The sequence below is a fragment of the Mixophyes fleayi genome, chromosome 3 (assembly GCF_038048845.1).
Source record: "Mixophyes fleayi isolate aMixFle1 chromosome 3, aMixFle1.hap1, whole genome shotgun sequence".
Classification (NCBI taxonomy): domain Eukaryota; kingdom Metazoa; phylum Chordata; class Amphibia; order Anura; family Limnodynastidae; genus Mixophyes; species Mixophyes fleayi.
In genome coordinates this window covers 275,530,456-275,602,544 of record NC_134404.1, presented here as the reverse complement: position 1 = coordinate 275,602,544, position 72,089 = coordinate 275,530,456, and the positions used below count along the sequence as shown (strand labels likewise).

The following is a 72,089-nucleotide window of genomic DNA, read 5'->3' as shown; positions in this document are numbered from 1 at the left end:
TAGGGCAAGTACTGTTTAGGCAGAGCATACTTACACCCAGATTCAAATTGAAATGTATCTTGAAATCTGGTTTGATTTGAATATGGTTGGAAGTATGCTCCCCTGATCGTTTTTTTAAACACAAGTTGAGTGCAGTTTGTGTCAGAACAGAAATCAGGCCCTACAGATTTATTCTCACCATGAACCGAAACTAGCCACCTAAATATATTCCAATAATCACACGTAGAACCTCTGTCCATTCGCACCTACAACCATACCACCACAGCCTAAACAACCATTAGGCTGATCAGGCTGCAGCCTGGGGAGCTGGGTCCTTGGGGAACTCAATACTGACGGTTTGGGTACGGTTTTCCGATGCTGGGGATACTGACACCCAATACCACTACAAAAGAAGACCGAAGCGGGTATTGAACGAACTTATTAAAACATACACTTACCTTCTACCCGACGCAGGACATCCCTGGAGGCGCTGCTCTGCGACTGTTGTAAAATACAAAGAGGCTGGATGTCGGCCCTGCATTTTTAAAAGTAACCTAAAATCAACCCCTTAAGGGTACACAGGAGGTTTTACGTCTTAGAAAGTTATGCTGAACACAACAGGCCATCACCACTTTGTCTATCTTGTCGAAAATGCAGATTAATAGCAGAATGGAAAACTCTGAATCTGTTACTGAGAATTTCAAGTGCATTTTCAACAACACGTGTAAGTTGTGACAGTTTATAATTAAATATCCACTTGTCCTAAGCGAAACAGTCACCCAAATTTGGGACTATCCCACCAGATTCAGGACAGTTGGCAGACTGTCCTGCTCTCTCCTACCTGTTTTTGACACTGTCACTACTTGTGGCTGCTGGTTTCTTTAGCTCATTTGCCGCTTGTCTGGATCCTGGAATATTGGATGCCATATTCGGATAAAAAAAAGGGTGTCATGGTTGGCAGTAATGGAAATAGATCCCTAGGCTCTGCTGAACATGGCTAGGCCCACTCACGGGTGCGGAGTCTAACAGGAAGGTGGTTTTCACCAGGAACGTCCGCAAGGAAGTATAGTCTTAGCGGCACCAAACTTGCAGGTCGCGGTACCGCGAGTGAGTGAACAGAAGAACGTTGTGGAGGAGCCAGGAGATGTAAGAAGTAACACTGGTACCAGCAGGTGAGTGGTAGAGACACAGGAACAGTGGTAATATATACTGATGGTCACTGAGGAGAATGCAGCAATGGCAAGTCGAGGCAAGTAATCACATGGGACTCGCACCACATGACAGGTGCCGTCCCATGTGAATAAAATCACATGGCCGCACGTCACTGAAACTCCGTCCGCCGAGCAGCGCGCAGTGAACTGCGATGCTCGGGCGGGCATGCTGCCGGCTGGATTGGCCAACTAGCCATCGGCCCTTCTAGCCAGTCCGGCCCTGAATTGGGGGATAGTGCTGTAGTTTGGAGGGACTGTGGTATAGTGTGGGTGAGCATTGCTGTAATGTGGGGATATTATAACTGATTGCTTTAATGTGGAGAGGTGAGGGGTATTGCTGTAATGTGTGCTGCATAACCAATTGCTATAATGTGAAGGGTGGGGATAATTTATTGATGTAATGGGGATACTAATATATACTTATATCAATAAAGAAAAAGGAGCGTGCATAGAGAATTAAATATTAATCCTGTAATATAATCGTTTTTACATTCACCTAAATTCCCCTAAATTCACCTAAATTCTATAAACTATATATATATTGTGGCAAGAGCCCGCTACTGCTGAAGCACACGCAAACAACTTCTTCCTTTTTCTGTATTTTTATTGTCAGGATGGTAAATGTTTTGACACCGTACAGATTTCACAGCATTTCTTGGAGACCCTAAACACTAGCTAGACATAACTCAGCTCTCTCAAGACCAGCCAGCTTCCCCAGCGTTTGTCTCAGTGCACAAATGATACAAACAAGCTTTTATACCTGATACTCCTCCCCCAGCCTTAGCTTGATGGACAGGTGACACACCCACCTTCTCTTTAAAGGAAACGCCCATCCCTGGCTCTGTTTGCACTAACAGACACACCCTGTCTATTTGCTGAGAGGAAGGATTTCAAATCATGTAAGCTTAACCAAACTTAAACTATTGCTTTTCATACATAAGTCTTTACATTCAATCTAGGTGCATTACTGCACAAATGTTTTACTCTACTTCCCTGCTTTCTCTGCATATTGCCAGCTAAATGCCTCCTTTTGTTACAATATATATATATATATATATATATATATATATATATATATATATATATATATACTAACTTTGCTTTTAACTCCACATGCTGATACTTACACAAGTGGAGTTCAGAGCGAGATTAGCTTTTATCTACTGAATAGCACTAAGCTCTGTATGTGTATTTTGCTGTGTATTTTTTTCAAACCATTCTTCGTTGTGCTGGCGCTACACCCCGCGCGTCCTTAAATGAACAGTGAAATAGCAATAATAGCAACTAAGGCACCAGCAGGTATTAAAAGCTGCAAGAACAAGTAGGAAGGAGACTGTATGCCAACTGTCCCGATTGTGCACTCAGGACTTTGTCTTGACTGCAGGGAAGGTCAGGTGGCATGTCCCGCTTCACGCTGGCTGTTTGATGGGGGAACCTATTTACCTAACAGTAGTACTCACAGCATTGCAAGTGTGCTTGAAGGGTAAGTGATTGGAAGATGACCTAAAACTGGGTGAGGTATGGTATCAGGGAGTGGTGGTGAGGGATGGTGTCATAGAGTCAGGGGCGCACAGAGCATTTTTAAGGGAGGGTTTCCCCTCCACCGCAAAAAAAAAAAGCAAGAAAGCAAGAAAGCTGCCGTGCATGCGCCCGCGCATGCGCAGCAGCTCCGTTTAGACAACACTGTACTATACAGCAGACGCTTCTTTGACAGCGCCGCAACTGCTGTATAGTACAGTGCCGCTATATAGGACACTTTTTTAGCGGAGGGAAGGGGTTTCTGGAGACCCAGAAATCCCCCCTGCGTGCACCACTGAGACTGGTGGTGAGTTCTGTGTCTTTCAGTGAGTGATGGTTTCAGGGAGTGTTGGTGATGGTCATGGCTTTTTCCGGTAAGATTACAACAGTTTGCTTGCTTGTCGGTTCAACAACATGTGAGACAATGGGTGGGATTTAAAAAAAACTTATTTATAATATTCATTCTTTGTGCATTTATCAGCTACCACCCCACTACAAGTTTTCTTATGCCACTGGGACATGACAGGTTTATTTGGTCCCCTGTGGAGCCTCTTAGTATAACCATTGTGCTGCAACTAGATCAACAATCTTTAAAATTACAAATTCGCTTCAGATAATCACCTAATTAATATCTGTCAACCTCTCACATCTTTTCCAGGCACATATTTCTGTAGAGTTGGTTCATCTGTACATAAAAGCAGTGCCGTAACTAGACATTTTAGTGCCCTGGGCGAGACAGAGCAGCGGCGCCTCCCATCTAAGTGGGAGTGACATTTGTCGAGGGGGCGTGAACAACCTACTGGGGGTGTGGCTAGCACTTTATTGAAAGAATTCTCAGTTACACACATTTGCAAAATCATGATGCTATACCAAATGCATGAAATATATATAGGTCAGGTGGCATGTTTCTCCTTCTCTAGTTTTTGATCTGGTCCTGGTCTGGGGCACAGGAGTAGGTTAGATTATGTTATTAGTTTCCTTAATTTATGTATTAACCTAAGCCTGAAACTCTGTAAATCAGTTTATTGCAGGCTAAGCAGACCGCTTGCAATCATGTCACTGGCGATAGCCACAAATTGGCCTGACATAATTATCATGTGTGATCCTAAACTAAGCGCAACTGCTGAGAAAAATAACATCAAAATCATAAGGATCTGTTTCGGACACCTGCATAAATTCAGTTTCAGATAACCGTTATATATGTCCGTATTTTATATGTATGTATCTGACAACTGTACAACATCTTAAAACAAAGGAACCACTGATCCTCAAAGGGTTAATAAAAATATCAGCACGTCTGTACCTTTACCTTATATCCTATAGAGTTGAAATTGTTAATTAAAAAAATTACAATATTTTAACATATTGGTTTATTACCTCTTTGGGGTATATTTTACTAAACTGCGGGTTTGAAAGAGTGGAAATGTTGCCATTAGCGATCAATCAGATTCTAGCTGTCATTTATTTTTTATAATGTGCTCATAGGATCCAATCAGATAGTAGAAATCTACTGTCAAAAGCTGATATCTGATTGGTTGCTACTAATAAAAGCTGGTATTTGATTGCTTGCTATAAGTTAGGTCCTAACATTGGTCATTGCACTATAAACCCCGCTATTATCTTTTCGACATATGCGCAATATTATAATATTGGTCTACAAAGTCACTTGAAATTACAAACCAGGCAAAAGAAACCTCAGGTGAGGTAAGAGAAAATACAATGGTTTCCAATTAGCTAAATGAGAATATTGCCATTAACACAGTGGCTGCAAGAATCTTCATTTTGGGGGTTACTCACTGACAAAGTACACATGTGCTGTAACCATAGGAGGTATAGGTTTCCATTGTCTCACTTGCAATAGTTATAGAAAATCTAATTGACATTGGTTGCTATGGGTTATTGAACATTTGCACAATTTCTAAGTGTCAGCGTTTACTTATTGTTAAAGCGGCCTGTGGTTAACTCTTACCTGTGTCTTCCACGATCCTAGTGTGGAAGTTACGAGAATTCCAGCCACAAGCACCAGCACTCCAAGCAGGGACCATGTGAATTTCCTTTGCCTACAATCAACATCCTCCTCTTTCTGACAGTCCATATTGTCTGACTAAACTCTGCTAGAGCAATATGACCTGTTAAATGTCTCCAATTCTCCTATCTCACTATCAGCTGCTGAGCCCTGAGAAATTACTTCACATATTTCCCTCTTCTCCTCTGCTCTGCTCCTCTGCTCTCCCACTAGCAGCATGACATCAAACGCTGCAGGGTCAGAGGGCAGAGTTTAGAACCCAGGAAGAGCCGGTGTGCGGGCGCCATTTTGGACGCGCCGGGCGTCCGGTAATTGAATTCTGAGGTCTGCAGTCAGGATCAGGGTTATTCTGTCACAGAGCCAGGGGGCACAGAGACAGGTAGCGGGCGGCTGCTGCGCCCCCTTGGGCTTGCGCCCTGGGCGACGGCACCACCCGCACCACCCTAGTTATGGCACTGCATAAAAGGGAGCAGAGCAGATGCTGCGTGTGTGAATTGCACCTGTCTCTGCATTATGTGGCTGTCACTTGGATGCTCTTTGAATTGTATATAAGTCCCTTGAATGCTCTCTGTTTTGTATGGTGGTAACTAAGATGCTCTAAGATGCTCTCTGCATTGTATAATGGTCAGCTAGCCCCACCCCCTCAGTGGTGTGTTGACGTAGAGCAGCGACATGCGCGTGCTATTTTATGGGTCCTTATCATTGCATTCCCTTTTGGGCCCTTCATGCCCCTGTCTGACACTGAGTAGGAGAATTTTATGTACAATATAGTTATATTGAGATAAGCTCACGTGCCAAAGTCAAGGAATTTCCTGTAGGTGAGTCCCTAGCCAGTTGCTAAACAGTTCATACCGAATTGTAAGTCATGCGTAATGATTGTGGATCCAAATACTACTCTGTATGTATGTCAATAATAGCTAAGGTCCGGCTGCTATTTTGTGGTGCTGTAGGTTCCAGTGTGTGTAAGATTATTTTATCTCTCATGTAGTCCATGTTAATATTGAAACTTGATGCATGTAACGAGTTTTTACATCATCTTATCTTGTTACACATTCTGTTTTTAAATATGCACAGGAGAATAGCAGAAAGATGGAACACGCATGTGGAGAAATAGCATACTTGCCAACTCTCCCGGAATGTCCGGGAAACTCCCGAAACTCGGGTTGGTCTCAGGGACTCCCGGGAGAGCGGGGAAATCTCCCGCATCCCGCAATTGCGGGGCTAAAATGACGCAATTTGCGGTGAATTGGCCCCGTGACAAAACGGCATATTTGACACGGGTGTGAGGCCAAAATGACGCGATTCACTGTGCCCCGCCCCTCCAGCCATCTAGACACGCCCCTCTCCCAGGTACAACTTGCCAAAGGTAGGCAAGTATGAGAAATAGTCACTGCAAGCTCCCTATAGAACTTTACTGAACAAAAATCGAGAATTGAATGAAAATCGGATGAGAATTGCTCAAGCATGCTGGAAATACTGGCCAATCAATGATTGCAATTCTCCTGTGAGCGAGGTCATAAGCCAACCGTAGTGGGTTCAATCCCATATATATATGAGATTATTATATATATATATATATATATATATATATATATATATATATATTTCTTTAGAGATCACTGACCCATAGCCGTTTCATATGCTGTAAGTCACATAACGCACAAAATTTTGGCAACACACATGCGCACACACACAAATACAAAAAGTTACACACATATATACACACATAGACAGCAAAAAACACAAACCAGGATGGCCGAGTGGTTAAGGCGTTGGACTTAAGATCCAATGGACATATGTCCGCGTGGGTTCGAACCCCACTCCTGGTAAGATTTTTACATACAGTAGCATAAATTAAGATGGTATCATTAATACTATAAAAATATTTACCTGTTATAGGAAGACATCCTAGAGAATATGCAACAACGTCCACAAGATTAATATTAAAACATACATATGTGGATTGCAGTTTTGAAACATTTGTTTTGTTTATTTGAAATGCCGCCACCAGGTGGCAATTTACTGTACTTATACTTGCATCAAAATTGTACAATGTTGTGTCCATTTTTTTTCTGTATCTCCATTTACAAAATGCAGCCATAAAAATATGGTATGGCAAAAAGTGCTTACTTAGAAATGAATCTTATTTATGACTTTACAGGTTTGGGGGCATATTCAATTAGCTTTCGGATTCGCGGTAACGCGCGTTACCGCGAAAAATGCGCGTTCTTGCGGGTATTACGGTACCGCATTAACGCGGAAATCCACGTTATTGCGGTACCGTGTATTACGTTTCGCGGCTGTTCCGGCGCGTTACCGCGAATCCAAAAGCTAATTGAATATGTCCCTTAGTATCTAGTCAGCTCATTTATGTGTTTGCAATGTATGTGTTTTCTACTGCTAAGCTGGGTACACACTGCAGGTTTTTCATCCACTTAATGTGCCGATCACACTATAAAGAACGCTTGGTAAGAAATCATATTATTGTGTACGCTCCCACGATCATGTTTTATTGTACCAAAGCACATTGTATCGTTTGATTTGATTTTATAAACTTCCTAAAAATCACAATGAACGATGGAACGATGTCATGACCAGCAGTGTAGGCAGTTCTCTATAGAGTGTGCAGAGTCACAATCTTTTCAGCAGATGGTTACGAGAGATGAAGAGCACAGATCTGAAGGTAAATCATTGGTAAAATCGTTACAGAAATCACATCCGCAGTCATTTTCTGGTGGTGAAGTGTTTTAATACCATCATAGTACCCCTGTAGTGTGTACCCGGATTTAGTGTCCTATAAAATGTTAGATATTAGTTCTAGATGCTTTCAATATAGTAAAAGGGGGTGGTAGAATAATTGAAAAATTAATATTTATTTTTTTACTTTTTATTTTTTTAAAAAAAAAAAAAAAATCACAGAAGCTTCGTTTATATAGTTTGTATACACCAGGGTGGCCGAGTGGTTAAGGCGTTGGACTTAAGATCCAATGGACATATGTCCGCGTGGGTTCAAACCCCACTCCTGGTAAGAATTTTACAAACACTACATGTTAATTTCTACTATAAAAATTACTATAAAATGTTCCTCATTGTTTCTTTATATGAAATAAATGAAAGTAAACACAAGAAGAATACTCCTCCACATAAATGTTGGTAAAGTATTGCAGTGTTTTTAAATTGTTTTAATACCATGAAGGATATGAAACACAGATTAAAGAGAGCTGTTTCTTGTAACATTTGTATTTGTATTCACAAATATTTTTAAATAAATGCTAACCACATTCTTAAACATGTAAATAAATAAAATAATTCTACCAGAAGTGGGGTTCGAACCCACGCGGACATACGTCCATTGGATCTTAAGTCCAACGCCTTAACCACTCGGCCATCCTGGTGAACACGAAAAAGCAGCGCATACTGATTTTACATGCAGTAAACAACGTGACGTGTATTCAGTCATCCCAACGTTGGTTTTATTAATGCGGCATTGTGCCCGTGTAGTCTACTTCTCACCACTTATGCTATTACCAAAGAGGCAACATGCGGGTTACCGTTCTCTCGTAAACCAAAGCACTCTGCACGCACATACAGAAGGCGGTGTGACCATTCATCACGCCTCACTACCCGCACATCATTGGATGTGAGCTGCTGATACGCCCTCCGCCTCACAAGCACTATATAGATAGATTTCTACAATGTGTTGGTTTTATTGCTTGTTAATTCTGTCACCGATGTTGTAGGAAATATTTTACCTAAGAGTGTAGATTACCTCTCTGGTGAAAGTAGTTCCAGATCGCTTAGCATGCTTGCACCGACACCTATCTCTGCAGTAGATGCAACGTTGCGATATTGTACATTATTATATGCAGGAGGAAAATTCTACATAACCACTAATAGGTATAATAAAGATTGTATATATTCCAAACAAATCACGTGATACTAATTGACCTCAGCTATTGCCTTTGTAATGCACCTGAAAAATGAAGTTTATAGGTATAAAATGGACAAAGCAATACCAGCGCGCACACACACTGCGACGTTGCATCTGATATTGGACAACTGACGGATGTGGCTTCAAAATGACTGCAATGTTCTTTACAGGGTTGGTAGGTTAATGTGGTTTACAGGTGATCACAATTGACCTGTGTGTTCGATTGTCTTCCAGCTGTAGGAGTCAATGAAACCGGAAACAATCTGGTCACATGGCCTGGAAGGAAGCCAAATAGCCAATTTGGGCAGTGATCCTCTTACACCAGACCATCAGCTGGGTGTCAGCTGGTTTAGGTCTGTAACTTCAAAATTGTTAGATGTCAAAGGTTTCTCGGCTACATACTCCTTAAAAATATATAGTATGATTGAATCATTAAGCAAACTAAGAACCATAAAAGATCATTGTGACTACAAATGTGAGGATGCATTTATTCATTATTTTCCCAGCATCAAAAGTCATAAATGAGTCTTTACAATCTCCCCATGAATATCATGGCTTCCTCCGAATGCTAGGAAATACAGTTAATTTTGTTTTATGTCAGTTGAAGATAATCAAGATTACAATGTTACGACAAAGCTGCTACTATTGTTGCCAAAGGAAGAAAATGTACGAAAAAAATGAGAAATATGGTTATCTAAACCAGTAACACCAGCACTGCATCCTGTAGATAAATGATCTGTATGTGTTGCATTATGGCCTTTATAGTGCAGTAGCTGTGACATGATAAAAGATAGTCAAAATTTATAGTTAAAATACAATGTTTTAATATGGATTATGTCAAAAATGTGTAAAACTCAATATTTAATTTATAAATTTAAAGGGTTTGTTCAATTCACAGTGATTTTATTGGCTTATACTTGCAATCTTTAGACTGTAGGACCCTATCTTGCTCACCTGCACATTCTTGTCTGTCATCTTATGCCTCCTCCTACATCTCATGTGCTGTACTGTCTCACACTGGACTGCTCTCAGCTTGTCGCCTTCCCATGTTCTCTACTATGTAATTCATTGTTGTTTAGTCTTACACTCCATTGTACAACGCTGCACACCTTTGGGGCAGCTTATAATTACATCATAATAATAACCTTTCAACTTTTATGGTATACATATAATTTTTTCTAGATTCCTTTTTTGCCTTTCAATATGTTCTTTATATCACCTGGCAAATTATTTTATTTCCTTTGCCCTGAGGTATGAGTCAAAGCTGCTTTCTACATTTGTACCTAAAGCAGAGAGCAGAACGGTGTCTAATCTCATAGCAACTAAAGTCATAACTGAAAAGCTCATCTAGAAGCTAGAAAAAAAAAAAGCAAAGTATTTTGTAAAAGTTGTAGAAGGCATTTACAAGCCAGAAAAATAACAACTCATGATTGTGGAAATACCCCTTAAAAGGACAATTATTGTAAAATTATAATTTTAATATTCTGTACTGTTTTCTGGTGCAGTGTATTTACATGCATATGAACTGCACTGATAACATGCACTTTCTATTACCTGGCCCATTTTCCTTTGCTATTCCTACATCTCCATACTTCTTTGAAAGTTATGTATGTTTCACTACACTTAGCATAATTGCCTTCCTACCTCCTATCTCTTGCTCACTCCTTCCATTATATTTACTTGAGAGCAACAAGTTCTTCGTCATGTATCAGTGCCAGGTTCATTTATGTAAACAATCAAAGAAAGCATAAAAGGTGAATTTTCAGCGGTTTTTAAGGGTCAGTCAGTGGAATACTTTGTGTAAACAAAGTTTTCTAATCCAATAAAAAGTACAATTGATTTACAATAGGGTGCCTAATATATGGAATAGGTGGATATTATTCACATAACAATAAACTAAAATCAAAACATGGATATCAAGAGACTGAGGGCTAGATTTACTAAGCTGCAGGTTTGAAAAAGTGGGGATGTTGCCTATAGCAACCAATCAGATTCTAACTTTAATTAATTTAGTACCTTCTACAAAATGACAACTAGAATCTGATTGGTTGCCATAGGCACCATCCCCACTTTCTCAAACCCGCAGCTTAGTAAATCTAGCTCTGAGTGTCTATCTGCGCTCCTTCTAAATGCAGCTTTACTAATCTAAGACAAGGATATACACTTCCTATAAAATATACAATGACAAGAATATACTAAAATCTTCAAGCGCTCTTTGTTCTAACATAAGTGATAAAAAACAAAAATACTTATATTCATTGGAGATCGAATTCTTCTTTAGTGGAACTCACTCTCCGTATATAGAATCATGTGGAAAAAACAAATGTCAAAAAAACAACATAGCGTGATACCATTTAACATGGGAAAGATGAATATACATTTGCAAACAAAAAAATACATAAAATATAATAGTGACAAAATCTTCTGGGGTTAATTCTTGTTGAAACCCCTATGGGGGGTGCACTTACTATAAATATAATAAGTGTGCACTTTGAAACACGAACACTCAAATATTCTTCCAAAGAAACTCCTTCCAAACCATAAAGTGTTGATTCTTGCCTCTCCCGCCCCTCTTATGTATATACTTACAAAATATCCATAATAATATAGGCATTGTACATATATTGCTTTGTGTTCACCATGATGGATAATGATGTCCAATTTATGCGTGAAGAAATATTCAAAAAGTGCTCCAATAAAAAAATAACTTTTAATTTAAATATAAAACAAATAAAAACATGCATAGGAAGGACTTCCTGCGTACAAAAATTGGATGGATTCTTACCAGATTACATAGATGTTAAGCTTGGTACAAATCAGTGCATGTCCTAGGATGTTTGCAATGTTTTCCCCTCTCGGTATAGTATCCTGGTAGTACAATTCTTGTATCCCCCCATTCAAGTCCACAGGCCTGTGTATACACAGAATTGTATCCATCCCCTTTTTGTACCCAGCAAGTCATTCATATGCATGTCCCACCTCCCCGTGGATCTCCCGAAGGCCAAGGAGCAAAAGTTGGCAAGTAGGATTTAAAGATAGCGAGAGATAAGGTATACTTCATTAAGACCAAACTGTACTAAGGTGGGTAGTGAAAAGATCCTCTCTACCCTTTGTCTCTTGTCTGTCAGTCTACCTCAATATTTCCTAAATCAGGTCCTCATGGAACACTAACAGTGTATGTTTCCCATTTCTCCTTGCTGGAGAACAGATTTTTTCATTACTGACAACTTGTAAAGATCCACAGGTGGCACTAATTACTTCATGTGTGATAATGTGAGTCATTGCAAACATGCTCTGTTAGGGGTCCCTGAGGACCATATTTGGAAACACTGATCTACCTTGTATGTCCCTGTTACATGGTGTGCAGTATAGTGATGTTATGCCTACTGCTATTTTGTCTATTGTATCCTGTATCTACTATTATTCTTAGACTTGTTTAATGCTGATTTGTGGTTCTGTATTATTTGGATTTTTGTATTATCATTATATGTATTAGTCTTGTACTGATATACCCTTGCTGGATGGCGCTGTAGAATCTGTGGCGCTAAATCCATCGTGATCATCCAATGAAAATATCTTTGAAATTTCCTTTTAGACCATTTCTTGTCAGTGTGAGGCCTAATTCATCAAGGAATTGTCGAAGTCAGCAAATTGGATAAAGTCATTTCAATTAAAGTCTAGCAAACTTGGTTGTCTTTGTCTGAAAAGATGCGTACGGTACGCTACTACGTACAAGGGCACGCTACGGCGTGAAAGGGCGTACGCATCCACTACACATGGCAGCAACAGTAATTGGTCTTTTACCATACATTCGCACAAACACGCATACTTATAAAATAGTACACATTAATGGTAGTTGCAACACATAGTCAGTTATGTCGAAATATAGTAGTATTTATAGGTTATATCAGAGTTACATGCATATTAGTGAAATACACGGAACGGGTTGAAGGAATAACATCATGAGTGATATCATAATGAACCTTGTTACATATCCTACTGTTTGGTTCACTCTGCGAGGGAATCGCAGAGTGCATACACAAGTTATGAATGATAGGGAATTATAAACTACTTAAGTCTAAGGAATCCTGGCGGGAAGAGCAGAGCATACCCCCTGCTGAGATGACCCCCTCCTTTGGATTCCTTTGTATGAACTGGCCAATGATGACGACCCCTTGGACCTTCCTGAGACCTGGACCAATAGATGCAAGCTATTCCATCTTCATTGTATTACTGTATGTGATTGTGTATATAAGCAGCAGCTTGTGATCCAGAGTGCAGACATCTTGTCCCCAGACTTCAGGATTGAATGACTGCACTGGATCCAGAGCGCCTGCGATAAGTAACGGATGTATTTACTATTACTTCGCTTGAGTATATATATTCTATTATTTGCGAATAAATCTTTGTGCGTTGGAAACACAACTCGAGGTTCGACAGTCGTTATTGGTTAGCGACAATACGCACATAACAATTTGGGGGCTCGTGAGCTTTGGAGGTTTTGTTGCCGATGATACGCAAGACCAACGGATTTCGGTTCCGCAACAAAGGGTGGAGACGCGTCATAAACGGGTAAGAACGCATGGTGTTCAAAACCTGAATTTTACTCTGTGTTGTGAAACCGAATGTCCGTTTTGCATTATCTAGGGCACGCTAACTAGAACCTAGGGACAAAAGAGAAAACTGTTTCTTTTTACTGTCATTGTGCGTTTTAACTGTATTGCATTGCTGAGCGTATGTGTATTTCCTGCTGTGCGTACGCGAACTTCCGGTAGATTTGCCACGTGGTTAAACAATCGTTTTGATAGTTATTATATGTGCATAGTATAATTACTTGTGAAAGCCTCTGAGATATTATTACTGTTGTTGGGAACTTTTGATTTTCTGCGCAGAAAAGGTGTATGTTGTGTGATTTGTTGACTTTGAATACACTAAGGTTTTATCTATTGCAAAATAGAGTGTCAGTTGCTGTTTGACGAGACAGGTGCCCAACTGGTGTACGGTATACAAGGCAGGTATACCGGGGGGCGGAAACTGAATAAGTTTTCGCGACGTGCACCCAAGGGTAATCGCATCGCTTACGGATTAGCTTTAAGCGTTGCGATTGCACCGCACGGCAAGGAAAGCCGCGATTGTGACTTGGGAGTAACGGGGAGGAATTACGTTGGTAAGGCTGGTAATTGACTTTACCGGATACTACCAGTTGTAATAAACTCAACAGATTTTTGTTGGAGAGTCAGGGGTGATCAGGAAGCTGATAACCCTTTAGTCCGCATTGATATTTCTGTATTAGGGGTCCTTGTTTAATACAAGAGGAAGCGAATGGATGCGGCTTGTAGCAAATACGTCCACAGGCCGGTAAAATATCTCTAGCGGTAGTGTTGATAATTAGTGGCTGAATATTGTGTTATTTCTGGAACCCTATTTTGTGGCAGGATATTGTGATATTTCTGGGACCCTATTGTTCACTATGGGTGCTAAGCAAACGCTAGAGAAGGCCAAGGTACTGCCTAAGGAAGGTCCTATTGGTTCAGCGGATTTCTCATGTGTAAGAAATATGGTGCATACGCAACTGTGTATTGTGACACGTGGGTCGGGATGACCAAAGCTTGTGATAGGCCTTTCCCAACAATAGGAAGTTTTAATGCAGAGGTACTGAATACTGTAAAAGATAAAGTATGGTTGATCAAGTCAACGAAAAAGAGAAATAGACATAATGATTGTTTAAAATTGTGGCAAATAGAAAGGTAACACGTGGCAGAGCAGCGAATGCAAACCGGAAGTAGGCGTGACGAAAAGCGCGCGCAAGGCGGATGTAACCGTTGAGAAGCGTGGCGAACTCTGCGCAAGCGCACCCCCGCCACCTTAGGTGGCGGGAGGGGTAAGTACAGCCGTTGTTAAAACTGAAAATAGAAAAATTGCTAAATTGTACCCTGTTTTAAGCCAGTTTCAATCAAGTGTATCTGAAAATGAAGATGAACCCACTGTGATTTCGGCCATTGCCCATGCTGTTAGTGTACTAGAAGCTCAGCGCAAGTATGAGAAAATGGCTGAGATAGGTGAGAGTAGCGTGATCACTAGGAGTGAAAGCGCTCTAAATCTAGAACCAGCAAATCCTGTAGTGTCCCCTGAAGTCAGTGTACCAGAGGGCGCGTTCCCAGTCCGCACAATATCAGTTCCCAATGGGAAACCGGATAAGGATGGTGTAGTTCCTTTAAGAAATGTTACAATGCATTGTCCCTGGACTAGATCAGAATTACGTTCCATTATGACTGAATTCCCAGATCCTAGGAAAGAGTTGGCTAAGTGTCAGAAATTTGTTAAAGACTTAGGAAATGCCCACGAACCAACCAATAAGGATTGGCGTGTAGTGTTGAGGGCGTGTCTTCCTCCCAATACTAACATACAAAAATTTATTGAAGATTGTTTGTTGGAGGAAGATGACACCTTGACTGATGAGATTAACCAAAAGAACATAGAAAGAATTGTCAAACACTTGGCCATATATTTTCCAGTAGTGGTAAATTGGAGTAAGATTTTCACTATAAAACAAAAAGACAGTGAAACTGCAGCGGATTATTTTGGTAGAGCTCTTGCATCAATGACACAGTTTACGGGGATATCAGACATAAGGGAGAACCCACATCATAGGGAAGTAGCGGTAACAGTACTGATGGATGGTTTAAAGGAAAATCTAAAAACAAGAGTACAAACCTCAACCCCTGGTTGGAGAGGCAGCACGGTAGATTCTCTTAGAGAAGTTGCTGTGGAACATGACAAAAATATTTTTAGGAAAAGGGAAGAAAAGAGTGACAAGCTGATGACGGTGAGTATACAGGCATTAGGGGGAATGCACTCACGACCACCAGCATATAACTCACATAACGGGAAACGCAGAATGTTCAGATGTTACAATTGCAAAGAAGAAGGACATATGAGAAAAGATTGTACAAAGGGAAGGTATAATCCTAATGAAGGGTCACATAGATATCCTCCAAGGAGGGATTCACATAGACTAGAAGACTCACATCTACCCGCGCATATTACGGCAGCGAATGCTGCGCGGGAAATCAATAGTCAGCGCTAGGGGTCAGGTCATACCTGTAGTCTACAGCCAGTGAGGTTAACTGAGAGTCAGAGTGAAGAACCAACAATGATAGTTGACATAGCTGGTAGGAAACAAAATTTTCTTGTAGATACAGGGGCGGCCCGATCTGTGATAACCTCTCCTTTCAATCTACAGGTGACCAGTAAAACTATTCCAGCTGTGGGGGTAACGGGAAAAGTGTTACATTATCCTTTAACTAAACCCGCTGAAGTTACTATCGGCCCTCTGCATACTAAGCATTCGTTTCTCTTAGCTGCAGCGGCTCCTACTAACTTGCTAGGGAGAGACTTGTTATGTAAAATGGGATGTGTCATATACTGTACTTCAGATGGTGTGTTCCTAGATATACCCGAGAAGGTTGCACATGAGGTACAGGACATATTGGACACCCCTCAAAGGTTAATGTTACACTCTCCTGTTATAGAACAAAGTCCATCTCAAGTAAAGGGGATGTTGCTGGAAATACCAGGTTCCCTATGGACCAGAGATGGACAGGACACTGGACTGATGGCAAATGTAGCCCCTGTCATGGTCAATCTAAAAAGTGGTAGGATAGCTCCAAAAATCCCACAGTATCCATTAAAACCGGAGGTGGAACTAGGGGTATATCCTGTTATTGAGAGGCTGATACAACAAGGGATTTTAATCCGTACGGCCAATACAGCAAATAGTCCCATTTTCCCTGTGAAGAAGAGTGGGGGGAGGGGCTATAGATTAGTCCAGGACTTAAGGGGAATTAACAAAGTTGTTGAGAGCCAATTCCCCGTAGTGCCGAATCCAGCTGTCATCCTCATGCAGATTCCACCGTCTGCCAGTCATTTTACTGTCATTGACCTATGTTCTGCTTTCTTTTCAGTCCCTCTTCACCCTGACTGCCAATACCTTTTTGCATTCTCCTACAGGGGAGTGCAATACACATGGACCAGACTACCCCAGGGGTTCATTGACAGCCCCAGTATTTTCTCCCAAGCCTTACATGACTGTTTGCAATCCTTTCAACCCCACAATGGGTCTGTTCTAATTCAATATGTGGACGATTTGTTGTTGTGCTCTGATTCTTTTATGTCATGTTTAAATGATACTAAATTGTTGTTGCTTCATCTTTCACAAACAGGGCACAAGGTGGCAAAGGATAAATTACAGCCATGTCAGACTAAGGTCAAATACTTAGGACACTGCCTCACTAAGGGGCTAAGACACCTGACAACCGACAGAATTGAGGCCATACAACACATGACCCTGCCGCAGAGCCAGAAGCAGATTCGTACTTTCTTGGGAATGTGTGGATACTGTAGGTCCTGGATCCCAGGTTTTTCTATTCTGGCATTACCATTGCAGGAGCTAGTCTCTTCCTCAAAACCAGAACGTGTTGTACACACAGAAGAGTCAGAGCAAGCGTTCTTTAATCTTAAAGATAGTCTGACAAGAGCACCTGCATTGGGAATACCTGATTATGAAAAGCCTTTTGAGCTATTTTGTACAGAAGCTGATGGCTGTGCAGCAGGTGTCCTCGCACAGAAACATGGTGACGCTAGCAGACCGGTAGCATACTACAGTGCCCAATTAGACAATGTGGCAAGATCACTCCCAACATGTCTCAGAAGTGTAGCAGCAACGGCCCTTCTAGTAAGTAAGAGCGAGGATGTAGTATTAGGACATAATTCAACCATCTATACACCCCATGCTGTATCAGCTCTGTTAAATTCAGCCCAAACCAGACATGTTTCTTCAGCTAGATTCCCAAAATGGGAACTAGCCCTGATGGCACCCTCAAACATCACCATCAAACGATGTAGCACCTTAAATCCAGCTACATACCTTCCGTATGTGTCTCAAGAGACACAAAGGGTGGGAGGTGAGGAGACCCTGGTTGATGATGAGTTAGGCAAGAATACTGACACGCATGACTGTATGGAACACCTGAATCAGACCTTTACTGCAAGGCCCGACATACGTGACACCCCCTTAGAAAATGTAGATTTTATGTTTTATACAGACGGAAGTTGCCATAGACAGACAGAGACAGGAGAGCTATGTACTGGTTACGCTGTCGTAGACGATCAGGATGTGGTAGAAGCTGAACCCCTTGGTCCACCTCACTCAGCCCAGGTGGCGGAACTGGTAGCACTAAGGAGAGCGTGTGAATTGGCAGAGGGTAAATCAGCCAATATATATACTGACTCTAGGTACGCCTTCGGGGTAGTGCACGATTTTGGGGCCCTTTGGCGTCTTAGAAACTTTACGACAGCAGCAGGTACACCAGTAGCGCACTCACAACACATAAAAGGACTTCTGACAGCGATACAGTTACCCAGAACAGTAGCCGTCATAAAGTGCAAAGCCCATACCTTCGAAGAAGACCCAGTGTCATTGGGCAACAACAGGGCAGACGAAGCTGCTAAATGGGCAGCAGGGCAACCTATGACTGTATCGACCGAGACTATGATGGTTTTTCAGACATTAGACATGCAGAAATTAATTGAAATGCAAGATTTGTGTTCCCTGCAGGAAAAGGCGGTCTGGAAGGCGAAGGGATGTGGTCAAGAGTCCTCAGGACTCTGGAGGGATGGACAAGGTAAGCCTGTAGCTCCCCGAACATACTATCCAAGCCTGGCTGAAGCAGCACACGGCCTGACTCACCTGGGTAAAGAAGGTATGTGCAAACTGGTGAGAGCATACTGGTGTGCTCCCGGATTTTCCTCTCAAGCTGGTAAGAAAGCAATGTCATGTCTTACTTGTTTGAGGAAAAATGTTGGGAAAACTATTCCAACTGAGCCATCCCACATCCCTCCTACAGACGGACCTTTTCAGGTAATACAAATTGACTATATCCAATTACCACCGTGCAGGAATCTAAAGTATGTGTTAGTGTGTATTGATGTGTTTTCCGGTTGGGTAGAAGCATATCCGGCAGCCACTAATACTGCTGTGTTCACTGCAAAGAAAATTGTACAAGACTTTGTGTGTAGGTTCGGTATCCCTAGAATCATTGAAAGTGATAGGGGTACCCATTTTACTGGTGATATCTTCCAAAATATGTGTAAACTCATGGGAATCAGTAGCAGACTTCACACCCCTTACCGACCACAAGCCAGTGGTAAGGTGGAGAGAGTAAACGGTACTATCAAGAACAAACTGGGTAAGATAATGGCTGAAACTGGGTTGGCATGGCCTGAGGCTTTGCCATTGGTCCTCCATAGTATTCGAACCACTCCTAGACCTCCTCTTAATCTGTCCCCCTTTGAGATACTGTTCGGACGACAACCTCATTTGATCGTGAGTCCACAAGACGACTTAAAGTGTAATAATGAAGTGACTGTACAATATCTTATAAGAATGAGTAGACAGCTGAAACAACAACAACAAAAACTAAAAATGCTGTCACCTGGTATGCCAGAGACGAACTGTCATGATGTTGAACCTGGAGACTATGTTATGATCCGCAATTTCTTACGTTCAGGTTGTTTAACAGACCGTTGGGAAGGCCCGTACCAAGTGCTGCTGACCAGTACTACATCACTGAAGGTTGCAGAGAGAGACACTTGGGTCCATTCCACCCACTGCAGGAGAGTCCATAATCCGGAGAAAGTGCAAGACAAAACTCAGACCGACGACATAGAACTGTTACTTGGGAGCCTGTTCCAGGAGACATAAAGCCTGCAGTTGAGACACCTGAACCAGAGACGTTGCCTTAGAACTATCTTTCCAGCGATGGAGTGGCGGTTTTTGTTTTTCTTTTGTTCCAGGATTTTCCTTGTTTTTACTTTTTCTAGGACATTCTATTTTTGTGAGGGAGAATGGAGGACGGAGGAGAGTTCTGGGAGTGATACGGATGAAATGGAGGCCGAAGAAAAGTTAATAGGATACTCTGAGCAGCCCATTATCAAACTTGGTCCAGGAGTTATGAAAAGGTCTGCTAGCTCAGGAACTCGGAGGCAGTGTGAGGGGCTATTGTCTGATGAGTATTGTATCTGCAAGTTCTGCGACTACCTAGTTGAAGAGAGATGCATCCAACGATGCCAGTCCCCCAGTACTCTGAATATAGGAGGGCATCCTTTGGAGGATTATCACTCCCTGGTGGGTAAGGTGCTAAACCAAACCGAGTGTTGGGTGTGCTCTCACGTGCCTCAAGGGCAGCATAACATAGGACTAGTGCCATTCCCTCTAAACATATCTGAAGTACTCGAATTAAGGGGTGGGAGGCCCATAGAAGGGAGGTACAATAACACTAGGTCCCCTAGTCTGATGCTTCGACAATTCTCCATAGGCAGGTCTTTGCTGTGCCTAAACATATCGCATGCAAAGCGCCTGGAGAATTGGGAGGCTGACCTATCAGATCAGACAATGGCTCGCCACACTCATTTTAGAGGAAGACTCACAAGGTCACTAATAGGCAGGAATGTTGATGGAAGTCACAAGTTAGGGCGTATAACCAAACATAAGAAGGTATCCATTGGAAAAGTCTCTACAGATAAATGTGAAAATGTCATTAATGCCGACACGTGTCTAGAGCAGATGGAGACACTAGGCATGGGTAGTTTTATCAAAACTCTGTGTGATATAATTCATGGGCATACTGTTCCTTATGTTCTCCCTGAGGATGTGTATTTTGTTTGTGGAAGAAAAGCTTATTCCTGGGTGACTCCGAGTTCCAAGGGCTTGTGTTTCTTAGCTAAACTGGTTCCCGAAATCATGACTGTTACTCATGAAGAAATGGTTGGTATTCACAAGACTACATCACCACCATACATACACACACAGTATGAACACCGTGGCAAGAGAAATATGATTCCTGGTGAGGAACCCATAGCTACAAAATTGATTAGTGAAACCGCTGGTTTTCAAGTTATGGTTGCTCTAGAACTCACCAGGACTGCTCGGGGAACATTAAACTTTAAATATACCCAAGACCTAGCTAAATTAATAGATAATATCACCGAGATGTATGATGACACTTTCAGGTATACTGGAAGGGAGCTACAAGCGTACAAGAAGGAGTTGGTGCAACATAGACTGGTACTAAATTATCTCACCTCTATTACTGGTGGGTACTGTGTGACACTGGCCACCCAGTTCGGTGTCAAATGTTGCACGTACATTACTAATAATACTGATGACCCTAAAGAAGTTATAGACCGGAAGATGGATGAAATTTTGCAGCTGAAATGGGAATTTCGAAAGAGCCATAATTCTTCGTTATATGAGGTCGGGGAAAAGGTGGCGGGTTGGTTCTCATGGTTGAACCCAGCAAAATGGTTCTCCGGTCTTGGGGAGTGGGTACAGGAAATGATTGCGAGTGTAGGTAAGCTCCTTCTCCTTATACTGGGTGTCATCTTAGCAATTGGTTTAGTTGTCAAATGTGTTCCTACTGTGTTGAAGTGTGGAAAATGGTCTCATAGGAGTAACACTGAGAAAGAGACTGAAAGGGTGGTACCAGATACCGAGATCATGGTCTGTGAATAAGTATTGTATAATCCTGAACTTGAAACGGTGATTGGGTGATAGTTTATTACACTATCAAAGGGTGGAACTGTCGAAGTCAGCAAATTGGATAAAGTCATTTCAATTAAAGTCTAGAAAACTTGGTTGTCTTTGTCTGAAAAGATGCGTACACTACGCTACTACGTACAAGGGCACGCTACGGCGTGAAAGGGCGTACGCATCCACTACACGTGGCAGCAACAGTAATTGGTCTTTTACCATACATTCGCACAAACACGCATACTTATAAAATAGTACACATTAATGGTAGTTGCAACACATAGTCAGTTATGTCGAAATATAGTAGTATTTATAGGTTATATCAGAGTTACATGCATATTAGTGAAATACACGGAACGGATTGAAGGAATAACATCATGAGTGATATCATAATGAACCTTGTTACATATCCTACTGTTTGGTTCACTCTGCGAGGGAATCGCAGAGTGCATACACAAGTTATGAATGATAGGGAATTATGAACTACTTAAGTCTAAGGAATCCTGGCGGGAAGAGCAGAGCATACCCCCTGCTGAGATGACCCCCTCCTTTGGATTCCTTTGTATGAACTGGCCAATAATGATGACCCCTTGGACCTTCCTGAGACCTGGACCAATAGATGCAAGCTATTCCATCTTCATTGTATTACTGTATGTGATTGTGTATATAAGCAGCAGCTTGTGATCCAGAGTGCAGACATCTTGTCCCCAGACTTCAGGATTGAATGACTGCACTGGATCCAGAGCGCCTGCGATAAGTAACGGCTGTATTTACTATTACTTCGCTTGAGTATATATATTCTATTATTTGCGAATAAATCTTTGTGCGTTGGAAACACAACTCGAGGTTCGACAATCGTTATTGGTTAGCGACAATACGCACATAACAGAATGCTAAACAAACGTATAGTGTATTTTTAATTTAAAAAAATAAAAATAAAAAACGTACATAAACCGGGCATATAAACATCCGTATTCAACAAGGAGCGGATGTAAAGATAGGCCTGTTGAGGAATACAGGTCTAGGTCTGCTCTGCTCTAACAGACAATACACTGCATTTATTAGGATATTATGAATGTCTAGGGTACATAAAATGCATTTCTACACTTACTCCTGATTGCAAACACATGTTCTAATTTGCATACCTAACTGTCATCACTAGTAATCAGCACTTATACCAGACTTGTAGCTGGTGCAAGTCATATAACTGAAAAACACCTACCTTTGAGATGCCCAAAGCTTGAATCGGACGATGCTGCATGTCCTGGAGCTTGCTACGCCCTTACTGTGCATTGACTATGTGCATACGTCCATTCCCCTGTCCATTCCCCACCTGAAATCGTAGGCTGTAGTAAGGGTTGTTTGTTCTCGAAGATGAATTGGTCGTTGTTGCTTTTTCTGGCATATAGTTCATTTCTGGCCATGGGAAGTGTGATTTTTACGCATAAATATGGCACATATCGGCATTAACATACCTTACTGAATCAGGCTCTACATATATACCTAAGCATATATATAATGTTTTCGGATATAGATTTACAGAAAACATGTATAGAAATTTGAGTGCCCTTAAGGTTGTGAGATGGAATCAGCTTTAATGGTGGAATAAGTTTTAAGGCTTAAGCAGGGAAATGTGCTATTTTTTCTGCCCCTTAAAAAATCCTGCCTAGTGGGGTGTAACTGGATGGGCTTAATCTACAACCCCACTTTATGGGGTTTTGCTGGTTTGCAGCTAATATTCATCACTGACTATTCCTATTGCTGCCACTTGTCCAAATCAGCCACTCATCGACTGTCAACTGCACACAAACATGACATTCACAATCTTAGGAGGGTAATCATTGCCACCAGAAGACTCCTTCACTGACACCTGGAAACATTTTTATTTAGGTGCATGAAGGGCAGACAAGCCCAGCTCAGGATGCCTAAATGTTTTGTTGGGTACTTAGTTATGTATCATTGCAATCTGTTTGACCATTTTGGAAGTATATAAAGATTCCAAAAAAAGTCCATAAATATATAATTGAAGTTGGGGTCATAGTGTCAGCCTTATTACTCATTTAAGCTAGTAAAGAATGGGATTCTCTTCTTAGCTTGATTAGTCTAATAGTAGAATTTTCCAAAATTCAATGTAGATATGAGTGAAGTGCACCTATGTTCTTGCCCTACTGTGAACTTTAAATATCTACATTGTCACTATACAAAGAAAAGTATACGCTGTGTATAATATGTATCTTTCTATTGCCCAACCCTATTGGGAAGTATGTTGAGTTTCGCCATGCCCTGCCTCTGACGGAGAAGCTGCATGCAGCATTGTTAGTATACTTGATGAGGCAGGGTTGGAAGGCAACCTAGCACTATCCTATAGTGACAGAGTGGCAGCACATAAATTGCCTGCCTCCTGACAATTTGTCTCCACCTACTGATAATTTGGCACGGCCTGCAGCATGAGGCCACTTGTAAGTTTTTAATCTGCCCATGGTCCAAGATTTCAGCCACCTGAAGCGAGGTGTTAACCTCTTCTAATGGTAGGAACAATGCTAAATGTAACAATCATGAATTATTTTTAAAATTTACTGATTGTGACTGAGCAAGCGTAACCTAAGTCATGTCAGAAAAGGCAAATCCATCGTAGTTCTTCACAGTACTGGCACACTAATATCCTTTCTGTTGCCTTATTTCCCATATTGATGGTGCAGTGTAGTGTGTGGCGATTCCATGGATCACAGAATTGGTCAGAACACACAAGTTTTAAGATGGCAAATTTGTAGTGTGACCTTTCCATGTTTATTAAGCCAGATATAACAGTTGATAAAGGATAAGTTTTAAGACAGCTTTTATCCTTAGGAAATATTTTTGGTCCCCTTACTGGAAGATACTACAACAATGCTGATCAGTTTCCAGAAAGACAAGTTTTAACTTTAATGCAGATGGTGGTGGTGTGTAGGTATGTACACATAAAGAAGTTTGTGCTGCTTCTGGACCAACAGGTTTTGTTTTAGCAGCTTTGTTATTACTAGTTTTACATGCAACAAGTTAACACAGGATGCTAGAAGCTTAAGGGTGTGTGGCCTCTCTTTGCTCATTAGGGATAACAAGTGTGGATGGATGCAAATAAGAGAGTCTAAACAACTGGATATAAAGTTATGCAGAGATAAAATATAATGAGCATACCACATATGCAAAGACAAAATGCTATAGCAAAAATAATGTGACATATGCCTTTCCCACTCTTGTTTTGTCACATGTGCTCCCCCACTATTCTCCCCTTGTCACATGCCATAAGCCCACCTCCCACAAGTTTCAACCTGCTGCAGTGTCCGGTAGATGGTGGCTCTAGTCTTCATAGCAGCTCCCACCTCTGCTGTTCCATGTGGGAAGGAATTCTACAGAGCACCGGTAACTTCTACTGACTATATCACCGGGGCTGTACCCCCATAATGGAGCAGCAGCGCGCAATCTATAGCACAGTGTCACACTTTCACCCCTCCACCGCAGCAGAGTAAGAGCTGCTGGTAGGGTTGGATGGGAGAGTAGCTTGAAGCAGAACCTACCTCCCAACTGTATCTAGAGTCTGGACAAAATCCTGGGTCAGTTCCCCAAAATTGGAACGACCTTGCCAGAAACTGGACAGTTGTCAGACTATGATTCTCTCACCTACCAGTTTGTGCTTCTTTGACTATGTTCTTCTGCTGTGTGTCTTAATCTCTGTTGCTGCTTGACAGGATCTAGACATGTTGGGTTTATGTTTGGCAAATAGATAGGTATTAGTCATCTCCTGGAAACTTAAACAACAAGTGAACACTCTAGGCCTCCCTCATGCCAACTAGCCCTGACATTAAATTAATAACACTCACATTTTATAAACATGTCCTGTCATTAAATTATCAGCCGTCATATTTAATACAGAGATATTATACACTCCCATCATCCACACATTACATTAATAGTAGCCACTGAGCCCAACTACCGTTGGCCACATTCCCAAATTGCCTACTCCGTTACCCCAAAGAATGAACAAAGCGCTAAATAGCAATAGTACTGCCAATAATTGTGCAATTTAACTGCAAAAAAATAAATCACCCAGCAGCTGATTTTGCAGGAATAGTTGCTGATCCCTAAATATTCACAAACAACAAAAAGAGAAATAAAAAAGACAATGTAAGTGATTGAAGTAAAAATGCAAACAAATCTACTCAGATTAAAAAATGTACATACGTGTGTATTTAAACTACTAAAACAACATTCATATCAAACTCCATACAAAGTAACAAATTGCAGTTTCACAAATATGGAAGATCCATTCATAATTGTACTAAAAATGAGGCATAAAATATATTTTGCTAGAACCATATATATCTGGAGAACAGTCCCAATATAAAGACATTGTATGTTCTCAAATTGTAACATCACTAGCTAAGTACTCCAATTAGCGATGGCTCTGTCTAGCAGTAGAAAGACGGCCTAGAAGTCAAAATTTATTTAATTTTAAAGGGACATACACCAAAAACTATACATAATATAAAAGAATATGTAAATATATATTTTAAATGAATATAAAATGAAATATAATAAAAAATAAGCAATAAATATGTAATATAATAAAAAATTATATACACATATATTTGCATTTATATACAGAAGTATTTTTTTCATTAGGTATATTTTTTAATCATTATGTGATTAGTTTGCATTTTACTTCAATCACTTACAACTCTTTTTGCATACTCCATTAACCCAAACAGGACTGCAAAGGTACTCTGACCTGCACTAAATGGATCAATTATTCTACTCCGGTCTCCCGATACGTACTCAACTAATCCACATGCAATCACATCTCATACATCACTCCAGAATGCACGGACTCAATTTGCCTTCTCTTCTTCTATTACTCACTTTCACTACACTTCTCTTAACTCCTCTTTCCAACATCCTATTTCTTCCTTTCCCATCATTATTTCCTTACGGCTTCCCTGCTAGCTTTTCTGCATCCATAAAATTATTTGTTTCCTACACTCACTGACCTACACAAGCAGAAGTAGTCCTCACACCCACAAATAATCCTGCATGTCTTCTTTCTTTCCCTTTCCCTTTTCCTTCTCACGGCTACTGACAATACCTCCCAACCCTAGGCGCTGTGCAACGCCCTGCTCATGCCTTTTGTTCCACTCCAAAACCTCCCATTCACCTCATATTTACAGTCCGACCAACTGTGTTCACATCTCCCACCCAACATTCTGCTTTTCTCATTGTACACCTCTTCACTTGATGAACAAATTTACTAATTAGGCTTATAGTCTATGCGAATGAAATCCAAATCTTCCTTTTCCCCTGACTGCCCCCTCTAATACCTTGTGCGACCTACTGTCTTTCTGCATGTCACAACACTACCTTCAGCTGCAGCATGTCTGTCATATTTGACCCCAACCTTTGCATACCCTTCACTGCTCCTTCCTGGTTTGAAATAATCCTAAATGCCATAGCAAGACTTCCTCCCACTGGTCCACATACACTGCACCACTCTGCAAATCTCTTCACTGGCTACCCATATCCTCCAGAATCCAATTCATATTACTTACCGTCAACTACAAACCCATCAACACCACCTCCACTCAACACCACTAAAATCTCCTCTCAAAATACTCTCCCTCACAGCCTCTTAGATCACCACCTTGCCTCATCTCTGATAACCACCTCTCACTCCTGCCTACAAGACTTCTTCAGTTCTACCACCCACTTATGGAATTTAATACTATGTCTAGTCACACTATCCCAACCTTCAAACATTTTAAATGCTTTCTGTAAACCCACCTTATTATTAGAGCTTATCCTCACTGATACACCCTCAAAACTTTCTCAATCTCCACTCACATACTCCTCTAATCTCATCACTGCCCTTTTCCCACTAGATTTTAAGGACTTTCATGAGCAGGGCTCTCCTGTTACAAGCCTCAGCTCACTCACTGCTCCAGCTTGCTTAGCCTCCCTGCCGGTTATAACATCCTGTGTCCTGCACATTTTGCTGGCCAGCTTTGTTCCTGTGGCTTCTGACCGGATTCCTGTTGTGACCTTTGGCTTGTTATTGGATCCTGCTTGAAAGTTTATTGCCCCTGACCTCTGCCTGTGTTTTGATTATCCATGTTTGCAACCAGCTCTAACCTCTGGCCTGTTTCCTGGTGATCTGGTCCGCTACTGACCCTTGACCTTTGGACTGTCTCAGATACCTGCCTCCTCTATTCCGGTTTCCCTCCACCTCTGCGCTACGATGATCACAGATAAAGTTTAGCTACTTTAGAGTGAAATCCTGTGGGTGTCCGAGTACCTCCGAACATAATCAGTTCTACAGGAAAGGCGGCTGCTACAGGTGAAGACCTCTATTCTGCCTGGTTCTAAAAGTTTATCGTTAGCCCTAACACCTTCCTTCCATTTGTTTTCAGATCTGCATTTATTTTTTTTACTTTGCATGTTCCTGTTTAATGTATGGTATTTCCCCCACAGAGTGGCATAGTGATGCCTTAAAAATAACATTAATAATAATAAAATACCTCAATCACACTTACCTGTTACACTCTACCCACAATTGCTGTGGGGGGCAGACTCTTCTGTCTGGCTCCTGCACACATTGAGAGGCAGCACCTGCCCCTTATGTTCTGAACGGTGGAAGGGACAGATGGGTGATGTTAATAAAGGTGTCAGTAGTGTTAATGTGGATGTTAAACCACAATGCTTTTGTTTCTTAAACAGGCTGCTGTTTATTTAAAGATGATAACAGATGAATGCAGTTACAGTTGCTTGTAGTACAGCAGTATTCAACAGTAGCAGCAATCAGGCAGTCACAATATTATGTAGTTCATTCTTGTATATATACAGATGCTGCCTGGTAATGCACTAATTATATATATATATATATATATATATATATATATATATATATATATATATATGGTAAGCTCATGCAGGCTTTGAACACTGCAGGCACTTGTGTGGGCAGACAAACTCTCCCATTTATATTGTATATATTTTGGGGAGCCTCCAATCACCTTCTAAATGCCTTTGGGGGACTTTTGTGTACTTATTTTACATGCGGTACACAGCTCTCTGAGCTGCGACTGTCCCCGACTCTCGTCTGACTGAAAGTCTCGATGCGAAGCTGAACTTCCGGTTCTTGGGTGTTTGGGGCATGCACAGTAGTGCAATCCGGACAGAAGTATCCTGCCTTATTTTCTGTTTCCTCCTATACCACCAGAGATAAGCAGGCTTGCCATGCCAATGAGACAGGGGAAATAGTGTAGCACTCCTACATACTAACTATGGGGAGGGAAAGGAAGAAGCAGAGAGGGAGAATAGGAGAGGAGCAAAGGGAAAGGGAGAAAAAAGAGGAGATGAACATATGGGAGAAAAGGAAAAGAAGGGAAGTCAGCTAAACCATCAGGGAGGAGTGAATCAACCCTCTTTCCTGATGGGCTATGCATCCTGTCAGTCTAGGTATACTGCATTAGGCTGACAAACAGGGATGAAGCCAGTCAGGGCGGGGGGCAGATCTCAGCTGTAAGCATCAGGACATTCAATAAGGCGTCTGGTCACTGGGGAGAAGCCAGCACCAAGAAGGACCCCAATGCCAGGACATCCCCCTCTGTAGGACAGGGCCATCCCGATAAGCCTGTGCCAGCCAATTTAAGGCCCCATTATGCCATTGTCAGCACAACTATGGGTGCAGTGTGGGCCGATTTTGACTGGTGACAGTGTTCACTGCACACCCTGCATCCCATAGTGGAGACCCCATCCCGCTCACCGCAGTACTGTTTTTCTGACTGCTTTGCACTCCGTAGTCATGGCAACAAGCGGTGTCAGTATTTGAAAGCGCTGTGGCCTTCAGCTAGTATAAACTATGTGGTTTCGGTATGACACTCCGGTGTCTTTATTGCTCAAAATTACAGTGGTTTCATTGGATGAACCCACCTGTTACTTTTGTTGGACAGAAGCCATAACATTTAATTGGATAAAGTTGCAGTTTTCTTTTATTAGCCCTCCACACTAGCAGGACATTCTTCCTATTGCTGCCAACTACAACCAAAAGAGATTGGAGTTATGGTAGTAAGGCTTAAAGCACTCATAGAAAGGGTATCATAGCCATTAGGCTATACTTGGCACATAAAGTACATGAGGTTGTCAGGAGCAAGAAGCGGTGGGCTTAACTTAAAATGCTTATTTTCCCACATTTTAGACTCTGGATACAGCAAAAGTAACAGGATAAGTGTTGATAACTTCCTATGTTTAAAAGGATGTAAAAAGTGAATTTTATGGCCTGAAAAATGATGCCACATGTGTGCCCCAATTTGTGATGGACAGGATGCTGTTATTTTATGGTCATACTTAGCTTTATACAGTGAACATTAGAATGTGGCGGAAAGGGGACCACCACAGGCAACATATGGCAGACATAGAACGGTTATGGTGGTATTGTGTTTTATATGGTGAACATAAGAATGTGGTGTGGAAATACAAATCATGATCAGCCCCAATGGACAAACTGCTAGGATCAAATATAGCATTGAGTAAAAAACAAAGCTTTGCACCCTCACTTCTATAATTTGTCTAGTTCATGGGGTATGATTATTCCGGTGCATAAAGATCCTGTAATGTCCGTTTCTATCATCATCAATAAAGCTTGTCCGATGCGATTAATGTGGTTCCAACACACAAAGAGATTTAATAGCAAAATATATCAAAATATAACAAAATACAAGAAAGTGTAACTGATACATTACGCTTGCGCACTGGACTTTGGAACAGTCATTGAATCCTGAAATCTGTGATCAAAGAGAGTGAGTGATACTGTCCAGTGGCTTTTTATGCAGTTTGAATTGACAAAAACAAAACAAAAACAGTGATGATGTCACAATGTACACAAAGATAACACTAAGATAGTTCTTCATTGGTTCAGGTTTTATGATGGCCCAGTACAATACAGGCCATAGGTCAGTTCAAACGATGCTTCTTCAAAAGGTGGGGGCAACTCACTCCAACAGTTGTGTAAGTGTCTTACCTCAGGGAACCGCCAAAAATCTGGCTTAAACTAACCCATTAACAGAGTATATGATAATTAATCTTATACTAATCATAACTAGCGATAGCTATGTGCGATAGCTTCTCCGATGATACCAATTCCTACTGGTGAATTGTTGATTTATATATGACCAAACATTATTTATTTTTATTATTTATCTTTGTATAAATATCTAAGTCTTAATAATAAAAGAATCTGAGTTGGAACTTTATTGAAAGTGAACTATTTATAAATGTAGGTGTGAATGTAAGTGTATTTTCTTTGTTTACCTGTGCAATTGTGTAATTAACCCTGGTATAACGTAGCATACTAATCACAATCACACAGAAGACAATTACAAACTTTATTAATTTAGAACGACTTCATCCAATTATTTAACAGTCCTTAGAACTCTAAACTAGAATCAACAAAAAAAAAAAGGAATACTAGTGTATGTGATAAAGTTAATTTGAAAGAGAGATTTATCGCAATACAATGTAATTTGCTGGCACTATATAAATAAATGTTGATGATGATCTGTTGTGTTGTCTGGCCCTCCATTGTGTATGTATGAAAATATATGCCTGAGCAATTGAATAGCATGGATTTAGAAGATTGGTAGCACCTGACCAGGCTGTTCATTTATCTAGATTTACCAAAACACTCATAAAAAAAAATAAAAAATGGCAGTTTTACATTGATATACATACAGACTAGGTTAACCACAAAAAGAAAAATGAAAAAATAAATAAAAATAAAACCTATTGGCCATTAATTACTGTTGAATTGGTTATGTACCTGTTCACAATAAATGTAGCTATTTTAACTTGCCTTGATTGCATCAAGCCACCCATCCTGAGCAAGAGGAAGCGCCCTTTTCTTTGGTTTAGATTTATATGTAACCTATGGAGACTGAGTAATTTAAAGGGGAATCTGCAGAGGAATTGATGTGAATAACATACCATACATTTCTTTTTCTACATTTAAGTTATCCTGTAATAAATATATATTTTTACATATGTAAATTGAGTTTACCTTATTAGACTGTGTGATGTACAAAATATAAATTTTAAGTATATAAGTACACACTTGCAGCTAATAACTGTCTGTTCTATGGCAGACATTAAGTTTTATATGCAATCTGAGTGACATCACAATATGTAATTATGATTCAACTTAGTGATATGATCACAGTTAAACTGGTTAATCTCAATCTGACTGCATTTTGTAACTGGAAGGAAGAGGAAATTAATTTTTATTCCCAAATTCCCCAGAATTACTGCTCTGAAGCCAAATATGCTTTTCTGGATACATCGCACTCTTTCAAGAAAAAAACATTTTTGGATACATTTTCAAGTTACCACCTGTGTTTAGCAATTAGTAATGGGGTGCACTAATGTCTTAATGCAACCCTGCATATAAATATGCTTTAATTTTGCACTATCTCCAGTAAGCTGGGTACTACAACTTACTGGAGTAAACTTCTAATACTTAAAACATGTCTTCCCTGCTTAAAACTGCAATAACCTTGCTGCACCTTGAGAGAGTAGGTTTTAAAAACAGATGTGCCCAAATATGTGTAGCTATGCGAACAAACTAACCATGCAAGTGGATTTGCATTACACAGAGATTACAAAGGAAGATCAGTCAGTAATTCAAAGTGTGTTTCACAGTTTTAAGCAGGCAATTTCAAGCAGAAGTCCTATTTTAAATATCAAGTTTTGTTGGCAAGTTACAATACTTATCATAATGATTAATGTAATGCAAGATCCATATACTACCAAGCTTTAGACTTGCTGACACTTTAAAATGTAGTGAGGTATATGGATGTTAATGAAAGTCCAGCTGTCAACTTGAGAAAGTTTTATAATGACAGAACTGCTAAAGAGTATACAAAATTAAGATTTCAGATATTTAGAACAAGGAAAACAGGACATTGCCTTAAAAGGTTATAGTAATTTTATTTAAAGGAATACAAAATATGGTACAAAAAGTCTATAAATAAACACAAGCAAACAGAATCCTTTCATTGCGAGAGAAGTAACATGATACTATGGAACAAATAATAGCGGGTTTCAGACAATACCCATCTATTAAAAGTACAAATATTGAATGACATTTTTTCGATGAAAATATTCAAAATCTAAATTACACAGGTTTTCTGTGTTTTTTTTGTTCCATGGCCTCAATGCAGCATGTATGTAAAAATGTAGCAGAAACTTGCTCAATGTTTTAAAATAAAAAATGTAAATTTCACTATGTGACCATAGGAAACCACTAAAACTTTGCAATAGGAAATGGTCACACACATGAAATTATATCAAGTTTGACAACTTGCACCTAAACGCAATATTAGTAAATGAGGCCTGCATAATGACATAAATGGACATGAATGTTAAGTTTTGGAAAAAATAAAAAACTTTGAAAACTTATAATTAGAAAGCAATTATTTTTCAGCACTGTATGGCTTGGTTTAGTTTCTGGACCACTGTCTAAACCTCTCCATAGACAATAGTAACAATGGGACTTACTAAATAAACATTGAAGCAAAATAAGAAACTCTGCCCTATAATGTAATAAATTGCAAAGCTCAGTTATACAGCTGCGTATACACCTAATGACATTTAGTTGAAATTCTAATATAATAATGTATAAAATTTCTGTTTCAGAGGGCAGACTTGATTAAATGTTCTAATCCCTACTGTATTAGTAACAATATTGTTACACTCCTTGTACAGGGCACGCACTACCTAATTCAGTAATACAATTAAAGACATTAACTTCATAAATAGCACCTATTGAAAAATAAAGCAAAACAAATGTAAATAAAATAAAGTAAAAAACAAAAACACATAGCTTGAGAATATGTATGGGACACCTACACACACCATACATATGTAAGTTAAGCATAATAATAAAGAAAAACAACAAAAGTATAGTATGCACACACATAAGCAAATCTAATATACAAAGATTGACATAAACCCTAATGTCACAACATTATGAAGTACAAAATGTATGAAATATGAAGCTAAGCATCAAACCATTTTTCCATTTTCAAATGTCAAGTTGGTTATATATATGTCTTGGGTATATAAACAAAGATAGCCTGCAAGCTCAAAATATATATTCAATAGCAATAAAACGGACTGTTTGGCAACATTTGAGAACTGAAAGTGTATCTGAAGTAAGTGTGATTTTAAGTGTTACTTCTTGCATACATTGCAATCGTTTTAATTGACACCTTTGTGCACACCCAGCCACCAAAGCTTACATAGCACAAATAAATTCAATGACAATAAAATTGACCCAACAGAGATATCATTTCCTAATCATATGACCAAAGATCACATAGGGGTTAAGGATCATGGAAACATTTTTTTTATTTTATTTTTTTTAAATGCCCAGTCAGCACACTACATGCCTTACTAAATAGAGTTCAATGTTCTCTGCGCAAGCTTTTGTCTCCCCTACATTCAATTCTCAGGAAAAACCAACATATTTGCCTTTATTATCTTTTAAACTGTGGAACTGTGTGTCCGGACGTGGTTTTCCCATGCCTAAATAACACAGAAATAAATAGTGTAACAAATTTCCTTTTGGAATAAACTTGGAATTATTATTTCTGTGGCTTTATTAGTGCTAAATTGATCAGATGAAACACTTACTGTACATGACAAAGCCATCAGATTTTACCAACAATTGAGCCTTGGAGAAACTTAAAATGCAGTACTACACTGGTTAACGCATATACTGTAGATATATTTTACATCTGTTAAAACTGCAACAGGGCATATAGTGTAATGGTGGGAGTTAAAATTTAATAACATTACATATATTCTTTACAAATATCACCAACATTCTCAAGTTTATTATTACTTTAACAATACTATTCTGCATACTGCCAGCTGCTAAAACATGTACATATATACTTCCCTATTACATTAATAGACACGGAAATTTTAGTTCACACTCTAAAAGGAGAAGGACATCGGACAGACATGAACAGCTATGCAAATCTCACCCATCTTCTATATAATGTGCATGGATAAATGTTACTGTGCACACACGTTTTATGGAAAACAAAAATGTATTTTCTCATGGTATATTTTTATTAAGGCCTGGTTCATTAAAACCTCAAAGAAACAGAACATATATAAAACCGACCTTTTCTTGATCATGTACACAGAAGTGGTACAAACTTGCAAAAAGTAGAAGTGTTCATTTAAAATATGGACACATATGTAGCCCTTTTCTCTTTTTTTTTATGCTTTTGTTGGTGGTTAGAAAAGAAAGTCTAAAACAAAAAGCACAAATTAAATCCCTATAAAGTCACTGCTGTCCATTTCATATAATTATCTTGTTAATGTGGTCCCTGTGTACAGCATAACATTGCTTGTAGGCAGCTTTGCAAGTTAGTTGCAGCAAGGAAAGCAGCAACAGAATAGTTTACGGCATGGATTTTTCTTTTTATACTCTACAGCTTGTTTGATTTGAGTTTTTGCTGCCCCAACATAATCTTTAACTTTTTCCATATTTAATTCAACAACATTCAGAGTCTCAGCCTGCTCTTCAACCAACAGGGCCATCTGTAAGAAAAGATCATGGACCTCTTTTATGCGCGTCTCCAGCTTAAGCAGCTCTTTGTGGCGTGTTTCAATTTCATTAAGTGCCGAACGGGCAACTTTGACATCAGCGAGCATATTTTCAGAGAAGACATCCCATTTCCCTTGTTCAATCATGTCTTCTATCTGGTTTCCAGATATGTCTTTTCCCATTATCTCAAGTTGACGCTGGATACGAATTTTGCAGTTCTCCCGTTGAACCATTTCAGCCTCATTGTACTCAACCATGGCTTTTTGGAAAGCACGTGTAAGAGTGATATACTGTGCTTTGGACACACGTGCGAAAACAGAGCTTTCCCCATATTTGCCCTCTGCATCTTCACTAAGGTTTTTGAGGCTCTGGAGCTTCCTGTGGATGCCCTCTCCTCGCAGCTTAATGTCTTTAGCTATACTGTTAGAATCCCTTTTGATGCTGCTAAGGCGACGCATTGAGGTAAGAAAGCGTGTGGTTTGCTTCCCCAAGCGTTTCACATCAACCTTCAACAAGTGGTTCTCTGTCCGGATGAACTGTATATCATGGTAGAGGACTTCTAAAGAATGGTCTGTTTCAAACATTGCAAGGCCTTGTGAGGGGTCCTCTTCACCATTCTGAACATATTGACTATGAAGTCTTGCATACTCAAGCAGCTCACTGAGACGGTCTTTCATGATTACTATAAAACAAAATGGCAAAAAAGTATAAATATATTAGGTGTAAGTCAAATACAAATCTTGTAAAGAATATTTTACATAATGTTATTTATACATTCTGGTCAAAAAATAAGGATACAGTAAAATTAGAACATTCACCTGGAACTGTGAAATAAAAGACTATTATTAGAAGTCACTGAGCAGTGTTGTATAAAACCAGAAGGTCATACGTGACTTCTAATATCTCTTATATTTTACAGAAGGTGGTGTGTTTGTGTGTGTCCTTGTGACCCATTAATAGTTTCTAACAAACATTAATATTAAGATTTGAGATTTTCAAGAATACAGTTGGATAGACTATATGCTGTACAGTGATTTACTTTAAGCTGTGCAAGATAATCTGCATCGTAGCAACTTGCAAGCTGACTTTAACACACTTCATTGCTAACTCCTTAATAATCTATTGCTACTTCATGCCAAAAAGACAAAGGCAATGCTATCTTCACATATAAACCATGTAACCTACCCTGCTCTACCCCCTATAAAACAGTGATGAGCAACATCACTGTTTATTAAGCAGAGAATGAGATTGGGAGTAGCTGGCTGGGAGTAGCTGGCTGGGGGGCTGCAGGAGAAGGCTCGGCCTGCTTGTCAATTCTCTAGAGATCTATTCTACAAATTAAAGTTCATCTTCTGTGTCAAGAACATTCATCACAAACAAAATATTACCAGGTTATCAGAGCACTTTATGAAGAATTTATGCCAGAATCATTGTGATCACTACCACTGGAGGCAAGTGGGTAATTAATTGGTGGTAAGTGGTCAATAGATGCAAAACAGTTTTTCATTTTGTTTTTTTATATTGCATAAACATCATAAATAACAATTTTGTTGAAATGTATGTAAAGATATTAGTCCTCTTATATTAGTAAACACTATAGACCCCCTATTTATCAATATGCAGCGATAACAGAAGATAGAAAATTGGTAATAGCAGATATGATAGCGATATGGACCGATACTCTTTCCACTTTGCCAGCCAGTCATGCATTCATGTGCGCAAGCGTGACCTAGCTTTGCCAGTTCACACATATATAGGGGAAGAGGTGAAGCAATAAAATGTTTCTTAGCAACTGCAATGATTGTAAGTGCAGCGGGGCAGGTTTCATATTGGTTTTAGCTGTAAGGTCACTGCCACAATTGCCACAAAGTAAGTGTGCTCACCTCCAGGCCTCTGCATGTACTGAGTCTGGCTGTCAGTCACTCAGCCTGGACTGGACAAAGGACAACCTTACTGTTAATACGCTGGCTCAACTTACAACTTTCCAGCAGCACAGTGGTAGACAAAAGGGAGAGAACCTGCCTAACCAGACTATTACAGCCTAGTCTACACATGCTCTCCTCCCCCATTCCCATCACATCAACATAACCCAATTGGCCTGCACAGACAGGGCTTATTTAGGGAATTCTCTGCTGCAAAATTGTTCAGATCCTCTGCTATGGTCATCTTCAGATGGTAATGCAAAAAGAACAGCAACTGTACTTGTCAGTGTTAAAAAATAGGCTACCAGAGAAAACCATAGCCTTAGCCCCAGTGAATAGACTGTCTCCCTTTCTTAAATAGGCCTCTATACCTCTCTTATTACATTCATTGTATTTTACCTGCAGCAAACAATAGCTTAAACACTACTGCACAGCAAAAATGTACACACAATGTCAAATATCTCAAGTTCTCTTAAGGGATGTTATTAGTAGTATTTTTATACACAGTACAAACAGTAGACTATACAGGGTAAAACAGTACAGAACAATAAACAAAAATACCAATACTTCAGAAAATCCAGGCAGGCTAATGCAATAAACACGGGGGACAGAAGAACAGGTAAAGAGACAGAAGGGAAGAGAGCCCTACTAATGTAAGCTTACATCCTAAGGGAAAACAGAACAGGTACAAGGGGAAATTGATGAGGCAAGGGGGAGAGAAGGGAGAGCGAGTGGAGGAGATAAGGGGGTTATGTGAATGGTTGTTAGGCTTTGAGGAAGAGGTAAGTTTTCAGTGCACGTTTGAAGGAGCACAGAGTAGGAGAGAGACGGATGGAACGAGGGAGGTCATTCCAGTAAAGGGGGGTTGCACGGGAAAAGTCTTGGATTCTGGAGTGGGAAGAGGTGATCAGTGTGGAGGAGAGGCGGCGATCATTGGCTGAGCGCAGGGAGCGGGCAGGAGTGTGAATGGAGAGGAGGTTAGAGATATAGGGGACAGTAGAGTTAGTTTTGGTGGCATTGTGAGAGAGAAAGGGACGGATGTGGGCGATGTTGTGTAGTTGGAAGCGACAGGCTTGAGCAAGGAAATGAATGTGGGGGGCAAAAGAGAGAGAGAGAGAGAGAGAGAGAGAGAGAGAGAGAGAGAGAGAGAGAGAGAGAGAGAGAGAGAGAGAGAGAGAGAGAGAGAGAGAGAGAGAGAGAGAGAGAGAGAGAGAGAGAGAGTCGAGGGTGACACCCAGGCAGCGGAGATGGTGGTGTTGTTGACAACAATAGAGAAGTCATGGTGGGATGGGAGTCTGGGCGGAGTAAAGACAGAGAGGAGGGAGTTGAAGGTGGCAAAGAGGCGGCGGGGATTGGAGGACTGAGAAGAAATGAGGGACTTAAAGAAGGATTGTTTAGCGAGGGAGAGGGCAGAGCAGAAAGAGGAGAGGATGAATTTAAAGTGAAGGAAGTCAGCCAGGGAACGAGATTTCCTCCAGAGGCGTTCAGCAGTGCGAGAGAGCACTTTTGGAGGAAGTGGGCGAGTTTGGAGTGCCAGGGTTGGGGAATAAGGCGGCGTCGGTGGATAGAGGAGGCCGGGGAGACAGAGTCAAGGCAGTAGTGAGGAAGTGGTTGTAGAGAGAGGATGCCTGGTCAGGACAGGCCAGGGAGGGAAGGGGTGATAGGAGAGTTTCAAGAGAGGAGAAAGAGGTAGAGTCAATAGCATCAAGGTTGCACCTCGTAAGGGTGGCTTTAGGTGAGGCGGGAGCAGGGGAGGAGCACAGAGTGAAGGAGAGGAGATGGTGGTCAGAGAGTGGGAAGGGAGAGTTGGAGAAGTCAGAGAGATCACAGAGATGAGTGAAGACAAGGTCGAGGGAGTGACCAAGACAGTGGGTGGGGGAGGTGGTCCACTGAGTAAGGCCTAGAGGAGGAAAGGGCGAGAAGTTTGATGGTGGCGGGTTCAGAACAGTTGTCAATGGGGATATTAAAGTCACCAAGTATGATGGAGGGGAGGTCAGAGGAAAGGTAGTGAAGGAGCCAGGCAGCGAAGTTGTCAAGGAAAAGGGAGGTGGGGCCCGGGGGACGGTAGATGACAGAGACAAGGAGGTGGATAGGGGGGAAGAGACAGATGGAGTGAACTTCAAAAGAGGAGAAGAAGAGGGAAGGTAAAGTAGGAATGACCCGAAAAGTGCAGTTAGGGGACAGGAGGAGGCCCACTCCACCTCCTGGATGCTCATCCGGTCTGGTGGAGTGGGTGAAGGAGAGGCCCCCATAGGAGAGAGCAGCAGGTGAGGCAGTGTCAGAAGAAGTAAGCCAGGTTTCAGTGATGGCAAGAAGATTTAGAGAGTTGGAGATGAAGAGGTCATGGATGGAGGATAGTTTGTTACGGATGGACCTGGAGTTCCAGAGGGCACATGAGAAAGGGAGGAAGGGAACTGGGGAGATGCGGATGAGATTGTCAGGGTTGATTGAGCGAGGGGGAGGGTGAGAGGAGGGGCAGAGAGAGTTGGGCAAGAGAAGGGGGCTAGGGGAGAGGATAGGTATAGGAAAGGAGCAGGGTGGCATGGCACAGAGCAAGAACGAAGGCTGTGGCAAAAACAATATGAAATGCAGTAAACAATTTAAATAAAGTGCAGATGAAATAAAATGCAAATAAAATTAAAATAGCATACAAAACAATACGATTAAATTTAAATTGAAGTAAAATAAAGGTTAAAATGAACTTATGGTAAATGCAAAATGAAAACACATGGTAGTAGAAGTAAAGGAGGGCTGCAGAGAGCCGGTACCAGGTGTGGAGAAAGGAGAACAGGAGAGTCTAGGGCAGGAGAGTCCAGAGACCAGGGCAGAAGAGTGCAGGGCCGATCACATCAGATCACAGGTAGTCACTGGAGCAGTCCGGAGGAACCAGAGATCAGGAACAGGCGATACAAGAGATCCGGTGGGACCAGCGATCCACTGGAGTTGATTGATAAGGTAGGTCCAGGGGACACATCAGAGTAGGCTAATGCAGTAGAGCAAGATGAGGCCCGTGTATCAGAAGGGTAGGCAGCTAGGGACCCAGGGAGTCAGCAGCAGTGGCAAGGTGAGGCACACAGGGAGTAGCGTGAGCAGGGGTAAAGCGCCAGATGTTCTGACCCTTTAACCAGGCAGTGTATTTGTGGTTCGCCAGACCGCAGTGAAGAGGGTAGCAGTGCAGCGACGTGTGGCATCGGCTTCAGGGGACACAACTGGAAGTAGGCCGCAGAAGCGGAGCAGCACCAAAGACCGGGGAGTGGATTTGAAGTAGGCCGCAGGATCGGACCAGGCAGCGGGAGACAGTAAGAAATACCAGGCGGCGGGAGTCCAGATGACGAGACAACAAGAAATGGGCGGCAGAACAGGCGGCGGGAAGCAAGAAGACGTTGCAGGCAGACCAGGCAGTGGACCCGAAGATGGCAGGCGGAAGGAGAGGAGTCCTCAGGAGTGAGAAGAGCAGGCCAGATAGTGCTGGAGACCGAGGCTGGAAACGGTGCAGGCAGCAAGGCCGGAGTCGGGGGCCCGAGTGGAAGAGATCACCGGAGAGACCAGCGGAGGGAACTCTGGATGTGAGGCAGACTGAGGCAGAGGTAAGTGGAGGCAGAGAAACGGAGCAGAGCCGGGGCCACACCACTTGAATTAGGAGCCTAGGTAAAGCCCCAGTGGAGAGCCCACGCGACACGTCGGTGCAGCATGGGAGCAGGAAAATACAGCTACCAGCGAAGTGTAGGTGGACAAGTGTTAAGCAGTTCAAGGTCAAACCGGCGGGCAATTCAGGTACCGAAGGAGCAGACAAGAGCAGAGTTAGTAAGCCAGGGGTCAATTACAGAAGATCAATATCTCCAGAGGGAGATTCAAAAGAATATTCAGGCAGAAATCGGGTCAAAATCCAGGGAGACAGGCAGATTGCTTGGAAACATACAAGGATGCTGGAGACTAGTGTGACCTAGATACTCTGGCACCCTAATGGTGCCAGACCCAGGTTTAAATAGAAAGCAGTGCCCTGTCATTGGTGGACGTGGGATTGTTGGTCAGAACAGCTGACCGCCATCAGGAAGGAGCTGCTGGCGTCTCCTTTGACTAGCAACGAAGACGCAATGTTCTGGCACATGCACCCGGACTGCCGGCCGAGAACTGGATGTAGCATCTTGTTGCCTAGCAACGGGACTGTGAGAGGAGGCATAGAACGCAGCTGTTCTTGGCCCCTAACATCACCATTTTTAAATGGCGATTGATTGGGGTGTGAGAACAGGGTCCTGACTGTAACTTGCATTTGGTCCTCACATCCACGCTGTCATGGTTTTCGACCAGAGCTGTAAGATTATGTAGCAGTAAGCAGGGCGTTGGCTGGGAGGGAGGGACAAATTCTTTTCCCTATGTGGTAATGCAGCTTTAAGGAAATTTTTAACAACAATCTAAAATGAATTCTTGACAAGCACAATATTTAAATGTGGCATTAAAGGATTTAGATAATGATATAGCCTTGTACAGTACATATCTATAATTGTCAATTATTGTTAACAATATACTTAACTAGTAAGGCAATTAAAATGAAGTAAATTAACATCTACATTAAAAAATTGGTTACAAAACTGAATCACAAACATAATTTTTGTCCCAAAGGTTTTAGAATCATGCAGTGCATAACCATTTAACAAATTGTTTCTGCAAAAATAGCTGACAGTCAAAGTCTTCTGATACAAGAGATATGAAAGATGTTATATCATAAAAGACTATGGGAGAAACACTGAAAAGTCATTTATATTTAATAATATTTTCTGTGCCTTCTTCCATTTTATTTGATGACTGTTTTATATTGACCCGGCGACAGGTCAATATGGTCGATATGGCAAAGCTCAAAAACCTGTTAAAAACTTTATTTAGGATTTACCATTGTGTATATAAGACTAGTAATGCGTGCAACCAGAGATCACGTTAACACACATACAAGTGTCTAACACCTTGCAAAACCCTGGCACTTCTACAGACAAGTCTCATTCACAAGACTGATCATAGAAAAAAAAAAACCAAAAACTGAAGTGCACTACTATAAAAGTGCACAGCGCCTCTACTGTTTTACATTCACTTTATGTGAGCTGTTTCTTACTGTCTTTCTTGCTTTCTGGGGGGCAAAATAGTTTCCTTTTTGGCCAGTCTCAAATGTTAATTCTTCAGGGAAGATGAAGGTATAAATTTAAAGTCTTTGGTGCATTGCTTCTAGCTGCTCATGTTTTATGTATGAAAAGATGACCACTATGAGTTTTTGTTTTGTCTGTAAACTGACCCTGGAGCCACAATATGCAAGTAACATCCTATCAAATTAATCTGAATGTCAATGATCTCAATCCTATCCTAGATTGCAATTAAATGATTGGACACAAGGCTTTATCCCTAGTCTATCATCTTTTTGCACACTCATATAAGGTCATGTTACTTGCAATCACGTCATATTAAAATGGACTTGTGAGATTATACAAAATATTTTGTTTAACTGCAGTCCGGTGAACAGGCCCGAGAACAGCAGGACACCTGATGCAGCTCATAAAGCTTTGTAAGTTTTATGGCATATCTATGGAGAAAGAAAAAAATGCAAGTGAACCTTATTGAGAAACAAGATGTGTTCTCAAATCATAAGTGAAGCACATAATTTATTATGGTGTTATGCGACTCCTAATAACCATCACTCTTCTGTTTTAGATAACGCTGGCCATTACTTCCTACCACAAGCTTCAAGGAAGTTACAACAGTACAGATATCAACATGGCAAAACAACTGAATATTGCAGTGTTTCCACAAACTCACTGTTCTAAAATACATAGTCAGTTTTAGCAAAAAACAAACCATGGCAATGACCAAGAGATGTAAATGCAACAGCTTTAAACACCCCTCAGATTTGCATTTGGCAGACTCTTCAATGACAAATGCCAATATCAAACAACTTTGAATATAGATGAATTACAAACAATCCAGCAAAATAAAGATATTTGATACAAATATATAAGCATGTGTACAGACCTTGCTTAAAGTGTGAGATGGGCCTGCTGATGTAGGCTGTGTAATCCTGTTGCATCGGTGCCCTTATGATTGTGGTGACAACAGGGGCAGGCTGGGCTGGTGTGGCAGGTGGGCATCTGCTCCCTGGCCCGGTCCCGTAGTGGGCTACCTTGGGCTGGGTCACTGGGCCACCTGCATTTTACTTCCTTTAAAATAGGCTGCTGCTTCGAGTCTTGCCCCCCCGGGCTGAAATTTGCCAGCCCTCCCCTAGGTGACACCATTATAAAATAGATGCATCCCTGCTGAGCTTCGTGAGGAGGAAAGGGCTACACGCAAAGCCACTTAAAAACATAAAGTGCTATACAGTCCAGTGCTCTCCCCAAAAAATTCTATTGGTACTTCCATTCCCTTCTCTTATAGTGGAGTGGAATGGGTGCTGTATTTGCAGAAGATACAGGCGGTGTCAATGAACCACTAATCATGCCAGTGCTGTCAAAATACTTTGTTATGACGGCAAAAAAAAGGTAAATTTGCAGAGGGACATGTTACTTGAGAGTCAATATTTGTGTGGCTCTTCTCTATGGAAACCACACACTTACAATATACCTAGATAATCTAATACGACAGAGCAGGCAAGGTGATATTGTACTGGGAAATAATATAGGGATGCAATTATTTTTAGTACTTGTGTGCTGAATGTGCAACGTTATTTACCTAAAGACCAGGTGGAATGCAAATATATACAACTTCAGAGCTGTCAAAAAATAACATTCAAAGCAATCAATCTACATATAAGGGAAAATAAAAACAAGTAACACGAACCTGTATTTTGTATCTGGGCACTTCTTGTATCCTCCATCTTACTTGTGAATTTTAAATTACCACCATCAAGCAAATGCGAATATTTAATGTAAAATGGGTGAGGCACACAGAGATAACGGCAAAACTGGTGCAGGCAAAGTCCATTGTTTCTCTAAAAAGGCTGCAAGTCTATGACAACACAGTTGTGGGTTGGGAGAGAGCAGTGTGCTGTGACCTCTCAGTCCAATAAGGAACCAATCAAATGACAAGTTACCAAAAAGGAAAAGGAGGATGTATGATAAGAAAATAGAAGTAATCTTTACTTCTGTTTTTTTAAAGGTCTTCTTAAAAACCATCACAAAACACAACTTCCCACTCAATCAGGGCTGTGCCATGAGATAAAGTAAGAGCCTAATTTCTGCCAGCAAACTTATCCGGCTAAAAGGGACAGAACTCTACACTGAAATACAACCAAGTGGTCTTAATGTAAATAATTTAAAAAAACAAATATGTCCATGTAATTACAGAAAATGAGAATAGCACAGAACAAAAAGAAATGGTACTATGCAATTGTTGGTGGGGATATACATTTCTAGGAACAGATCTTCAAATCCATTTACAGTCCTTTATAAATTATGGACAGGTAGCACCAAGGGAACCTATACATGAAACTAGACTTTCTTTATAGTTATGCACTATGAAAAAAGGTACATATGGGCTTACATCCCACCTCATTATGGATACCACACAGGCTCATGTCCCAATACGTTCATACATTTATCTATACTTGGAACCCAGGTTAAATAATACTACAGCAGGTTCTAAACTCTTACTTGTAATTATGTAAATACCAAAGACAATAGGATTATAAAGCTCATGGTGTGTATCTATACCTAGTGACAGCGTTCACTTCGCCCCTACTGTACCTCTGTTCTACATATCATAACATCATATTCCCACATATGTGGATAGGTGCTTGTACAGTAAGGATATATACATATATTCCGGCATATATGCACAAAAGTCGATTAAGATTCTTTATTGGAATGTGTTTTCATATGTTTGTGCTTATTGCTACTGTATTTCATCTCCCCTTCCTCCTTTCCTCCCATCCCCTATGTTCATTGTCACCCATAGCCTAACACATGCAATTATGGACATTTATAGATTAATTTGTATTTATAGGATCCATTCACTGCTCTTTTAGTGCAAGACTACGAGTACACTTTCAAAATTTGGGCTCCTATAAGAAAACGAACATCATTCCTGATTGTTTTCAACTATGCTGTGCCTGCTGATATACAAAGAGGCATAACTCACCTGCGGATGCGATTAGCCACAACACCAATTAAACCATGGTCAGCACATAAAACAAGCCTCCGTGAACATTTTGCTATAAAAAAAAACACATCCATTGAGAAAGTCACACACCATAGGCAAACCAAGGGGCAGGGACGGACCCAGACATTTGTCCTACCCCGGGCGATTTTAGGGGGGAGCGATTTAGGCCCCGCCCCCTTTCTGTGTTCTAAGGCAGTGTGCAGCTGTCGGCAGCAAGCCCCTGGTAGGGGGGGTGATCGCCCCCCCTCCCCCCCCCCTGGATCCGCCACTGCCAAGGGGTGGTTTCTTAGTGCCTGAAAACCCCCCTCCCAGCCTGGGGTACTGTATGCTTGAGGTGACTGGACCCTGCCCCGGGACCAGCCACTTTGCAGTTTGTGTGCTGATCATTTCTGTCTGCACTGTTCACAGCCATCTCTCCCCAACAAGTATTGAAAGCAGCAAGAACAGGTAGAAGAGAGCCAGACAGTCTGTCAACTGTTCTGACACACTCAATCAGGACTTTGTCCTGATTGTAGGGACAGTTGGGAGATATGTCCCACTTCACACGGCTCTGCTCAAAAAGGGAGAGCTGTGTGCCCCTAACAGTAGCGCATGCAGCATTGCCCATGTATATAATGGGGATAGGAAGAGCTGGAGAGCAGTCAAACACTGTATAAAATTATAGCCACACTTCGAAGCATGCTAATGGGAGTGTGAATTTTGGAGTTTTTAATCGTAAAATAAATATTAAGTGTGAACGTATTTCACAATTGTTGCAATTTTTATTTGTTCGCATTTGTAGTGAACATAGAGGAATTACAGTTCTAAGGATTAACCCATAACATAATTGTGAGAAATTAAGCCTAATTACAACTGCATGGTTAATATTGTGTATCAAATGTAGACATTTAGAATTTGAAGTCATTTTGCATTTAACTTACAGAGAAAAACAAAGCAGAGCCTTGTTCTCAAAAGGTCTTTGTTTATTCTGTGACTCTGCACACCCGTGTTACTAGATAACAGTTGTCAACTTTAGGGAAGTGAACAGCTTCAAAGACCTCATGGGGTGAACTATATCCTGGCATAAGGTGTGGTTTCTGGTATCTAGAGAGACACTAGGGTACCGTTCACAGCTTGTGGTCTTATAAAAGATTGAGGGCTTGCTGTATCTTATATAAACAAATATAGATCAGTTTCCAAAATGCAAGTTTCAATCAATATAATTAGTGAACAACCCCATATTCTTAAAAAGCATGATGAGCTGTACTAAAGAATTAAATGCAAGTGCATTATTTATACATTTTTTTACATGTTTTTGGGACACCGAGAGACAACACTTCTGGGAGGACACTACATTTGAGGATGGACTGAAAGAGATAAGACAATCATTACTTCACAATCTACTGCCTATGGTCAATAACTTATAGGATTCATTATACCATAACATCACCCTCACCGCACACTGTGACAACATTTTAAGGAGGACACATGCTGAAGAGACATTACTCAACCATTATACATGTTTAATACATTATCTACATATATCAAGATAAATGTGTTTTTTTTTTACTATAAATGGATATTCACGCATACTACATTGGTTGTAGCGCTTTTTTGTTTCTTTTTTAATACAACTCCATTGTAAAAAGTGATAAATTAGTGTGAACCTGAACTTAAAATAGAATGGAAATACATTAAGTCTACTTTGTGAAAACAAACAATAAAACCAGAACAGCATTGTAGACTAAAGTATAATTGAATTATATTGCAATATAATACATACAAAGTAAACAAAAATATAATAAAAAATACCACAGATGAAAATGACCTGCAGACCACAGCACGTAATGTGCTATTGCCATCCCTCCACTTGGTGGGTGCCACATATTATAAAAAGCAACAAACTAAAAAAAAAAAACACTTTCCTTTTGTAGAAAACTATAAAGTTTCAACTAACAGATGAGCTCCAAGCTAAAGAAAAAAAGGTTTGTACCCGGCATGAATAAGATCCTGAGAAATTGCCAGACATTTTTAATTACAATAAATAAGCAAACCACAGAACCTTAATTATTGCCTTTTCAGAGATAAGGCTGTACAGAAACTGTGTCATAATTGAGGAAGCTGTAATACAAAGCCTGCAGTGTCTCAGTATGAGTGATAGAAAAAAGATAGAAAAAAAATAAATATTAAAAGCATTCAGTGCAACAGGTGGGACCAAAAAAAACAAATATATTGCACACATTAAAAAGGTACACAACAAATGTGGCTTATTCCGTTGAATAGGATATTCCCCCATGGCTTACCATCTATTGGTGCATGAAACATGGTACATTTAAAATGTCATCTTAGTTTTTGTTCTCAAATATTTCTGTAGAAGCCAGCATACCATAGTATAAATAGTGCTCCTTTTCCCCGGGCCATTTGAGCCAGGGTCCCCACTCATACTTTCCGCACAAAAGCACCTAACCATTTACAAGAGCCCCATTAAATCCATAGAACAGTTTATGATTCACCATTCCCTGCCAGAGAATTCCAAATTAAATAGGTTATGAACTATGGTAAATAATATGAAATAATAGGTCAGTAAAAGGGTTATGGAGAACGGAGAATCATATTGTGGAATTACCTGGCAATATTAGCTGCCAATCTTGAAGTCGGGAGAGGTAGAAATAAATAAAATAACCATACTTGCCTACCTTTGGCAAGTTGTATCCGAGAGAGGGGCGTGTCTAGAGGGCGAGGCATGGGAATTGCGTAATTTTGGCCCCACCCCACATCAAATATGCCATTTTGTCGCGGGGGCGGGGAGTTGTGCGACAACTCAATCAAGGTATGTAAATGTCACCATGTTCCATAACTAGCCCGTTTGGCTAGTAATGGAAAACTCCACAGATGGAGCTTTTACTATTCATTTCAATTGAGTTCCTACACGTAGTGCACACAGTGGAAATACCATTAACTTGAATGTACCATTGCAATAAACGGTAAAAGCTCAGATTTTTAAGACATTACTGGTGAAATCAAGGCTTTCAAAATAACTGTAATCACTACGAATTGCACTATTTTGAAAAAAACTGCTGTATAACAGATTAGGTGACATTGGAAATGAATGTTATGGTTTTTGGAGGCGATTTTCATAGATTTTAAATGTTTGGATAACTACTACATCCTCCTACACGGGGTAATGTTCATGGACAAGGTAAAAGGACAGGAAGTGGCTTCTACCAGGTATGTGGTCTATATCTCTCTATCCTACTTTGACAAGGCCTTAACCAGCAGCTCAAGTCCCCAGCCCCTACCATAGCTCCACACCTCAGACCTAGGTTCAGCAGATTCCAGGCCCCATCCCAGACCTAATCTCATCCTACGTCCCAGGCAAAATTTTGGCTGAAGTCAGCTCTTGACAATGTGGGTAGGTATCCAGAGGCCAAGTGGGATGGAGCAGAACAGAAGACACCCGGGGTGTGGAGATCTTTCCTACAACTGACACACACTCAGTCCAGTGAGTATTATTAGATAGAGACGTGTACCTCCAGGTACATTCTACAGAATTGTGCCTGGGTGGTGCCCGACTTCAGACACTTGGTTTTTACAGGTAGCTGAAAATGAATAGAGGTACAGCATTTGGGATGAAGCACTGTCATCCCCACTTTGGCCTGCTGATTCAGACACTGCCCCCCCCTTCCATTTGTGTACCACCCAATTGGTATTTTCTGTGTCTCAGTAGGTCTGGTCCTGCAAGTCCAAGGCAGTAACGAGTCACTGTTTCTGCGAGGTATGTACCGCTAAAGTTTCACATAGTCTAGTACATGAGAGAAGACTACCCTGTTTAACGAAAAATCATGTACAAGGGTAGTTTTAATGGTCATTTCAAAGAGTACCATTTCTCAGGAGTGAAGGAAATTCCATGCAACCAAGTTATATCATACGGTCTTCAGCTGGTTCAAATTTGAAGAGGATTTGGTCAATGAAGAAGTGTTCTCTAACAGTTGCCCATCACTCTAGATAGTTATTTACCAGAAGTCAATCTAACCAAACCTCTGTGGGATGAGATGGAAAAAGCTACTTAGAGTAGAAAGTGATGAACTGTATAAAAACTATGACACATCGGAGTCAATATAGTTTGTTTAATATTCCTGCATTGTCAACACTTTTAGTAAATGTCCTGACTATTCTGAGGGCAAAAGAGTGAGCAATCCACTATTAAGTAGAAGTTCCTAATCAAATGGAGGTAAATTGAGACAAACTGGATTGCTGATCATAGACAACACATTAAACATATACTAAATATGTTATGTACTGATATTTAGTTCTTTGTGCTAAATACTGTAGAATAAGGTGGGCTAATGAATTGTATACATTGAAGAAGGTTTCTGGAACATGTTGACAGATATTCATGAAAAAGTGCAGTAAAGAAAAACTGCAGCTGAACGTTTGGTACTAGACTTACTACCTTTCGCCACTGCATAGGTACATTTCTTATGTGAGAAAACAAAAGAATAACGAAAAAAAAAGTCTTATTTAAAAATACCTGAAATATTTTCAAATGCTTTAAAAAAAATCCCTGTATTCTGGTAAGAAATACAATCATGTGTGAATAAAAAGAGTACTAGACCTGCTTAGCTATTTTACAAATGTGACCGACATCAGGGGTAAACAATAAGAAATGATCTAAAGAACATGACTAACAGATCAGGTGTGTTATATTTAATAATGCTTGAAATTTTACCTCCAGTATAGGAGGTAATCTTTCCTGGGATTAACTGTCACAATGAAACTTGCATTCCAGAATTTATGAAAAACTCAGGTAAAATATACATAAGCACATCTTACAGTATACCAATAAAAGGGTCAAACTAACAAATCTAAAATCATAAAACATGCTATAAAATAGCGCTATATTACAGTTGTTTAAACTATAGGTAATTTTAAATGTGATGGCTAGCAGTGTATACTGTGCTCCCATATTCAGCATCAATCAACACATTTTTGGGTAGTAATTCACTTTTAAAGATCAAGTGCTTCAAAAAACCCTCTACTAATTGCAATACCAGTGTTCATACAGTTATAAATATATCGGACGCACTGCCTAGGCCACTAGAATTAGGTTCTCAGAACATAGAAGAAACATGTTGAATGCATTTTTCTTTGATTGGGCATTAGAGAGGCCTTCTGGCTGCATAGCTTGGGACTCTGCATCCAGAGGATTAAATTATTAACCAATTTCTTGTAGTTAAATGAATACATTGATATTCTCTATAAGCCATGTTACGAATTAAGTTTATATTGTATGATAACAAGAACTACCTATTATAATTGAAACCATAGTAAAATGCTGTTTGGAAATACACACTATAATTTTTATAATTAGCAGCTGCTCTTGTCGGCTGACTGCTGTTGCCAAGATCCGAAGGACATCAATGAGGATCAACAATAAGAACTACAGATAAACCCATTCAATTTGAGTTTTGGCACTCCTAATCACGAGGAGTGTGCTGTGTGGTGTTGGGATCCACATCAGTTTGAATACATTCTAAGGGGGGTATTCAATTGTTAGCGAGACGGGTGAAAATCCCGCACTCAAAAAAATATTACCGTTAATACGGTAATTTACTCGCTGGATTTCAGCGAGTAATTACCGTATTAACGGTAATATTTTTCGAGCGCGGGATTTTCAACCGTCTCGCTAACAATTGAATACCCCCCTAATAATTATTACACTATATGTGATCTTTTTTCATGTATTCTTGAGATGATTACACGCATTTGAGAAGTGCGTTGGAGTAGACCAGCATTACAGATCTATTGATGTGCGCATGATCCTATCTACTTCTGGTACGCATATAAGAATAATTGTGTTCTTGCTTATTTACATTTTTAGGCACCTATCCCTACCCATTTTGTTTGCAATATTACTCCTGGACTTACCATCCGTTATTGGGAATAAGGCAGCCACCCGTAGTGTGGCTCATAGTGGAGATTGGGACAACTGTGAGAGTGGTTTAGTGTGGGTAGTACAGGTGAGAGTAGTGTAAGCTCTAATAAAAAGAGTGTTTATAGATTTGAAAGCTGTGGGAAGATCTGACAGAGTTTGGTAGTAAATTCCATAAAAAAGTGTATAGCAGCATATGAGAAGTCTAGTAGGAAGGAGCAAGAGGTGGTTACTAGATATAAAGCACAGGCCAGAAATAGATCTAAGGAGGCAAGAGGGAGGGTATTTTGAGGTGAGATTTGCGATGTACGAAGGCGTGGTTCTGTTCAGGGCATTGTAGGGAAAGAGTAGTCATTTGAATTGGAGTTGTGAGGACTGGGGAAGCCAATATATCCTTGTGATGAAACAGCCAAACCAAGCAAAGCTGAGAAATACCTTAAGCAGTACATTTGAGACTGCACATATCTCTATTTGACAGCTGCTACAACGTATATCTATGGTGGGACATAACATCACTATTGTGATGAAACAGAGAATTGAACATTTGCTTTGTTAGGAGTTATGAGACTTTTGCCAACTTGCATACAATGTTTCAGAGCTAATTATGGTTGAGATATTGGCTGTTCCTTTGCCACCATGCCATTACTGAAGTATATATCATCATCATCTATTTATATAGCGCCACTAATTCCGCAGTGCTGTACAGAGAACGCATTCACATCAGTCCCTGCCCCATTGGAGCTTAGTGTCTAAATTCCCTAACATACAAACAGACAGACTAAATTTCCTAACATATACTCACACACACACAGAGAGAGAGACAAGGGTTAAACTTTTTTTATAGCAGCCAATGAACCTACTAGAATGTATTTTGGAGTGTGGGAGGAAACCTGAGCACCCGGAGCTAACCCACGCAAACACAGGGACAACATACAAACCCCACACAGATAAGGCCATAGTCGGGAATCGAACTCATGACCCCAGTGTGGAAGCTGTGAGGCAGAAGTACTAACCACTAGGCCACTGTGCTATAGTTGGATCCATTTGTAATTGGGACTGTGCATCCTCATGGATCAATTGTTATAATTTAACAGTTACTTTAGCTTGCTCCTATATTTTTGAGTACAACTCCCATTACGTTTGTATTTGTTGTTCATTACATTTTTTTATTTTTTTTTTGATAATTTTTTGGCAGCTGATTTACAGTTTCACTTTGCGAATATACATTTATTTTTAGCACCCATTGTATTTCTTTTAGATCTATATTACAATAGTTTAAACCTGTCCTCCAAGCTTAACAACGATCCATAATTAAAAGGTCAAAACTACCTTAATAATGAAATGATCATGGGAAACCTGTCGGAGTTTTTGCTGTCAGGACATAATTAATCTTATCCTCCAAAACTTTAATAAAATCTATAATCATGTGAAAAAACAAATTTACTTTGTCATTTATTTAACAGAAAATAAGCCAACATGAAAAAGCCATGTGTGAAAAACTAAGTACACTTCATACTAAGTATACTTTTTATTAGATTGTAGAACCCCCTTTAGCAGCAATAACTTGAAGTAATGCTTTTCTGTTCATAGATTGTATGAGGAAACTCCTCCTTACAACACTGCTTCAGTTTGTTGGCGTTTTGAGCATATTCTGTTCCCGTGGGGTCAGGCCACGGCATCTCAATGGGGTTGAGGTCTGGACTTTGACTTGGCCATTCCAAAACCTTGTTTTTGTGCTGGTGTGTTCAGTATTATCCCGTTGCATGATTCAACTTTGGCCAAGCTTCAAGTCAGATATATGGCCTTATACACAGGGGGACTCAATAATAGCAAGCAGGTCATGTGAAGGCAGATGAGGACTTACACAGAGCAGACTTAGCTCAGGGGGCTTTCCAAAGCCTCCCTGCTTACTACATCATGTGCAATGTAACCAGAGTTCTAGGACTGGGACGATATGGAGGAATATTGAGCGTTCACACAGGGCCTTGCGTCCTAAACATACAGACTCAACTACTGAGAGATGTTATTCTCAAGTTTAAAATCAATGACACTTGTTAACACCTGTAGGAACTCACCCCACATATTCTTTCAAGCATCCAAGACCCAGATTTTTCAAGACCTGGTCCTTTCAACGATCGCTAAATGAAGAGAGCGCAAAGAGATAACAAGAACCCTGCGATAACATGACTAGATATAAATGGGGCTTTTCGTTTTGGCTGATTGTGGAAGCTGGAGGTCACTTAGGTACTGTACAAGACCAACATGAAGGCAGAGATGGAAACTCGACTTGACCAGTCATACTCTAGTAGCTGCCTTAAACCAGTCGTGACCGCCTCCCATGTCTTCTGGTTCTCGCTGGAGTTTTCCATGCTACTAGCTAATTGAACCAACATTGTCACAATTAATTAATGTTTCTTTTGTCTACCAGCTCACTTGACTGCAAGCATGCTCTGAAATGTTGGCAATGCACCTTGACCTGTGAAACCCACGCCCCTCCCCGGAACAATAACTTTCGATGATAGGGGGCAACGATCAAGGCATAGTCCTTTTTACCCATCTGGGCACCGGGAGGGGGTGGGGGGGAGTAGATGTGATCCCTCTAAGTTTTACATAGCTCTTGGACTAAACTGTTTCACGTTTACTCTTGTTGTATTCCCCTTTATTGTATTGAATTTATGCTCTTTTGTACTGTGTGATGCATGATGCTTTGTTGTACATCATTGTATATTCCTGGGTGTGCAGGTTCATTACGTGCCCGTCATGTCCACCCCCTTTAAACAATGGGATTTTAAGAGCAGAGGCTGGATAGTCTCTAACCTCTCCCAATATATACATACATTAAATTTGCCCTACCACACTCTGAGCCAACCACTCTGTAATATTTCAAACAGACCAGTTCCACTTTCTTCTAATGGGCTCAACCTCTGTGGTTGGTCCTCCATATTTTTCTGGACCACTTTCCCTTCCTTCCCTAGACCCGTCCCTCCAACCGAGACATGTACCAATTCCCTCCCTTTTATTACCATCTGATTTCTCTTTTTTTTCCCCCACTCTCCAACACATTGGGGTGATACCAGGGGCCCAGTGTCACTCAAATGTTTCTATAAATCCACACCCCGCAGAAAAGATTACTTACATAGGACTATTAGGACTCTTTATACTGACTTTGTTTTCTTACAGGAAAAACATTTTAAGTGCAACAACCATCCATCCCTGTCTTTACCCAGAATTCCGACTGTGGAATATGCCGCCCTTCAAGAGGTGTGGGGTTCCCATAATGATCCATAACACAGTGCCATTTCAACTTTCCATCTCCTCCCTGGATCATGAGGGTTGCTTCATTATATTGGTGGGCCAGGTAGGTCACCACACGATTACCTTGGCTAATCTCTATTCTTTTGGGTCATATAAGCTTTTGTAACACTTCTTTCACTAAATTGCAAAAGATACGTAAAGATCTTTACTGATAGAATGGTGTTAAAATTGCTGCCTTTCTGCTGACTTAGACAGATCAGGATCTCGGAACGTCCTGCCCCCTGTAGCTAATTCTAGAACATTACTCAAACACATGGTTGTGGCTGCTCTGTCTGTTTATTCCTGGAGGACCCACAAGCCCACCTCCCTGGGTTACACTTTTTTTCACATTCCCACAAATCTTACTCTAGAATTGATATGCTTATGGGCTGTAGTAAGATAATACAATAACGGCATACTCTGTAATTCTTCTTCTAACCACTCTGACAGTTGCCGATATCAAGATTGTAAATGATATGAGGAACTGTCCTTGGTGGCTAATTGAGTATTTGCTCAAGATCCCTCAATTCAAAGACCAAGGGGTATATGTTGTGTCTTGCTTTATGACATGTTCTATTCTTCTGCTGTTAAACTTTATAAAAAAAAAAAAAGTTTTTTTTTTTCTTTATAGGTGGGATTTTAACATTTACATAGGCCTGTAGATCCCTGTATGTAATTTTTGTGTTCTATACAAACTTCTCATCTTCTTGGGAGGAGTCGCAGCTGTCTAATGTTTTCCATTTGCAAGTCTTTTTCACTGCGGCATGAAGGACTTATAATTGTTTGCAAATTACCTTTCAACCCTTGTGCCAGAAAAAAAGGTCCAGATCAGCCACAAAATTAAAATCACTTGCCTAATATTATGTAGGTCCCCCTTGTGCCGCCAAAACAGCTCTGACCTCTCGAGGCATGGTCTACACAAGGCCTCCAAAGGTGTCCTGTGGTATCTGGCACCAAGACGTTAGCAGCAGATCCTTTACGTTCTGTAAATTGCGATGAGGGGCCTCCATGGCTCAAACTTCTTTTTTAGCACATGCCACAGATGCTCGATTGGAGTGAGATCTACGGAAATCAACACCTTGAACACTTTGGCATGTTCCTCTAACCATTCCTGAACAATTGCAGTGTAGCAGGACATATTATCCTGCTGAAAGAGGCCTCTGCAATCAGGAAATACTGTTGCCATAAAGGGGTGTACTTTGCCTGCATCAATGTTTTAGGTAGGTGATACATGTCAAAGTAACATCCACATGGATGCCAGGACCCAAGGTTTCCCCAGGCAGCACACTACCTCTGTTAGCTTTCCTTCTTTGCATAATGCATCCAGGTGCCATCTCTTCACAGGTAAACAACGAGTACACACTAGGCCGTCTATAGAATATAAAAGAAAAACATGATTCATCAGACCAGGCATCTTCTCACATAGCTATTTGGTCCAGTTCTGGCACTTACGTGCCCATTGTAGGTGCTTTTCGCGGTGGACAATGGTCAGCATGGGTATTCTGACCGGTCTGCGGCTACGCAGCAAGTTGCAATACACTGTGTGTTTTGCGACACCTTTCTATCATAGCCAGCATTACCCTTTTCAGCAGTTTGCGCTAAAGTAGCTCTTTCTGTGAGATTGACCAAGACTGGCTAGCTGTCTCTCCCAACACGCATCAATGAGCCTGGAGTACCCATAACCTTGTCGCCCGTTCACCATTTGTCCTTCCTTGGACCACTTCTGCATACTGCATACCAGGAACACCCCACAAGACCTGCCGTTTTGGAGATATTCTGACCCAGTTGTCTGGCCATCACGATTTGGTTGCTGTATATACAGTACATATAAGCACACACAACTATTATTGGTTTTTAATAAACCGTGAAATGGCAAACAGTAAGAAACTTTAAAAAAAATTGTTGGATTCGAGACAGTGTGGGGTGGGTTTGAGTGCAGTTGCCTCTTCTGTCACAGACCACTGGCTACCTATCTCTCTGGACGTAGGGGACACCTAAACACTGCTGCTCTTCATCAGATACATCATTTTTAGATAGGAGTCGAACAAATTTCCTTGAAAAATGAATGCTTCATTTAAAGAACATGACAGCTAAACATATTTAACAGCCAATACTTTCATATCCTGTTCAAACAAAGGTTTTATTAAAAGGTATTCATAGAAAGCAACAGTGAAACTTGTAAACTATAAGTACTGCCTCTTAATATACAAGAGAAGGGGGAACTTGCTAAAGACTGGAAGCAACATAAAAAACAAGAAGTGCACCATGCAGAATTTTAATGAAGATTATATATATATTTATAATGTTGTTCGTTAAGTAAAACTCTCCCATAACACTTTGGCTCTCGAACTTATCTCTCATTGAAAGGGGTCGTCAACCTCACCATAATAAAAACCCGCACTGTATAGAAGTATTGGAGGGGTGGGGGCCTGGGGGTTTCGCCAAGAACACCTTCCATTACCTGTAGCCGGAATCCATCCCATTCCATAGTTCATGTGCAGTGAAAATGAGCATATTACAGTGTGGTTTAGCTCCAGGTAGAAGGTAGGTTGTATAAACAAGTATAATCACTTTAAGTTGAATCAATGTTAATCTCAGCATTTGAGAAATATTTAGCCGTATTATCAGTAAAAAAAACAGTTATAGACATGGCACCTAATATACAGAGTGCTTGGGACTTATGGTTTTCAGAATATGGGTTTCTTCTATAACCAACGTCTAATATAGAAGAACCTTCATGGTAAAAAATGTAAAGAAGTAATCACCACACTCCATGACTCTCCTCAGCTTAACTGTAGGAGACCCTACTCTATTGCATCCTTTTCTCCCATTAACATAATGGCCCCAGCACAATAATGATCGGGACCCACTAATATATCGAGGATGGTAGTCCCAGGGAAGGGGAAGGGGCATATATTTTGCTCCATTATCAATGAATCACACAAATAAAAGTGATACAGGCAGTGCTCTTAACTTCAATACTTCTCAGATAAAACAAGTCTGGCAGTTAAAAGAGTAATAAAAGGTGAGTTGACACAAATCAGTACAGAGCAAATAAAAGTTGCATGACACCCTTGGTGTAAAGTTCACACAAGTGTTCTTAAAATGATTAGTTTTTATTGCCCATCATAATGTAACACAAAGCTGTGACTGTTCAGCTCATGTACAACTATGAAGTCATCATACACTTTTAGACACTGCCTGCATTTGTCCTAAAAAAATATATATATATATATATATATATATATAATTTAAGTTTCCAGTATCTTTTGGCAGCTGTTGTCCACCATTCAACTGACATATCTTAACTGAAATATAGATCCATGCATTCGATTTTTCTTTTTTAAAATTTTGCACCGTGCTGCCATGTGACATGTCTCACAGTCATGTACATTTGAGAACCCAAGACTTTAGATGTGGTAAATAGGTGACAATAAAATATAAATGTAATTATGATTACATCTACCGATACAAGTTATTTTTAATCCAGTGATAGCCCTGTGAGCAGGAGATAACTATGCTGATGTCACCTCTAACAATCTGCCTAGTGTCTTTCCGGTCACATAACTGGATTGTTTATGTTTCAGAGGCCTGGGACACAGCTACAGTATGTACAGGTAAGATCTGCATATATTCGGAATCAATGCAACAAGCTACATCCAATGCGTCAACTAGAACTACCAGACAGATATGGAACCTAGAGAAATAACCTATATTTTGTATTTCATAGTGATGTCTCATATGTCTCTGTGCAGAAAATAGTTCTCGGTGTATTGGATGTAATATATTTCTGAAGTTCTAAAGAAGCTATATCTCGTTTATAACAATGCCATAATAAAAACGTGTGTAGAACAACGACCATACACGGGTTATACAAACCCATTAGCATGCACACATACCTTCCTTTAGTGACCTAAAATTGAGGGGAGGTTGTGGGCAGCAGAGAATGTTTAAAAGAGAACGTGTTTCTATTTAAAACACAAACCTCAGTTCTTGGGTTTCAGTCTTTCCACGGATGCTTGTCCAATCCTTTCCCAGGTGGCAGAATTACGCAAAGAGAGTGAGTGTGTTTCTAGAATTAAACTTATCAAAGAATAGCCTCTTTATAAGGATACTACCATATTTTAGAAAAACAACTACTATCTATGTCCACAGATCAATTACAGGACACAATATTTATTAAAACAGTATTCGTAAAAACTTACAATGCCAAAGGATATAATATATGCAAAGTTAATAATGAATATTGAATTTATGATTAACTTCTACTGACCATCTCTGATGAAACTTAATATAATGAAACACATAAGGGCTGATATACGGCAATTTGGATTTATATTGCTAAATTATCTGCTGCTTCCTGTGTTCTTATAAAAGGAGTTGATCCCTTTTTAGCTTCAAATAGAAGTGGAATTCTTTATCAGCTGGTATGCAATTTACTTCCACTATAGCTATTGAAGAGACCGAATTCACGTTCCCTGTGAAAAAACGTTGAAGTATAATATATCCTAGGAATGGTCTTGTATGGCACGATTCACGTTTTATTAGTTGTGTGTAAAGTAAAAGAGTGGCATGTATTATAGAAATTACATAAGTCCTGATGGAACTTTTTATTGTTAATTAAAGTACTGTGGAGTTTGATCGTTGTGCAACGTATGCTATTAATGGAGCCAATCCTGTTTGCTGAAATTATATTTGTTCCAGACTTTAGTCTGGAGCCTAACATTTTTGTTACATACGTTTGCCAACGGAGCCAGTCCGGCTTACTGCAAGTATGAATTAAATGAATCTATCAGGTGTTATGGGACGGACACTCATATTATATTCACCTTAAACCTTTCCTCTTACATTTCCCATTGAAAGATCTTGAAGCAAGATGTATACTGAGGAACATCCACCTGTGTTGGATTTATTACTATCTTAGTTGCTCATAGAGTAACACACTTTCATGACTTATCTTTGAACAGAAAAGTGTGGTTTTGTTATTCATAGCCTAGAAATCCACTGTGTTGTCTGGTGTTACAAGTCAGTTCCTGATAGAAGTTTCATACAAAGAACAAAAGAGCTCTTATATCTATCTGGTTGATCAGTCAATTACCAAGGAACGTAATTAACCAGCAGGTAGCAGGTTGAGGGGGGATATCAAGTGGAATGTTTTAGAGGAGTCATAGGACAAAGGGAATTTGGATTTGAAAAAATGACATCCAGACTTTATTGAATGATTTAGAGGTATTGCGCAGTATGCATGTCATAAACTCCATTTTGTATGAGTGCCAAACTCTATTAATAATTGTCTGCATAGTAGGCGCGGTGGGTTGTTTCCAATTAGTGGCAATTTGACACAGTGCTGCAGAAACTATGTGGCGGAACATTTTTGTTTGATGTTTAGTTGCGCATGGAATCCCAAGTGGGAGAAGGAAAAACCTGGGAGAAATTGGGATGTCAATCTGTAGAATCTGAGACGCAAAGTTCCGTAGTTCCAACCAGAATGGGGCAAGCCTGGGGCACTGCCACCAAATATGGAGGAAGGACATCCTCTCCAACATGAGCTAGATGAGTCCGGAAAGATTTTTTATAATCTGGTCGGGACCAAGTACCATCGATAAAGAAGCTTATAGGCATTTTCTTTCAGCTTCACACAGATTGAGCTAGAGGCGGTGTTGGCTTTTATTTCATCCCAATCTTCCCCATCCAAAGGACCTCCTAGATCCTCCTCCCAGGCTCGCTCATGGGAATCTTAGGTGTCTGAGTCAGGGACTCTCAGCTCTCCGTATAGCCGAGATATAAGGCCATTGGTAGAAGATCGCCGGAGGAAAAGTGACTCGAATGAGGTCAACGGCCTGATTCTTAAAGATAATTTAGTGGTGGAATGAAAATTTCTTAGTTGCACGTATTGAAAAAAAAAGTGTTGGGAATATTGAATTTGGTTTTTATGTCTTCGAATGAGGGAAAAAAGCGTCTGTAGTGATATTATTAAGATAGTAAACATCGTTCCTTTTCCAAAATTCAAAGGACGAAACTATATGACCTGGTGGAAAATCTGGGTTATCAAAAAGAGGAACATTTGGACTAGGAGCCAGGGCTAGATTAAACTTTGAGTTTGCTTGGTCCCAGAGAGAGAGCGAATGCGATACAATTGGGTGATAAAGAGCGGACCGAGGACCTTTAGTGCGAGGGAGCCACAGGAGAGAGGAAGCGGAGGAAATACCCAAGCTTTTGGTTTCGATCGAAACCCAAACTCTGGAGGAGCCCGAGGCTCATAGGGCACAAGTCACGTTAAAGTAAAGCTCTTTTACCTTATAGTAAAGAGTTAAATTGAATATGTTCCAGCATTTCTAGGGGCACGTGAGGTTCCGGCATTTCTAGGGGCACATGAGGTTCCGGCATTTCTAGGGGCACGTGAGGTTCCGGCATTTCTAGGGGCACGTGAGGTTCTGGCATTTTTAGGGGCACGTGAGGTTCTGGCATTTCTAGGGGCACGTGAGGTTCCGAGACCCTACTTTAGAAAATGGATCATTAGAAGTTAATGAAATTAACGACATAAAATGTAAAACATTCTGTTCTTGAGGTACAGAGAAATCTTAGTGTCGGACAAGTGGACGGATAGTTTATCATCTCAAAGCTTCTGTAATCATTGAGTAAACCACAAATTCCATTTACCAATACTTAATCAGAAGGCAAAAATATGAACTAAAACATTCTAGTCATTAGTATACCTGGGAACGTTAATGATTTGACCCCGACTGTCAGGTTTTTTCGGTATAGCACGATTCAGTGTTTGTATAAAAATCTAAAGTTAGGCATTTATTCTGTTTTCTCATCACAAGCAACTGTTAGAATGTTAATTATATTTATGAAAACTGCCAAAATTAAAGAATGAAAATCCCAATTAATGTATTTAATTTAAGCATATTAAACATGATTTTAGTACCATAGACAAAAAATAAATAAATACAATACTGCTATTGAAGGTTTCAGAATGTGGTTTTAGACTTGTAACTTTTCATGTAAAATGATGTAACAAAGCTGCAGTTACCATGCAGTACTTGCACTATTAATAATCAAGGAATATGTCCACAATACACATGAACACTGTATGGAAAATGGACAGAGAACAAGATTCGCTGCATCTATGGTTACAGCTTTCACTATGAATGTGTGTATACTGTGGCATATTCTTCATAAAATACAATTATTCCAATACAATTAATAATACAATTATTATTTTAAGTGGTACTTTTGAGCATTCAGAAAGTGGCAAACGCAGACCAGGAACAATGTACCACAGGTACAAGAAAAAATTGTAAATTTTTAAGAACAGTAACATGTCAGGGATTGATGGTTTACCTATCAGGACCAGCTATGGGAATTAGGAGCTTACCAACTTTTTTAAGTTGGTGTCCGGGAGACTCTCTGTAGCAGGTGGGCGTACGGGGGGCGGGGCGCCTAAATCGCGTCATTTTGGCCCCGCCCCACGACGTAATGACGCAAATCGCGTCATTTGACAGCGGGGGCGGGGCTAAACACCGCGATTCACCGGGAATCGCGGCGTTTGGGATCTAATTCTGCCCACTTCACTAGGAAGTGGGGCACTTCCTAGTGAAGTGGGCAGAATTCGGGAGATTGCCACACTCGCCCGGGAGTCCGGGAGACTCTCGCAAAATGCGGGAGTCTCCCGGACATTCCGGGAGAGTTGGCAAGTATGATTTTAATATTGTCACCACACTATGTGACCCAGACATTTAACACAATCACTGAATGACTGAATCCGAGGTCAATTTGTCCACACACATGAACATCAATATCAGATAGATCTGGTGACACAGGAGAGATCAAAGAAAAACATCAGTCATGTTTCCTTTCCTTGTCACATTTTGATCATTTGGAACAATTAGTTCAGGTCATGGGAAATGCCCATTATAAATAGGATTGCATAAGCGCTATGAGCTCATTCGCAACGGGAACTTTTAGCATTACTTAGGATTTGCTATTTTGCCAAGACGTGTATGTATACCTCCAAAAGATGATGACAGCATGGATCGAGGTAAGAAAGAGGGTGAACGACGGCATTGTAGGGGTGTTTTTATTTAAAAAAATAAATAAATAAATTTGAAACGGGTGTGTGTGTTATTACCATTTTGTTCTGGTGCACAACTGTTCCCAGCACAGGTAGCCATGGGTATAATGGGGCTTGTAGTACTACATGCACCAGCATGCCCAAACATTTATTCATGGCCTGGGCATGCTGGGAGCTGTAGTGCACCATGGACAAAATAGTTAAATAATTATATATTTATTTTTTTACCAAATTAACCCACACCTATCAGTCAGGGGTGTGGGAATAACCCTAGTGCTATACAGCACAGGGCTGGTTAAGCCTAGGGCAAACTTTTTTTTTTTGCATGCCAAGTTCCCTTTGGGAATCCAGGCACTTGGTAACTTGCCAAGGGCTGGTTGTCACCGACAGGAGGATCCCACGGTACAGGTTTCCCTGCTATAGTACCACCAGCCCTAGCTGGCATAGCCTAGTGGTGGTTCTGGTAATTTCAAGGGGACCTTATGCTTTTTGTCTCCATGATTATGTACCAGCTTATACTAGCAGCACAAGGGCTGGTTATGTATTTTGGGGGAGGGACTTTTTTTTTTTTTTCTAAATCATTCACTATATTTACACAACAGCCTTAGATATGCTCTAAGCATATCTTCCGAAAATGTACACATTTTGTATCTTTAGCACTTCTGCCTCACAGCACTGGGGTCATGATTTTGATTCCTGACCATGGCATTATCTGTGAGGAGTTTGTATGTTTTCCCTGTGTTTACCTGGGTTTCCTCCTACACTCCAAAAACATACTGGTAGGTTAATTGGCTGCAATTAAATTGACCTTAGTCGTTCGTGTGTGTGTGTGTGTGTGTGTGTGTGTGTGTGTGTGTGTGTGTGTGTGTGTGTGTGTGAGAATTTAGACTGAGTGCCAATGGGACAGGGACTTATGCATGTGAATTCTCTGTACAGCGCTGCGGAACTAGTGGTGCTATATAAATAGCTGATGATGATCTTAAGATACGTTCGGCTCGGAATATATAGCAAGTTACAGGACGCAATTTAATTGCGTCCTGTAAATTGCATCCAACTCTACATAAGGATTTGTGTGGTACCTATTCTATAAGATTACTTGCATTTTAGCACGTGCACAATCTTGTTTCTATTGACAACGAAAAATCATTTGTCAAATGATTATATAACCATATAATATTGTGTGTGTGTGTGTGTGTTAAGGGATTTAGAATGTAAGCTCCAATGGGGCAGGGACTGATGTGAATGAGCTCTCTGTATAGCGCTGCGGAATTAGTGGCGCTATATATAAATAAATGATAACCATAAGGCCTCCTACACAAAATGTAAGTGATTAATGCACATTCTTAGGGACATATTCAATTAGCTTTCCGGTGCGCGTTCTTGCCGGTATTACGGTACCGCATTAACGCAGATTTTCGTACCCAACCCTATGGGCTGCGAACGAAAATCCACATTATTGCGGTACCGTGTATTAAGTTTTGCGGCAGTTCCGGCACGATCCCGCGGACCGGAAAGCTAATTGAATATGCCCCTTAATGTCTATTAAACGTTATATGATAGCGATATTCCAAAACACTACATTATTTAAGTAAGTGGAGCTGTGCATGCACACTTTCTCGCCAGTGTCACTCAAAGTAAATTTTCAACGTTGCCAGCAGTGTTCAGAAGTATTTATGGTCAGGAAAACACAAATGAGTTCTACAAGAACAGAAAGTATATAGTGCATTATACTATGGAGAAGCTTTGAGATGTGCCAAGAATAAAGTACAAGGTTTTGACTACGCTTTTAATTAACATTGCCTTCCAACAGTCATGTCTATAAGGGGTCAATTCACTCAATTTTACCATCTAAAATCGAACATTTTCAGGATTCCACTACAATTCTAAGTAGCGCTTAAACTTATAAACATTTCCCATGCAGTCCCCACAACAGTGAGTGAGAACTGCTCCAAAACGCAATTTCCTAAGTTCTGAAAATGCCCAATTTTAGGAACAGCTTCACGTTAACATACGCCCGCTCAGGCTGGCGTATATTACCGTATTTGATAGTTGTCAGCTCTAAAGAGCAGAGCTTCGCAGCGCAATTGTGGAGGGATCATGTGATCCCCCCTCCTCACATTCAGCATTGTGTCCTCAGAAATGTCTGTGCGCATGTCCGCAGGGCCGTCTTTCCCATTGGGCACATAGAGTAGTTGCTCAGGAACCCCATGGGCATAGGGGCCCCATAAGCGGAGCACGGGAGTAATTAAGAAAAAAAACCATCTCAGTTTGCGGTAGTGATCCAGCTCCCTCCTGTTCCCCTCCTCCCTGCTGCACTCGCACTGAATGTCGGGCGAGATGTCATCATCCCTGACATTATCAGTAACTGAAGAGGAGCAAAAGCAGCATAATGAAGGGCACAATGTGAAATAGGGGAGACATGAGCAAAAGCAGCATGTTTTTTAATGTTTAAACACTGATTATGTTTCAGGTAACAATAAATATAAGCTTCATTTTATCGATAATTTAAATTTTTAATCATGTGAGTGGTTGTGTAGGTAGGGGCCCGAGTGCACTGCTTTTGCCAGGGGGCACATAATGCTGTTAAAATGGCCCTGCATGCCTCAGCATTTCAGTCGGCACACATGCACTGGAGTGAGAAGGAGGACACAGAGGATCGCAATCTTCTTCAAGAGTGAAGAGGGAGTGAAAAGGCAAATTTTGACCTCACAGAAGTTTTTCGTGACTGCTCTTCCTGCTGAAGTTTTTTTTAGTAAATAGACACATTTTCAATCCTTATCTTTGCAATAAGGATTCAAAGGGATCATGTTAAAAACTGCAACATTAGTAAATAGGGGTCTATAGCCCGTACTATGCTGTATGATGAACTTATCAAAACCACTTACAAAATATACAAAGAGCACAATGAAGGTTTCTGAAGAGGTTATTTCAATTTTGTTTCTTCACAGAAACCTCTTGAAACAAGTTCACACATGTACCACAGAGTGAAATTATCATTCAACTGTTTGCTGTACAGTCATTGCCAAAGGTTTTGAGAATGACACAAGTATTATTTTTCACAAAGTCTGCTGCCTTAGTTTTTATGATGGCAATTTACATATACTCCAGAATGTCATGAAGAATGATCAGATGAATTGCAATTAATTTCAAAGTCCCTATTTGCCATGCCAACAAACTTTATCCCAAAACAACATTTCCAGTGCATTTCAGTCCTGCCACAAAAGGACCAACTGACATCAGGTCAGTGATTCTCTCGTTAACACAGGTGAGAGTGTTGACGAGGACAAGGGTAAGGCTGTAGATCACTCTGTTATGCTGATTGAGTTAGAATAACAGACTGGAAGCTTAAAAAGGAGGGTAATGCTAGAAATCATTGTTCTTCCTCTGTTAACCATGGTTAGCTGCAATGATACACATGCAGTCATCATTGCTTTGCACAAAAGGGGCTTCACAGGCAAGGATGGTGCTGCTCGTAAGAATGCACCTAAATCAACAATTTATCGGCTCATCAAGAACGTCAAGGAGAGTGGTTCAATAGTTGTGAAGGAGCTTCAGGGCGCCAAGAACGTCCAGCTAGTGCCAGGAGTTGATTCAGCTGCGGGATCGGGGCACCACCACCGCAGATCTTACTCAGGAATGGCAGCAGGCAAGTGTGAGTGCATCTGCACACACCGTGAGGTGAAGACTTTTGGACGGTGGCCTGGTGTCAAGAAGGCCAGCAAAGAAGCCACTTCTCTCCAGGAAAACCATCAGGGACAGACTGATATTCTGCAAAAGGTACAGGGAATGGACTGCTGAGGACTGACGTAAAGTCATTTTCTCTGATGAATCCCATTTCAGATTGTTTCTGGAAAAATGCTTGTTTGGAGAAGGAAAGGTGAGCACTACCATCAGTCCTGTGTCATGCCAACAGTAAAGCATCCTGAGACCATTCATGTGTGGGATTGCTTCTCAGCCAAGTGAGTGGGTTCACTCACAATTTTGCCTAAGCACACAGCCATTAATAAAGAATGGTACCAAAACATCCTCCAAGAGCAACTTCTCCCAACCATCCAAGTATAGTTTGGCGACAAACAATGCCTTTTCCAGCATGATGGAGCACCTAGCAATAAGGCAAAAGTGATAACTAAGTTGGTCGGGGATCAAAACATCGAAATTTTGGGTCCATGGTCAGGAAACTCCCCAGGCCTTAATCCCATGGAAAACATGTGGTCATTGCTCAAGAGGCGAGTGGACAAACAAAAACCCACAAATTCTGACATTGATTAGGCAAGAATGGGGAGCCGTCAGTCAGTATGTGGCCCAGGAGTTGATTGACAGCATGCCAGGGCAAATTGCAGAGGTCTTCAAAAAGAAGGGTCAACAATGCAAATATTGACTCTTTGCATAAACTTAATGCAGTTGTCAATAAAAGCATTTGACACTTATGAAATGCTTTTAATTTTACTTCAGTATACCATAGCAACATCTGACAAAAAGGTCTAACAACACTGAAGCAGCACACTTTGTGAAAACCAATACTTGTGTCATTCCCGGCTATATGTGAGCAGGAGAATTCCGTTTAATCTACCAAATGGTAAGGGTCCCAGGGACCATCATAATATTACTAAGAGAAGGGATTTGGAAAAATCCCTCTAAACCTCCAGAGGTGTTACCAGCTTAAAAAAAAAAATCTGAAGATCACTCATAATTTATCTGAATTATTTTTTCAAACTGGGTATATCATTTTATATGTTGCAGTTATATTTTCATTTTGTTAATTTATTGTTCTGTATTCTATGCTCTCCATAATCTTACAAAACTTGTGAATATTCCTTAAACAAATAACATGGTTCAAATTGCTTTCAATATATCTAACTTAAAACTAAATAACGTACCTGAGCGAATAGGACATTAAAATGCATGATAAACAAATATAAAACATTCCCTGGTACTCGTTAATTTACACGAGCACCACTTGAAAGACTCTATCCACCCATCATTCAATTAAACTGTTTATGTCTGCTGCTGAAGGGAAAGTGGAGTACAGGGTGTAGCAGTAGCTGGGTGAGTTTTGAAAAGAAGGAGGGAGTCAGTATTGCGCAGAGCCAAAGGGTGGGCTGTGTTTGACCTACTTGCCAGCCTGTGAATTCACCACAGAGAGTAGGAGGACTAACAAATACTGTTGAGGGGCAATCAAGCACCCTCTATGGGGAAAGCACAAGCCTTTTAATTTCTTGCATCATGCACCGTTTCAGCATTTGCTATGAACGCCTTACTATCCTATAGAAATAAATTATCCTATATGCTGCATTCACCATTCGGATAAACATAGCCATGGCAGGACAGATAGCGGACACATAAAAAGCATTGTATATGTACAAACCTAATCTCACATATTACCTTCATTTCACTGCTAAATGTCCAACAGGTCTGTTACACATTAACTGGCAACATGAAAAGCTCTACCCACAATTTAAATAATAACATTTTACTGGGGAAATCCAGTGGGGCATCTGAATAATACTCAGCTCCCTGGCGATACTAGCTGCCAGCAGTAAAGCTGAACTTAACACTTCGCCAGGCCAGTGAGGGAGCATATGTGCATGTGTTCACGCATGCACAGTGGAACTAGGAAAAAAAAAATATATATATATATATATATATATATTTTTCCATATATTGAAATAAAGACAAAATGCTTTATTTAAATAATAAAGCATTTTTTCTTATATTAACACCCAACTATAGCCAGTGAATGGAAAACAGTGGCTGTACTTGTACCGGCGTTGTCACTTGTAAAATAGGTTTTCCCATGCTCTCCATGGAGAAGCATTCACCAGAGAACCCCAGTAAAAGCTATCACCGCGATAGCCAACAGCTGCTAATACTCTTATAAATTGGGAGAAGCCCCAAGTCCAGAGTTCTCCCTTAAAAGCACTTGTTTTACATTCAGTCAGACCTAGCAGAGAACAGGTACAACTATTTTTCCCCCAAGGAAATAAATTAAAAATAAATAGCCCATTTGTTTTCTTAACTGTTTTATTACAATTATTCTATGTGATAACTTCTATAAAGGTTTCCCATTAATAGGCTACAGACCAGAGCATATAAATGGGACAGAGCTGCTCAATTTCATAAAAGGGAGTTTAACAGCTCAAAATTGTCCTCAAGCTTTGTAGTGATACCCAGATACAGGGTTGTGGCTGCATATGAAAGCAGTGTGTGCCCAATGTCCTGACAAAGCAGGATAGCATTAAACTGCAGTAAGTGGTGTATTTACCCTACCTGAACAGGTAGGTAAACAGTTTGGACAGTTGCCTTTTAAAAAAAAAAAAGTTATTTGCTCCCACAGGTTACTTGCCTTGGGACCCCCACAACTCTTTTTCCATCCCTGTGAAACACCAATGAAAGCTGAATTTGATGCTCACTTTTTCATCCATTTACCTGTGGCTGACAAGTGACCCAATACAGCACAATGGTCTTGTCAGGGAGGCTTTGTTAACTCTGCAACGCTTCAGCCCAAAAATAAAAACATGCACTGTAAGAATCAGGGCAAAGGTTGCAGCTAGAAAACAAAAAAATGTACACACTATAAAGACACCGATAAACATGTTGGTGTTCTGGTTAAAAGTCCCAAACGTTCTAATCTGATTCATGTAACTTATCAGACTGTAACAGACTGTATCAGACTGTGCCCATCACAGTCTGTTCTCACCCTAGGATGGTCTGATGACATGAGGCGATGATATCTCTCTATCACACGGAAACAACAGATACACCATTTCAGGGCGGCGCAGTAAACAAAGATAACTTACTTTTTAAAGTTGAAGTTGCTGTGACTGAAATGGGTCCTTGCTAGAAAAAAAGCGAAGTAAAACATAAGACGCTTCACGCTGGTCACCTCCTATTAGACATGTCCAGGAATAAAGCAAAGCACCATGTGGGTGTATTCTCCTTTTGATGAACGAGTAATAACCGTGTTCCTCTTCTCAATAGCTGCGGTATCTCTCACAGGTGGGAGGGAGCCGAGTGTCAGGAGGAAGCAGCGTGTGCTGAGTACTGAGAGGAGGTGTTTCCACTAACATGCCCCTTCACACGCACCTTCTGTCCTTCCAGCCAGCAGTATACTGTATGCTCACATGTATTTCATCTGTATTATTCCTTTAAACAAGTTCTGCTTGAATGTCATGCCTATGTATGCACGAAGTCCAAATAAAGTGTATTTGCGCGATACATGATGGTTATTGAGTTAAATTGCTTTGTGACAGCTGTGTATATGATATAGACTAGTGTAATACACAATGTAATGCACAGTGCATACATTAACATCTAGAGAGACACAACTAACATTTTCTACGTACAAACTAAAAGGGAAAAGAAAGATTTTGAGAGGTTAATGTTGTGAACCCTGCCCCTTCTATTGATATACTCTTCTATATCCTAGGTAATGTTATATCTAAAAAAGCCCCGGTTTTGTGCTGATTGCAGACTGCAGTGGATATTAATGCAGCTTATACATAAGTAGGCACAATGTGGACAAAATGCTGTACAATCAAATATACAGTATTTCATTTGTTTCATGGTTAGTAAACCAACCCCTATTGATTAGTTTATGGTCTGTACCGCCTCCCTCCTACTGCTCTGACAGTAAAGTGTGTTATGGGGAAACTCCCATGTGCATGGGTCTGTATCGTCCTGACTATAGCTAGTGACAAACATGTGCTAATGATTTTCTCAGAAAGGGATAAGTAAATGCATTGCTTCACACTAAGGAAATGGGTGTGCTGTGAACTGGATTGTAGTAGCTGGTGTGCAGGTGCGAGGGCTATGAACCAGTTTACCAGCAAAAATGGTTACTTCCCAAAGTGAAGCATAATTGTAGGAATGAAATATATGTGTGTTGTAATCTGGTACAAATGTGTATTTCATAGGCGTCAAAGTTTTTAACTAGAGATAGATTTGCAATTTATTGCTGATTTTTAACTAACCTTTATAAATATATTGATGTATAAAAATGAGGTTTTTTTTATGTGTGAACTGAGCCCAGGTGAATCCAGTTACAAAGTCATTTGTAAATACCAGAGCAGGCCAGTATGTCCCAATTGGCCAAGCTGATATCTCTGCTAAGGGCTCATTCAGACATAGCGGCACATTTACCAACCGCATAAAATGATAAATAGTTTTTAATCCTTATCGCATTGATAAGGATTGAACTATTTATCATATTTATGAAAAAAGCAACACAGGAACAGCAGTTCCTAAAAACTGCTGTTCCTGTGCAAAACTTACCACTGCCTTTTCACTTCCGAAGAAGTTTGCGATCCACGGGGGTCCTCTTCTCACTCCAGTGCGCATGCCCCGGGTGAAAACCTCTGGCATGTGCACAAACATTGGTGCGCTGTCATCCATTTGTCTGCTATGCGCATAAACATCCCTGCAACTGTACAGTTGCGGAGACAGCGGTGTGAGACAGAAAGGGATCATGTGATCCCTCCACACATACGCTGTGATGCTCTGCTCTTTGGACCTAGTGTACATTACCATAGGTGTAAAAGTATTTTCAAATGTTGTTAAATTGTGGTACATAGCAGTCCCCATAGACATCTATGGGAACTGCTATGTATTTTGAAAAAAAAACTGCAAAGCAGCAGCTATCTATGATACCTGCTGTGATGCAGTGTTGATAGATTAGAAAAATACTTAAATATGCGTCCATTCTTTTTGGGGAATTTACAAGTAAATTAAGTATAATAAATAGGCCCCATAGTATTAAAAATTATTTTCTCACAGCAAGCTCTATATGATACACAATACAGGGGCGCACGCAGGATTGTCAGGGGGGGGGGGGTTTCCCGACCAAAAAAAAAACCCACGAGAGAGAGCTGCTACAATACAGCACCGCCGCGGACGCTTCTTTGACAGCGCCGCAGCTGCTGTAGAGGACAGTGCCGATATAGTGGGCACTGAGTTAGCGCAGGGGGGGGTGTTTCTGGAGACTCAGAAACCCCCCCTGCGTGCGCCACTGCAATACATGAAAACCACTCTGATAATGCTAAAGGCATCAGGATCATCTCATTGGGTCTGTTCACACTGGTGGCCCTGTAATCCTAAGGTCAAAGCAACATGGCAAAAAAAAAATTACGCTTCCATTTTACATTTTTCAATAGACCAAGAAAAAAAAATGCTACTAAAATTCTATGATGGGGTGAGTGAGGTTTCATCAGAGAAATGGTATTTAGAAACAAAACACACAATTTGCAATTGGCAACAGAGGTTTATTGTAGAAACCGGTTATTTTAGCATGTAAAAAGTCTAAACATGTGTCCTTCCATGAAAAAAACATTAAATGGTAAAATTAAAAAAATTAAATTAAAAATATTATCCTTAAGATAAGAGATATCCAACTGCTATTTAATGCTTGGACAGGATTTTTGTAACATTTGCAACACACATAAATTACTGTATTTAACACTTGAAATGATATGCAAAAAACTACTTGTACTATGAACTTAAGCTGTCTATATTTAACCTGCAATGAAGAGCCATAATGCCGGCATAAAGTCTGTTTCACTGCTGTTTCTGTCCCCATAGACCTCTATGGGGATAGCGTTAATAGGTAATTTATTAAATTACCACTACCGCACTTGCCCGAATGATAAATAGACCCCTAAAAAATACTGCATCTGGGTAAATATTACAGGGAACAAATTTTACAGGAAAAAACAGAAAAGGCATGCACTGCATTCAGTAGTATTTCTTGCATCTTGTCCCTACATGTGGTGTGGATGATTGTGAATTAAAGCATAAATTAAGCAGATAGACTAAGTGGGGTCTATTTAATATAGCTAATTTTCGAGTAAATTTCTCAAAAACG

General features: G+C 40.5%; 1 protein-coding gene and 3 non-coding genes across 7 annotated transcripts; 2 read left to right on the top strand and 2 right to left on the bottom strand.

Moving 5' to 3' along the window:
- Positions 1 to 6,480: 6,480 nt before the first annotated feature.
- Positions 6,481 to 6,563, top strand: TRNAL-UAA (transfer RNA leucine (anticodon UAA)). Its single transcript has one exon. It is a non-coding gene; the product is annotated as a tRNA-Leu (tRNA).
- Positions 6,564 to 7,679: 1,116 nt separating this feature from the next.
- Positions 7,680 to 7,762, top strand: TRNAL-UAA (transfer RNA leucine (anticodon UAA)). The gene has a single exon. It is a non-coding gene; the product is annotated as a tRNA-Leu (tRNA).
- Positions 7,763 to 8,046: 284 nt separating this feature from the next.
- On the bottom strand, positions 8,047 to 8,129 carry TRNAL-UAA (transfer RNA leucine (anticodon UAA)). Its single transcript has one exon. It is a non-coding gene; the product is annotated as a tRNA-Leu (tRNA).
- Positions 8,130 to 32,241: 24,112 nt separating this feature from the next.
- STX11 (syntaxin 11) lies at positions 32,242 to 69,740 on the bottom strand. Of its 4 annotated transcripts, XM_075203648.1 has the most exons (4): positions 69,031 to 69,740; positions 46,230 to 46,297; positions 44,931 to 45,003; positions 32,242 to 35,578 (listed from the first exon to the last, which is right to left on the bottom strand). In XM_075203648.1, exon 4 carries the CDS (start codon positions 35,571 to 35,573, stop codon positions 34,716 to 34,718), a length of 858 nt encoding a protein of 285 aa, XP_075059749.1. In that variant the 5' UTR covers positions 35,574 to 35,578; positions 44,931 to 45,003; positions 46,230 to 46,297; positions 69,031 to 69,740; the 3' UTR covers positions 32,242 to 34,715. The 4 variants fall into 4 exon arrangements, with proteins under 4 accessions (XP_075059749.1, XP_075059747.1, XP_075059746.1 ...); XM_075203646.1 differs by lacking the exon at positions 46,230 to 46,297; XM_075203645.1 differs by lacking the exons at positions 44,931 to 45,003; positions 46,230 to 46,297 and having other exon boundaries at positions 69,031 to 69,739.
- Between the last annotated feature and the right edge of the window lie 2,349 nt (positions 69,741 to 72,089).

What these genes read in the sequence shown, in the direction of transcription:
- STX11 (XM_075203644.1), bottom strand. Translation starts at nt 43,668, where the DNA reads ATGGAGGATACAAGAAGTGCCCAGATACAAAATACAG. An exon ending in TGCCCAGATACAAAATACAG is followed by an intron (nt 35,579 to 43,631) that starts GTTCGTGTTACT and finishes TTTGTTTTATAG; the next exon opens with TAATCATGAAAGACCGTCTC.